Raw genomic sequence first — 72,089 nt, 5'->3', positions numbered from 1 at the left:
TGGTCAAAGTTATAAACACATCTTAATGTTCTTAGTGTGTATATCTTGGGACAATTAATATTATAATCAAGGGGGAAGCATTAAACCCATAGGATTTTACAGCGCCTGTGGGGGGGATATGGAAGGCATTCAGGTTTAATTCAGGGAACTGGAGCACAGATCCAATTCCCTAGATCAAGAGCCCCTCACCAGATCTTGGGACAAACCACGGAACGGGTCGTACAACTCCAGGCCAGTGCAAGACACTGGGCCAACTGGCTACAATACGATTAATCCAATTAGGTGTATTTACACACAGGAGTTTTACGGCTCATTCGCCACGAGTTCAAACCTCATCTGTTCCGTAGTTTGCAGTCGTGTTATGATTTCGTGAGTCACTGGACAATACATCTCCACACGAAACCCAATCTAGTGCTTATTCCACAGGCTATCAATCATGGGGAGCGCTAAACCCATAGGTTTATATAGCGCCTGTGGGGGATTGAAGATATTTAGGCTTAATTCGGGGAACTCTTGCACATTATTATTATTATTATAATAAAAAAGAAGCGCTAAGCCACAAGGACTATACAGCGCTGCAGGGCAGGAAGTGAGGGCATCAGGTGGCAAAAGGGAGATGGATGAGTAATAGGTTATGGATAACAGCGGGGTAGTGGATGGTGAAAGGGTAAAGGGCAGCAAGAGACTGAACTAGAAAGGGCTGAGGGGAGTGCGAAAAGTATCATCAGAGTTTGTGGAGTAAATCAGTCGTTGTCAAGAAGTCAATGAGAGAGTCAGGATTAAAGGAGGGTCCATCAGCAAGAAGGGAAGGTAAAGAGAGAGTAGTAGAACGAAGACGACGTTGGAGGTAAATTCTGCGTGCTCGTTGATAGAGAGGGCAGTCTAACAGAATGTGGCTAATCGATACTGGAACTTGACACTGCTCACAGAGAGGAACAGGGTGCCTCTCCATGAGATACCCATGAGTAAGACGAGTGTGACCAATGCGAAGGCGGGAGAGTGTGGTCTCCCAACCCCGGCACTGATGACAAGAAGACGGCCAGTAACCTATGCTCGGTTTAATAGAATGAAGTTTGTTACCGAGCAGAGTTGACCAACGTTGTTGCCAACGGGTGCGAAGGTGGGTAGCTATTGCAGCAAAATAGTCCAGAAATGGAACACCTCGATAGGAAATTGGTAGGTCATGTACTGCTGACCGCGCAGCAGTGTCTGCCTGTTCATTGCCCTGTACGTCGACATGACCAGGGACCCAACAAAAAAAATATCTTTATGTTTGGTAGAGATACGGCGTAGCCAAAGTTGGATACGGAGAACTAGGGGACGAGATGTATCAAATTTTCGTATAGCCTGTAGAGCACTAAGGGAGTCTGAGACTACTACAAATGATGACACAGGCATAGATGCGATACGAATAAGTGCTGTAAGAATGGGATACAGTTCAGCAGTAAAAATGCTAGCTGAAGATAGTAAATGTCCCCGCACGACGCTGTCCGGAAACACTGCTGCGAATCCGACGCCGTCTGAAGACTTAGAGCCATCTGTGTACACAGCGGTGGCATGAGAATGGGAGTGGAAGTGATCAAGAAAAAGAGAGCGGCAAGCCACCGTAGGCAGTTCAGCTTTCGAGCAAGGGAGTGAGAAAGAACAGACCCGAACAGCTGGAACTTCCCAGGGGGGTAGGGAAAGGTGAGATGCTACATGAACATATAAAGGTGGTAACTGAAGGGAAGACAAGAGTGAATGTAGGCGAAGAGAAAAGGGATGGAGCAAACAGGGGCGGCGAACGAATAAAGAATGTCTACTAATATCGGTGACCATTCTATAAATGGAAGGATTGTGCAGATCATGAGAGCGTACATAGTAGCGAAGGCAATGGGCATCACGGCGATCACACAAGGATGGAACATTCGCTTCTGTATAGAGGCTCTCAACAGGGGAAGAGCGAAAAGCACCAAGGCACAAACGTAATCCTTGGTGATGGATAGAGTTAAGGCTAGAGAGAGTAGCAGGAGAGGCCGCGGAATAAATCTGGTCACCATAATCGAGTTTCGATAAAACGAGGGCTGAATGTAGGCGAAGCAGAGTTCGACGATCAGCTCCCCAGGAAAGATGAGCAAGGGTTTTAAGAAGGTTTAGCCGGCTGTGACAAGTTGCCTTCAGAGAGGTAATGTGAGGTTTCCAGGATAACCGACGGTCAAAGAGAAGGCCTAGAAACCTGACTGTATCACGTTTGGGGATACGGGAGCCATAGAGATACAAAGGATGATCGGAGATAACAGAGCATCTAGTGAAAGTAATTTGGTGAGTTTTGGTACTTGAAAATTTAAACCCATGCGTGGTGGCCCAGGTGGAAACACCGTCGACCGCATGCTGGAGAGAAACTGCAATAAGATGACAGTCAGCGCCTGCACAAGCAATAGCGAAGTCATCAACATAGAGTGATGACCAAATATTGGGTGGAAGAACAGAGGCCAAATCATTTATAGCAAGGAGAAACAGTGTTGTGCTTAGAACACATCCCTGAGGGACACCTTCAGCTTGGACGAAGTCCGGGGAAAGAACATTATTGACTCGAACACGGAAATGTCTATCAGTTAAAAAGTTCTTAAGGAAGGATGGTAGATTGCCTCGGAGGCCTAAGGAATGGGCCTGGGCCAAAATATTATACCTCCAAGTTGTGTCATATGCCTTCTCAAGGTCAAAAAATATGGCAATAACTGAGTGATTATTCGCAAAGGCATTACGAACATACGTATCCAAGCGTAGTAAGGGGTCTATGGTAGAACGACCCTTACGAAAGCCATATTGACTAGTGGACAGACTGTTGTGTGTCTCTAAATACCACATTAAACGTCGATTTACGAGACGTTCCATCACTTTGCAAACTGCACTAGTAAGAGCGATGGGGCGATAGTGGGAGGCATCATGTCCTGTAGTACCCGGTTTGCGGAAAGGGAGAATGACAGATTTCCACAGCTGGGGAAGAACTCCTTGTGCCCAAATAAGATTGAAGAGGTGTAAGAGGACTACAAGGGCTGACCGATGTAAATGTTGTAACATACGAATATGAATGTCGTCAGGCCCACCTGCCGATGATCGGCAAGCTGAGAACGTTGCCTCCAGTTCTTGAAGTGTAAAAGGCACATTATACTGTTCTTCTCTGAGAGAAGAAAAGTCCAAGGGTACTAACTCTCTGGCAGACTTTGAGGAAAGAAACGAGGGGCATAGATGGAGCCCTCGGGAAATACGGACCAGATGTGTGCCAAGTTCAATGGCAACGTCGAGAGGGCTCGCTACATCAACACCAGCGACCCGTAGAACAGGAGCCGGGTCAGGAGAGTATTTACCACTCAGTTTCCTCACTCTTTTCCAGACTGCACTCATAGAAGAAGCAGAGGTGATGGTGGAAACATAGTCTCGCCAAAAAGTGAGTCTAGCTTCACGGATGACATGGCGAGCGATCGCACGCTTCTGCTTAAAATCAAGAAGTCTCTCAGCGGTTCTATTGTACCGGTACCTGCCCCATGCAGCACGTTTCAAACGTACTGCACGAGCACAAGCAGGAGACCACCAAGGCACGCACTTCTGAGAATGCCTGCCTGAGGTTTGGGGTATAGAATGAGAAGCTGCGGTATAAACTGACGTCGAGAAGATGTGTAGGAGCTCATCAATGGAGGATGAAGAAGGAACCTCACTAAAAGCAGTGAGGTGTGAGTAAAGATCCCAATTTGCCTGATCAAATTGCCAGCGAGGGCTACGGAAAGGTGGTGAATAGGAAGGAGAAGTAAGAATGATCGGAAAATGATCGCTGTCATGTAAGTCTGGTAGAACAGACCAGGTGAAGTCTAGTGCAGTGGAGGAAGAGCAGACTGATAGATCGATGCAAGAGAGAGTATGAGTACGAGGATCAAAATGGGTGGGAGTACCCGTATTTAAAACATGGAGGGGGTGAGAGGCGAGAAAAGCCTCCAACTGGATGCCACGTGAGTCACAATGAGGCCCCCCCCCAGAGGAAATGGTGGGCATTAAAATCACCAAGTAACAGAAGTGGTGGTTTACCTGGAGTTTACCTGGAGAGAGTTTCGGGGGTCAACGCCCCCGCGGCCCGGTCTGTGACCAGGCCTCCTGGTGGATCAGCGCCTGATCAACCAGGCTGTTGCTGCTGGCTGCACGCAAACCAACGTACGAGCCACAGCCCGGCTGATCAGGAACTGACTTTAGGTGCTTGTCCAGTGCCAGCTTGAAGACTGCCAGGAGTCTGTTGGTAATCCCCCTTATGTGTGCTGGGAGGCAGTTGAACAGTCTCGGGCCCCTGACACTTATTGTATGGTCTCTTAACGTGCTAGTGACACCCCTGCTTTTCATTGGGGGGATGGTGCATCGTCTGCCAAGTCTTTTGCTTTCGTAGTGAGTGATTTTCGTGTGCAAGTTCGGTACTAGTCCCTCTAGGATTTTCCAGGTGTATATAATCATGTATCTCTCCCTCCTGCGTTCCAGGGAATACAGGTTTAGAAACCTCAAGCGCTCCCAGTAATTGAGGTGTTTTATCTCCATTATGCGCGCCGTGAAAGTTCTCTGTACATTTTCTAGGTCGGCAATTTCACCTGCCTTGAAAGGTGCTGTTAGAGTGCAGCAATATTCCAGCCTAGATAGAACAAGTGACCTGAAGAGTGTCATCATGGGCTTGGCCTCCCTAGTTTTGAAGGTTCTCATTATCCATCCTGTCATTTTTCTAGCAGATGCGATTGATACAATGTTATGGTCCTTGAAGGTGAGATCCTCCGACATAATCACTCCCAGGTCTTTGACGTTGGTGTTTCGCTCTATTTTGTGGCCAGAATTTGTTTTGTACTCTGATGAAGATTTAATTTCCTCATGTTTACCATATCTGAGTAATTGAAATTTCTCATCGTTGAACTTCATATTGTTTTCTGCAGCCCACTGAAAGATTTGGTTGATGTCCGCCTGGAGCCTTGCAGTGTCTGCAATGGAATGGTGGTAAGGATGAAACAAGAAAGGCAAAGTCTGGGATAGAAAATGCTCGAGAAGGAGAGAGATATAAAGAACATATTGTAAACCACTTATTCAAGTGGATACGGGCTGCAGTGTAATGCAGCGAGGTATGGACAAATAGTTGACAGTACGGAATATCATTGCGTAGAAGGGCACTTTCATTAAAGGTCCCATCTGAGAAAGGATCCGAAGAATACAATAAATTATAGCCTGAGATAGGTTGGAAAACAGCAGAGTGTAATTTTGGTTCTTGTAAGTAAGCACCAACAGGGGAAAACCTGGAAAGCAACATCTGAAGCTCACCCCGGTTACCCCTGAGGCCGCGGATATTCCACTGTAAATAGGCCATGATTGGCGATGAAGAAAATATCAGGAATCTGTAGGTAAAGGCACCTACGGACTAGAGAGGTTAGAAAAGTCAACGTGTGGTGGCATTGGAAGACGTTCAAGTAGCGAAGGAACGGAGCATTGCGAAGAATGGGGTTGTGAAGATGGAGGAGAGGGAAGAGAAGGAACAGGAAGTGAATCAGTGTCCATTGAATATATTCTGAAATATATTCTGAAATGGCTTCAAGTGTTTCTGAATTCAAAGATGTATGAGAGACCATATTGGAGATAGAAGGAGGAGGGTGAGTTAAGATTGGGACAGTAATGGACTGTACCAAAGTAGAGGGGGAGGGAAGAGTGTAAGGGACTGGAGATGAAGTGTGGGGGGGGACAGAAGAGGCAGAAACCTGGGAGGTGGCAGAAGAGGGAGAAACTTGGGAGGGGACGGGGGTGGAAGGCATAGTACGAGGAGGAGGGTGAATCTCCACACTTGTAATAGAGCTAGAGAGAGGGGAAGAACTAGGTACAGAGACTGGAAAGGTAAAGTGTGGAGGTGGAAGAAGGGAAGGAAGGGGCAAAGAAGATTTGAGCAATGTGGATTTTTTGGACTTCTGAGTAGAGGGGCGATTGGTATTAGGTGTCGTACGAGGTCTTGTCGATACTGGGGCTTGTGAGGAAGGACGCGAAGATGTGAGAACAGACTGAGTTGTAGTCGGGACGTCAGAGCCAAGGACAGCAAAAGGATTAGATGCCGTAGTGGCTATGGGAGGGGTAACAACAGAGGAGGCTGCAGAAGATGGGACCCCAGAAGTGGGGGGATGTTTGGAAACACGAGAATAAGAAACACGGGGTAGTCTCCCTTGGAGGCGGAGATGAGTAACTGCCATAGCATAAGGGAGACCTTCTGCCTCTTTGAGGCAACGGATTTCACGTTCATTTAAGTAGACCTGGCAACGGCGGGAGTACGAAGGGTGAGCTTCATTACAATTAAGGCAAGATGGAGGTTGACTGCAAGATGTATTAGAATGGTCGTCGGCACCACAGACTGGGCATTCGGCCATAGATCTGCAATATTTCGCTGGGTGACCAAAATGCCAGCAATTTCTACATTGTTGCGGTGTAGGTATCACCTTTCGAACTTGTAACCGATGTCCCGCGACATATACAGAGGACGGGAGTTCTCGGCTGTCAAAAGTTAAACGAGCCACATTGCAAGGGTAACGTCTCTGCCCCCGGGCAGGAAGGACATAAGTGTCTACTTTGAGGATTGGGAGATCCTGGAGTTCCAGCTGTTCAAAAATGTCATTACCACATGACTAGAAATTCTGTTGGACTATGGTATGGGGCAGAATGACAGTACCACTACAATTATTATTATTATAATCAAGGGGGAAGCGCTAAACCCGGAGGATTATACAGCGCCTGGGGGGGGATGTGGAAGGCATTCAGGCTTAATTCGGGGAACTGGAGCACAGATAGTACCACTACAAGAATTGAGAGGAAGATGTTTTTCAATAGTGATAGGAGTAGTATCGATATTCGAAAGGAGAGAAAGATCATGAGCTTGGGTAGCATTCTGGACAGTGACGATGCGCATACCGCTCTTGAGAGCATGATTATTATTATTATAATCAAAAAGAAGCGCTAAGCCACAAGGACTATACAGCATTTGAGAGCATGAAATTAAATATCTCTACCAACATGACGCAGGAGCGCTTTGCCAATACTATGGTCAGAAAGGTAGGCAGAAGAAGTCGGTCTTAAAGTTAGTCCATTGTGTGGTCCGAAACTGAGCGTGGAGAGGGAGTGCTTGACGTGTCGGTCTTTTCCGAGTAGAATGGGAAGGTAATGAAGGAGCATCATCAGGAGATTGACGTTGGCGTTTAGTAGGACCGGAGTTGGTCCGGCGTGAAATGGGCGGGCGATTCGATTATTATTATTATAATTAAGGGGGAAGCGCTAAACCCGGAGGATTATACAGCGCCTAGGGGGGGATGTGGAAGGCATTCAGGTTTAATTGGGGGCGATTCGAAAACTGCCATACCGTAGAGGGAGAAGCCGGAAGCATAGTCAAAGGAGAGTGGAGTTCAGACAAATCGGAGTCAGTCGAAGCCCCGGTACCTGAAGCGGGTGAGGAAACAGCACCAGCAAGAGGTAGGATTGTGGACAGTGGAGTCAGAGTGCACATGCTGTGGATTCCATCTCACATTGGTCTTCAGATGCATGATAGAACTGATAAATTGGCTAAGCTGTATGCTTTCAAAGAGGGAGTAGATTACAATCTTGGCTTGTCAGGTAGTAGTTTGAGAACAATAATACGAAAAGAACTTCAGCTGAATTTTATGGACTTAAGGCTCAGGGAGATTGACACCAGTGAGTCCATCTATCATCATTCTATCATGCAGGAGGAGCCACATGTCTATGGTGCATCCAACAAAATAAGCAGACTCTTGGATGTCACTACCGCCCGGCTCCGGCTGGGTTACAAGTATCTTTGGCAGGTTAAATCACCACCACCAGATGTAGACCAAACGAAATGTAAACTTTGCCAGATGGATTATTGTCACACCTTGCGTCATTATGTACTGGAGTGTGATAAAATTAATGAATTTAGAAACAACTCACTCAGAAGTGTTCAAGAAATGGCTAAGTATTTTATCCACAGTGGTATATTACAGACCATTCTGGAGAAATACCCTAACTTTGCTAGCTGTAAATAAAGCATTACCACATATGTGCATGTGTGTGTGTGTGTGTGTGTGTGTGTGTGTGTGTATGTGTGTGTGTGTGTGTGTGTGTGTGTGTGTGTGTGTGTGTGTGTGTGTGTGTATGAGTGTGTATGAGTGTGTGTATGTGTGTGTGTGTGTGTATGAGTGTGTGCGTGTGTGTATGAGTTTGTGTGTGTGTGTGTGTGTGTGTGTTTATGTGTGTGTGTATGAATTTGTATGTGTGTGTGTGTGAGAGAGACTCAGCAATCAACATTTGCACCAATAACTCACTACAGTTGTGACCGGGTGTGGAAGTGTGAATTGCTCATTACTCTAAAATTTGTTCATGATTGCAGCCATGTATAAACGTAAGTAACCATTCTTACAGTATTCATTACCTTTGTAACTTGTGAGTTCATTACCTTTGTAACTTGTGAGTTCATTACCTTGTACCTAGTTCAGCCATCAAAACTTTGGAGCCCGGTCCCTGGACCCATTGTGTACCTCTGTAATCTGTAAATACCTTTGTAACTTGTCATGATTGTGACTAGACCTACCTGGAGTTCATTACCTTTGTAAATTGTGAGTTCATTACCTTTGTAAATTGTGAATTCATTACCTCTGTAACTTGCTCAGCTATCAAAACTTTGAGGCCCAGTCCCTGGACCAATTATGTACCTCTGTAATCTTTTGACTACCGCCCACAGGATGGGTATGGGGTGCATAATAAACATATTAAACTAACTAACAAGAGGTACAGAGGCATCAGGAGTGTCCAAAGAGTGGTCTAAACACAAGGCAGGGTCAGAATGGGGTGCGGTATCAAGAAGGGGCCCGGGGGTAGTGGGTTCATGGACTAGGGCTGCCATGGTTAGGTTACTCCTTTGCTTTTTGTTTTTAAGAAAAAAAAGAAAGAAAAGAAAATAAAAATAAAAAAAAGAATAAAAAAAGGGGGGAGCGGGGAGGAATAGTTCCCAGGAGGAATGAAAGGGCCGGAAATCTCCCTCCGCGCCCAAGAGGACCTCAACACCGCTAGTAGCGCAGATGCAGCATGGAACCCGTGCCATACCCTACCCTTCATGCCAGTAAACCAGCAATCCGGGATAGCAACCTCACATCTGCCGAGCTACCTCGGTGGACAAAAGAGGGCGGCCGGATATCCACCACAAAGCATACCTCCTTCGGCCACCACCCCCGGAATCCGAAAGGTGGCTTCCAGAGATACACCCGTCGCCCGAAAGACACCCAAAGCTACTCCGGGATACCAGAGAGGGATCGGGACATCCTCAGGCAATCCAGATTCCACGGCAAACTACGCCACCGCCAAGAACCTCAATGGAATGGGATGGACCCCGGTGTCCTTTCCCCTACCTAGGAACTAGCGCGCCTGTGGGAGAAATCCCAAAGGCCAAAAAGAGGAAGGGCAAAAGGGAGGGGTGAGGAGGAGGAAGAGGAATGGAAAAAGGGGAGGATGGGATAGGGGAGGGGAGAATGGGGGGTAATTAGGTTCGGTCTGAGGAAGAAGACTGACAGGGCTAATTCCTCAGACCAAGAGCCTCTTCACCACGCCAAGGAGCCCCCCTTGAAGAGGAACTCTTGCACAGATCCAATTCTTTAGATCAAGAGCCCCTCACTAGCATCAAGGTACCTCCCTTGAGGGGATTTGATCATAGAGGGGGCATCTCTAATGCTGTGGATCAAAAGCCCCTCGTTTGCAAGGCACCTAAGGTAATTTGTATTTTTTTTGAAACGCTAAACCCATAGGGGTTAAAGAGCGCTTTAGCAATAATGAGGTCCACGGGGAATTACAATCATGGGGGAGCGCTAAATCCGTAGGGACTATACAGCGCAAGAGTAGGTTAAATTATTACGAGCATTAAGCGCTAAACCCATAATTATTATTATTATAATCAAAAAGAAGCGCTAAGCCACAAGGACTATACAGGCTAAACCCATAAGGGTCGTACTGCGCCGTCAATTCCTTGAATCAAGAGCTCTTACTATCTCCCGGCATGCAAGAGTTGTCGCTAGTCCTGGAGAGCAAGAACTCGCTGGTGCTGACCAGCCAAATGAAGCTATAGTTTTATTTAAACCCATCAGTTTATCCAGGTTAATAAAACGATCACTAAGGTTCTGAGGTTTCATTTCTTTGTTTTTTTTTTTTTTCAGAAAGAAATGATCGCATGTTAGCCTTGAAGTGGCATTTATCAGGCAACAAATAAAAAGTATATTCGAGATACGGTTACTGCTTTTAACAGATGTATATGAATGGTATACAATATCTTCAAGATGAATTAAGACATGTGCAACATCTAGCTATATTAATAGACGTTTCGCCAACCAGTGGCTTTATCAGTACAAGGAAGAGTGCAAAAACGTTTACAAAGAGGTAATCAGTCCCTCAGCCTTGTAGTGAACAGCACTGTAGTCTTGAAGGTGATCTTCAACTCCAAGGCTAAGGGACTGATTATCTCATCTTTAGCATATATTTCTACATTCTTCACATTATGGCCTTGTATTGTACTGACAAAGCCACTGCCTGGCGAAACATCTACAAATAAAGATACCCAGATGTTGTACATGTTCCTAATTCACCATATTTTAAGAGATAAATGCAGCTCCAAGTTACACCGGCTTACCACGATGAGGTCTGCGATCTTCGAGCCGGACCAGGGTTACTCGTCCAAAGGTTCTCATAGAGAACCTTTGTTACATGGAACCCTAAACCATGCACCGAAGGTTACTTTGGCTGATAACCAGTGGCAGCTAGGCTACCACCAGAAATCGCTCACCAACTGCCAGGACAAGAGGCCGAAGGTGATATGCGGCAGGCCAGCTCCCGTAGGGAGCGGCGCGAGAGAGAGTTGGGTGGGGGAAGGATAAGGTTGGGAACCCCAGCAAACACCACATAACTTACGCTCTAACAATGTTGCGTCAACATCACAATGTGGACATTACCAATTATGATGTTTAGGCAACGTCGATACAACGAAAAACTATGAAGCATAAACGCTAGGAAGGATTGCAGTGATATATGAGACACAAAGCAACATTACTGCACACAGTCCAGTAACATTACAGACAGTTCCATATAAACTGATATGGGACACAATGCAATATTACTGGACGAAGTCCAGTAATATTGCAATCCCATATAAATTGAAGTACATACGAGCCACAACGCAACATTACTGGACACAGTACAGTAACATTACAGACAGTTCCGTATATAAATGGAAATATATATAAGGGACACAGTGCAATATTGCTGAACATTTCAGTAATATCGCAGAGTCCCATATATACAGAGTATGGACAAAGTCCATGGTATTTAGTCTCTAGACTGAATGATAGGAGTGGTCTTCACTCTTGAAAAAGCTCAAGGAAGTTAAGCGGTGTTCACTCTGATAAAGCTCAAGTGAGCTGAGCGGTGTTCACTGAGAAAGCTCAAGTGAGCTGAGCGGTGTTCACTCTGAGAAAGCTCAAGTGAGCTGAGCGGTGTTCTCTGAGAAAGCTCAAGTGAGCTGAGCGGTGTTCACTCTGAGAAAGCTCAAGGGAGCTGAGCGGTGTTCACTCTGATAAAGCTCAAGTGAGCTGAGTGGTGTTCACTCTGATAAAGCTCAAGTGAGCTGAGCGGTGTTCACTCTGATAAAGCTCAAGTGAGCTGAGCGGTGTTCACTCTGAGAAAGCTCAAGTGAGCTGAGCGGTGTTCACTCTGAGAAAGCTCAAGTGAGCTGAGCGGTGTTCACTCTGAGAAAGCTCAAGGGAGCTGAGCGGTGTTCACTCTGAGAAAGCTCAAGTGAGCTGAGCGGTGTTCACTCTGATAAAGCTCAAGTGAGCAGAGTGGTGTTCACTCTGATAAAGCTCAAGTGAGCTGAGTGGTGTTCACTCTGATAAAGCTCAAGGGAGCTGAGCAGTGTTCACTCTGAGAAAGCTCAAGGGAGCTGAGCAGTGTTCACTCTGAGAAAGCTCAAGGGAGCTGAGCAGTGTTCACTCTGAGAAAGCTCAAGGGAGCTGAGCAGTGTTCACTCTGAGAAAGCTCAAGGGAGCTGAGCAGTGTTCACTCTGAGAAAGCTCAAGGGAGCTGAGCAGTGTTCACTCTGAGAAAGCTCAAGGGAGCTGAGCAGTGTTCACTCTGAGAAAGCTCAAGGGAGCTGAGCAGTGTTCACTCTGAGAAAGCTCAAGGGAGCTGAGCAGTGTTCACTCTGAGAAAGCTCAAGGGAGCTGAGCAGTGTTCACTCTGAGAAAGCTCAGGGGAGCTGAGCGGTGTTCACTCTGAGAAAGCTCAAGGGAGCTGAGTGGTGTTCACTCTGAGAAAGCTCAAGGGAGCTGAGCAGTGTTCACTCTGAGAAAGCTCAAGGGAGCTGAGCAGTGTTCACTCTGAGAAAGCTCAAGGGAGCTGAGCAGTGTTCACTCTGAGAAAGCTCAGGGGAGCTGAGCGGTGTTCACTCTGAGAAAGCTCAAGGGAGCTGAGTGGTGTTCACTCTGAGAAAGCTCAAGGGAGCTGAGCAGTGTTCACTCTGAGAAAGCTCAAGGGAGCTGAGCAGTGTTCACTCTGAGAAAGCTCAGGGGAGCTGAGTGGTGTTCACTCTGAGAAAGCTCAAGTGACCTGAGCGGTGTTCACTGAGAAAGCTCAAGAGCTGAGCAGTGTTCACACTGAGAAAGCTCAAGGGAGCTGAGCAGTGTTCACTCTGAGAAAGCTCAAGGGAGCTGAGCAGTGTTCACTCTGAGAAAGCTCAAGGGAGCTGAGCAGTGTTCACTCTGAGAAAGCTCAAGGGAGCTGAGCAGTGTTCACTCTGAGAAAGCTCAAGGGAGCTGAGCGGTGTTCACTCTGAGAAAGCTCAAGGGAGCCGAGTGTTCACTCTGAGAAAGCTCAAGGGAGCAGAGCAGTGTTCACTCTGAGAAAGCTCAAGGGAGCTGAGCAGTGTTCACTGAGAAAGCTCAAGGGAGCTGAGCAGTGTTCACTCTGAGAAAGCTCAAGTGAGCTGAGTGGTGTTCACTCTGAGAAAGCTCAAGGGAGCTGAGTGGTGTTCACTGAGAAAGCTCAAGGGAGCTGAGCGGTGTTCACTCTGAGAAAGCTCAAGGGAGCTGAGCGGTGTTCACTCTGAGAAAGCTCGAGTGAGCTGAGCGGTGTTCACTCTATAAAAACTAAAGGGAGCTAAAAGTGTCACTCCTGTCAATCACTGGTAAGATCCTTGAGACAATAATCTCAAGACAAATGACAGAGTTTTTTGACTACCACTCACTACTTTGTGACCGTCAACATGGCTTCAGGAAAAGTTACTCTGCTGCTGATCTATTGTTAAACCTCTCCATTAAGTGGCACCAGTCACTGGATGAATCCAAAGTCAGCTGTGTGGTAGCACTGGACATTGCTGGTGCTTTCGACCGGGTGTGGCACCAGGGCCTCTTAGCAAAACTTCAAGCACTGGGAATTGCAGGCTCTTTGCTATGTCTCCTCAGTGATTACCTTCATGGTAGATCTCTAAGTGTAGTTCTCAATGGAACGGAATCAGCAAGACATCCTATTGGGGCAAGTGTTCCACAAGGAAGCGTGCTGGGTCCATTGTTATGGAATGTCTACTTCAACGACCTTCATCTCATCCCAGAATCACATGCATATGCAGACGACTGTACACTGACATTCACTTATCCATATCTCGCATCTGCTTGACAGTAGGGGTTGCAAGATCATGTACGAGGCACAAGTACGCTCACACCTTGAGTATGCTCCACTTTCTTGGTTTGCCTGCCCCCCCCCCCCTCTCATCTGCGACTGCTTGACAGAGTAGAGAACAGAGCAAGACGTCTCATCTCTCGCCTGGACCCATCCTGGATAGATCTGTCATTTCAGCAGAGCCTTCAACATAGGAAGGATGTGGGTGGCCTTACTGTTATGTACAAGGCCAATATTGTCAAAATACCACACTTGGATCCACTTCGAGGACAGCGTGAAACAAGCTTTTATGCCACAAGACGGGCAGAAAGCAGCAACTTCACTCTGGCTGTACCCTTCTCCAGAACATCACTCCATCTGAGATCATACATACCCAGGATGACTCGAGTATGGAACACATTCGTACAGCATAATGATGTCAACGAGATAAAGTCAGTTGATCAAATGAAAATGCTGGCCCACAGATGGCTCCAACGTCATCCTGTTCCCTACTTGTATGTCTCATAACATAAATGCTTTCAAATGAGCTGATGTAGGTAACAGCTCTTAGCTTGCCAATAAAGTTAGGAATCCTTAATCTGTAAATAGCTTGTCAATAAAGCTAGGGATCCTTAACCTTGTCAAACCATGTGTAAAAAAAAAAAGTGGTCACACTCCAACACAGTTGACTCAAGGTTTATGGCTAACACTAGGCCCATTCTTAGGTAAATCACAGAACACTGGGCAGTATTCAGTCTCCACTGATTCCTGTTAGTGCTTACACTACAACACCAGTGGAATAGGATCCACCCTCGAAAACCAGTGGACTAGGTTCCATCCTCCAACATAAGGGGAGTAGGATTCACCCTCCAAAAAATGTGGACTAGGATCCACCCTGCAACACCAGTGGACAAGGGTCCACCCTCCAACACCAGTGGACTAGGATCCATCCTCCAATACCAGTGGACTAGGGCCCACTCTCCAACACCAGTGGACTAGGGTCCATCTTCCAACACTAGTGGACTAATTTCCACCCTCCAACACCAGTGGACTAGGTTCCATCCTCCAACACCAGTGGACTAGGTTCCATCCTCCAACACCAGTGGACTTGGATCCACCCTTCAAAACCAAGGGACAAAAGTCCACCCTTCAACATCAGTGGACTAGGATCCACCCTCCAACACCAGTGGACTAGGGTCCACCCTCCAACACTAGTGGACTAATTTCCACCCTCCAACACCAGTGGACTAGGTTCCATCCTCCAACACCAGTGGACTTGGATCCACCCTTCAAAACCAAGGGACAAAAGTCCACCCTTCAACACCAGTGGACTAGGGTCCATCCTCCAACACCAGTGGACTGTTGTCCACGCTCGGACAGCTGTGGACTTGGGTCCATGCTCGGAAAGCTGTGGACTTGGGTCCACGCTCGGACAGCTGTGGATTTCGGTCCACGACCGAACAGCCATGGACTTGCGCCCTCGCTAGGATAGCTTTGGACTTGCGCCCTCGCTAGAACAGCTTTGGACTTGCGCCCTCGCTAGGATATATGTGGACTTGCGCCATCGCTAGTATAGCTTTGGACTTGCGCCCTCGCTAGGATAGCAGTGGACTTGGGCCCTCGCTAGGATAGCTTTGGACTTGGGCCCTCGCTAGGATAGCTTTGGACTTAGGTCCATGCTCGGACAGCCGTGGATTTGGGTCCACGCTCGGACAGCTGTGGACTTGGGTCCACGCTCGGACAGCTGTGGACTTGGGTCCACTCTCGGACAGCCGTGGATTTGGGTCTACGCTCGGAAAGCTGTGGACTTGGGTCCACGCTCGGACAGCTGTGGACTTGGGTCCACGCTCGGAAAACTGTGGACTTGGGTCCACTCTCGGACAGCTGTGGATTAGGGTCTACGACCGAACAGCTATGGACTTGCGCCCTCGCTAGGATAGCTGAGGACTTGGGCCCCCGCTAGGATAGCTGTGGACTCAGGTCCATGCTCGGACAGCCGTAGATTTGGGTCCACGCTCGGACACCTGTTTACTTGGGTCCACGATCGGAGAGCAGTGAACTAGGGTCCACGCTTGGAAAGTTGTGGACTTGGGTCCACACCCGGACAGCTGTGGATTTGGGTCCACTCTCGGACAGCTGTGGATTTGGGTCTACGCTCGGAAAGCTGTGGACTTGGGTCCACGCTCGGACAGCTGTGGACTTGGGTCCACGCTCGGACAGCTCCCACGCTCGGACAGCTGTGGACTTGGGTCCTCGCTACTATGGACTTGCGCCCTCGCTAGGACACCTTTGCTGTGGACTTGGGTCCACGCTCGGACAGCTGTGGACTTGGGTCCACGCTCGGACAGCTGGGACTTGGGTCCACGCTCGGACAGCTGTGGACTTGGGTCCACGCTCGGACAGCTGTGGACTTGGGTCCACGACCGAACAGCTCTTGCGCCCTCGCTAGGATAGCTACGGACTTGCGCCCTCGCTAGGAAAGTTTTGGACTTGCGCCCTCGCTAGGACAGCTTTGGACTTGCGCCCTCGCTAGGATAGCTGTGGACTTGCGCCCTCGCTAGGATAGCTGTGGACTTGGGCCCTCGCTAGGATAGCTGTGGACTTGGGCCCTCGGGTCCACGCGCGGACAGCTGTGGACTTGGGTCCACGCTCGGAAAGCTGTGGACTTGGGTCCATGCTAGGACAGCTGTGGATTTGGGTCCACGCTCGGACAGCTGTGGACTTGGGTCCACGCTCGGACAGCTGTGGACTTGGGTCCTCGCTAGGATAGCTATGGACTTGCGCCCTCGCTAGGACACCTTTGGACTTGCGCCCTCACTAGGATAGCTGAGGACTTGGGCCCCCGCTAGGATAGCTGTGGATTTGGGTCCACGCTCGGACAGCTGTGGACTTGGGTCCACGCTCGGACAGCTGTGGACTTGGGTCCACGCTCGGACAGCTGTGGACTTGGGTCCACGCTCGGACAGCTGTGGACTTGGGTCCACGACCGAACAGCTATGGACTTGCGCCCTCGCTAGGATAGCTACGGACTTGCGCCCTCGCTAGGATAGTTTTGGACTTGCGCCCTCGCTAGGACAGCTTTGGACTTGCGCCCTCGCTAGGATAGCTGTGGACTTGCGCCCTCGCTAGGATAGCTGTGGACTTGGGCCCTCGCTAGGATAGCTGTGGACTTGGGCCCTCGCTCGGACAGCCGTAGACTTGGGTCCATGCTCGGACATCTGTGGACTTTGGTCCACGATCGGACAGCTGTGGACTTGGGTCCACGCTCGGAAAGCTGTGGACTTGGGTCCATGCTAGGACAGCTGTGGATTTGGGTCCATGCTCGGACAGCTGTGGACTTGGGTCCACGCTCGGACAGCTGTGGACTTGGGTCCACGCTCGGACAGCTGTGGACTTGGGTCCACGACCGAACAGCTATGGACTTGCGCCCTCGCTAGGATAGCTACGGACTTGCGCCCTCGCTAGGATAGTTTTGGACTTGCGCCCTCGCTAGGACAGCTTTGGATTTGTGCCCTCGCTAGGATAGCTTTGGACTTGCGCCCTCGCTAGGATAGCTGTGGACTTGCGCCTTCGCTAGGATAGCTGTGGACTTGGGCCCTCGCTAGGATAGCTGTGGACTTGGGCCCTCGCTCGGACAGCCGTAGACTTGGGTCCACGCTCGGACATTTGTGGACTTGGGTCCACGATCGGACAGCTGTGGATTTGGGTCCACGACCGAACAGCTATGGACTTGTGCCCTAGCTAGGATGTAGCTACGAACTTGCGCCCTCGCTAGAACAGCTTTGGATTTGTGCCCTCGCTAGGATAGCTTTGGACTTGCGCCCTCGCTAGGATAGCTGTGGACTTGGGCCCTCGCTAGGATAGCTGTGGGCTAAGGTCCACACTCGGACAGCCGTGGATTTAGGTCCACGCTCGGACAGCTGCGGACTTGGGTCCACGCTCGGACAGCCGTGGACTTGGGTCCACGCTCGGACAGCCCAGGATTTGGGTCCGCTCTCGGACAGCTGTGGACTAGAGTCCATCCTCCAACACCAATGGACTAGGGTTCATCCTCCAACACGCATGGACTATGGTCCATCCTCCAACACCAGTGGACTAGGGTCCATCCTCCGACACCAGTGGACTAGGGTCCATCCTCCGACACCAGTGGACTAGGTTCCACCCTCGAACACCAGTGGACTATGGTCCACCCTCCAAAAAAGGACTAGGGTCCATCCAACACCAGTGGACTAGGTTCCACCCTCCAACACCAGTGGACTAGGATCCACCCTCAAAAACCTGTGGACTAGGTTCCACCCTCGAACACCAGTGGACTATGGTCCACCCTCCAAAAAAGAACTAGGGTACATCGTCCAACACCAGTGGACTAGGATCCACCCTCTAACACAAGTGGACTAGGATCCACCCTCCAAAACCAGTAGACTAGGATCCACCTTCCAACACCAGTGGACTAGTATCCACCCTCCAACACCAGTGGACTAGGATCCACCCTCCAAAACCAGTTGACTAGGCTCCACCATCCAAAACCAGTGGACTAGAGTCCATCCTCCAACACCAGTGAACTAGGATCCATCCTCCATCACCAGTGGACTAGGAACCACCCTCCAAAACCAGTGGACTAGGATCCACCCTCAAAAACCTGTGGACTAGGGTCCACCCTCCGTAAGGGGACTAGGGTACATCGTCTAACACCAGTGGACTAGGATCCACCCTCCAACACCAGTGGACTAGAATCCACCCTCAAAAACCTGTGGACAAGGCCCACCCTCCTTAAGGGGACTAGGGTACATTGTCCAACACCAGTGGACTAGGATCCACCTTCCAACAGCAGTGGACTACGATCCACATTCCAACACCAGTATACTAGGATCCACCCTCCAACACCAGTGGTCTAGGATCCACCCACCAAAACCAGTGGACTAGGGTCCATCCTCCAACACCAGTGGACTAGGGTCCATCCACCAAAACAAGTGGACTAGGGACCCTCCTCCAACACTAGTGGACTAGGATCCACTCCAAAACAAGTGCCCTAAGGTCCATCCTCCAACACCAGTGGACTAGGATCCACCCTCCAAAACCTATGGACTATGGTCCACCATCCAACATAAGGGGACAAGGGTCCATTCTCCAACACCAGTGCACTAGGGCCCACCCTCCAACACCAGTGGATTAGGGTCCACCCTCCAAAAAAGTGCACTATGATCCACCCTCCAACACCAGTAGACTAGGATCCACCCTCCAACACCAGTGAACTAGAGTCCATCCTCCAACACCAGGGGACTAGGATACACCCTCCAACAGCAGTGGACTAGGATCCACCCTCCAAAACCAGTAGACTAGGATCCACCCTCCAAAACCAGTAGACTAGGATCCACCCTCCAACACCAGTGGACTAGGATCCACCTTCCAACACCAGTGGACTAGGATCCACCTTCCAAAACCAGTGGACTAGGCTCCACCATCCAAAACCAGTGGACTAGAGTCCACCCTCCAACACCAGTGAACTAGGATCCATCCTCCATCACCAGTGGACTAGGAACCACCCTCCAAAACCAGTGGACTAGGATCCACCCTCCAACACCAGTGGACTAGGGTCCACCCTCCAACACCAGTGGACTAGGATCCACCCTCAAAAACCTGTGGACTAGGGTCCACCCTCCGTAAGGGGACTAGGGTACATCGTCTAACACCAGTGGACTAGGATCCACCCTCCAACACCAGTGGACTAGAATCCACCCTCAAAAACCTGTGGACAAGGCCCACCCTCCTTAAGGGGACTAGGGTACATTGTCCAACACCAGTGGACTAGGATCCACCTTCCAACAGCAGTGGACTACGATCCACATTCCAACACCAGTATACTAGGATCCACCCTCCAACACCAGTGGTCTAGGATCCACCCACCAAAACCAGTGGACTAGGGTCCATCCTCCAACACCAGTGGACTAGGGTCCATCCACCAAAACAAGTGGACTAGGGACCATCCTCCAACACTAGTGGACTAGGATCCACTCCAAAACAAGTGGCCTAAGGTCCATCCTCCAACACCAGTGGACTAGGATCCACCCTCCAAAACCTATGGACTATGGTCCACCATCCAACATAAGGGGACAAGGGTCCATTCTCCAACACCAGTGCACTAGGGCCCACTAGGGCCCACCCTCCAACACCAGTAGACTAGGATCCACCCTCCAACACCAGTGAACTAGAGTCCATCCTCCAACACCAGGGGACTAGGATACACCCTCCAACAGCAGTGGACTAGGATCCACCCTCCAAAACCAGTAGACTAGGATCCACCCTCCAAAACCAGTAGACTAGGATCCACCCTCCAACACCAGTGGACTAGGATCCACCTTCCAAAACCAGTGGACTAGGCTCCACCATCCAAAACCAGTGGACTAGAGTCCATCCTCCAACACCAGTGAACTAGGATCCATCCTCCATCACCAGTGGACTAGGAACCACCCTCCAAAACTAGTGGACCAGGATCCACCCTCCAACACCAGTGGACTAGGGTCCACCCTCCAACACCAGTGGACTAGGGCCCACCCTCCAAAAAAAGTGGACTAGGATCCACCCTACAACACCAGTGGACTAGGATCCACCCTACAACACCTGTGGATTAGGGTCCACCCTCCAAAAGCAGTGGACTAGGGTCCACCCTCCAAAAGCAGTGGACTAGGGTCCATCCTCCAACACGAGTCGACTAGGATAAACCCTCCAAAAGCAGTGGACTAAGAGTTCATCCTCCAAAACCAGTGGACTAGGATCTGCCCTCCAAAACCAGTGGAGTAGGATCCACCCTCCAACACCAGTGGACTAGTATCCACCCTCCAAAACCAGTGGACTAGGATCCACCCTCCAAAACCAGTGGACTAGGATCCACCCTCCAACATCAGTGGACTAGGGTCTGCCTTCCAACACCAGTGGACTAGGATCCACCCTTAACACCAGTGGACTAGGATCCACCCTCCAAAACCAGTGGACTAGGATCCACCTTCCAAAACCAGTAGACTAGGATCCACCCTCCAAAACCAGTAGACTAGGATCCACCCTCCAAAACCAGTGGACTAGGATCCATCCTCCAAAAAAAGTAGACTAGGATCCACTCTCCAAACCCAGTGGCCTAGGGTCCACCCTGCAATACCAGTGGACTAGAGTCCATCGTCCTACACCACTAGACTAACATTCACCCTCATAAACCAGTGGACTAGGGTCCATCCTCCAACACTATTCCTAATTTCATAACATTCTAGCTCCATTCCTCGTTTTTTAACATACTAGGTACATTCCTAGTTTCCTAACATACTACATACATTTGTACTAGTTTCACAAATAAGACAAAGTTCATTTCTAGTTTCAGAATAGAATAGGTTCACTTCTAGTGGCTTAAGCTCCCGCTTCACACACGGAGGGCCCGGGTTCGATTCCCGGCGGGTGGAAACATTCCGACACGTTTCCTTACACCTGTTGTCCTGTTCACCTAGCAGCAAATAGGTACCTGGGTGTTAGTCGACTGGTGTGGGTCGCATCCTGGGGGACAAGATTAAGGACCCCAATGGAAATAAGTTACAGTCCTCGATGACGCACTGACTTTCTTGGGTTATCCTGGGTGGCTAACCCTCCGGGGTTAAAAATCCGAACGAAATCTTATCTTATCTCTAACTAGGAGACTAGGTTCACTGTGTTTCACAACTAATACACCAAGTTCACCCCAGTTACAAAACTAGCAGACTAGGTTCACTGCTAGTTTCACTAACAGACTAGGTTCACTCCTAATTTTACAATAGACTAGGTTCACTCCTAGTTTTACAATAGACCATGGTCGTTCCTGGTTTCAAAACTTTACGCTAGGTTTATTACTAGTTTCAAAAGAAACATTAAATTTCTTTTATCATAGATGGTCGATAGACTTCCCTTCAGGACATTGTTGGTGTGAGAGTGTTCAGAGTGACTCCTTCGCGCCGACCTGTGTTAGTTTACGCACGGTTTCGCGCCTTCGTACGTTGACCACGCATTCGTGAGAGCATGCACGAATGCTGGAATGTTTCCTGTGAGTTCCATGTTAGTTTACGCATGGTTACGCCCAGGAGCTTTCGTGACTAAGTGCTCTTCTTTCAAGACATTCTGCAGTGAGTGTGGCGTGTTCTGTGTTAGTTTACGCACAGCCACGCCAGCAATACGTCTGCTACCGTGCCAGAATAATTCGTGTGCTTTTGTGGGCGTTCGTGCATGCACCTGCGCCACGACACCACTCGTGTGCATATTGTGTTAGTTTACGCACAATTGCGAATCTGTCGTGTATCTCGTGCATTCGTGTGATTCGTACGTGTGCTGTGGCGTAGCACTGACCAGCCAGTGTGCTTCGTGCACTGGTACAGTTCGCCAGGCGCCTGGTGCTGTGTTAGTTTACGCATAGCACCTGATTGCCCTCGCCATTCGTGCATTTGTGAGTCATATGCGTGTGCTCAGAGCTTTGGGAAAATATCCATTTGTAACCTATGTCTGCACAATACGATTCCAGTGAGTGACGTGATACTCGCTTGTGAACCACTGTGAACCCAGTTGTGCTGTTAGTAGGTCTTGGGAACTGTGGCACACAGCTACGAGCCTCGTTGGGGCGGCTGTACAGCCATGTCATCTCAGGAACCAAGAGGCAAACGGCCCATGTCATCATGCGACGACGACTGTCAGGACGACATGGAGGGAGTGGAAGGGCCAGCGAAGAAACCCAAGGACAACCTGCATCGCAGGGGCGATGCCACAGAAGCGCCTCAGCTGATCCCAGCTGCTTCCCCAGATGGCCAAGGGACGATGGGGACAGCCGAGGCCAACCCAAGCCCGGCCCTGCAGGTGGACACCCCCCAACATATGGGGACCATGGAAGTGACCCAGGACCCTCCTCCTCAGCAGATGGCACCAGGGACAACCAACCCAGACGAAGCCTCACAGGCAACAGAGGAGAACGAGATGGAACAGGGGCGCTCAAGATCTCAGAACCGTGCTGCAAGGCAACCAACTGTGGCCTTCAACAAGTTCATTATCCCTCACTACGACATGGTGAAGAACCTGGAGGCGACCATGCCTTCCATCAAGCTCAGCTGCGACATCACGCTCAGGGGAGAGATCGTGGCGAAGCCGCGCGACGAGGACACATACGATCGACTGAAGGCAATGGCTGCAGAGAATCCGAGGATAAGGGAGCTCCTGGCTCAAGAAAAGATGCACAAGGGGGTTGTGCTCCACGTCCCTGTACCCATACCAGCAGAGCGCTTCCTCGATGTAACCAACATTGTCAAGGCAGAGAAGCTGACTGCCGGGACCAACAAGATTCCAACGCGGAATATGTTGATCCACCACCGAGGGCCCCTACCATCCCACATTGCACTGGGGGTGTGGGGGCGGTTCAAGATCCGGCCATATGTAGAGGGCCCACTACAATGTTACAACTGCCAGGGCTTCAACCATATCGCGGCTACCTGCCAACATGTGAAGAAGTGTGGAGTCTGCAGCAAGCAGCACGACTCCAGGGATTGCATTGCATTGCTCAAGCGGCCCGCCCCCGAGACCCCACGCCCCGAACCCAAGTGCGCCAACTGCGGCAAGAAACACCACGCATGGAACCAGGGCTGCCCTGTCATGGTACAGCGGTGGCAACAGGTGCGACAACGGATGGCCCCTGCGGCGACGGCCCAGCCCAACTCGGTAAATGCCCAACAGCAACAGGTGGGGACATCGACCAATGCCCCCTCTCCACGCCCCAACCCATGGAACTATCAGCACCGGCCAATCGCGGCAGCCAGCTCAGGTCCCTCTGCGGCGGCCACACCCTACAGCAGAGAGTTCCCAGCACTGGGGGAGCAACGGAGAAGACCAGTTGCACCGCGAGGGGAACAAAGGCATGGGCAAGTCTCGAAGCCTCAGCAGAAACAGAACAGAGGAACACAACAAGCCCGGCTCAGGGACGCCGCTCAAGGAGCTGCAGCTACTCAGCACCAGACAGGACACCAGCAAGGGACTTCCCGTCCGAGTCAGTCCCCACCCGAATGCAGCAGGAAGCAGGCCGCGGCACCCAGTCAGATGGCACAGAGAGCCACGGAGACCTGCGTGACCTGCGGGTCAGCAGCGGCAACGATCGCGGGAGTGGGCCAACAACCACAGGCCACAGCCAAGGAAGCACTGTCCCCCCAGAGGGAGGGCACCTCGCGGGTTCACATTGTCACCGTAATCAAGCTTGTGGTAGAGGTGCTATCCATGCTACTCCCATCAATGCAGGACAAGCAGGTCTGCAAGGAGCTCCTGACTACCGTGTACAGCATGGCTCTCCTGGAGAGGGTCGACTCAGCAGCCCTGAAAGACCACCTCACCCAGGTCTTCACGCCCGAGGAAGTGGTAGAACATGCACAGACGTTCCGGAGAACCGTGGCCGAACGGTTGGAGATGGAGTCCGACGGGTCGCCCGACAGTCCCTAAAAATTCTCCAGTGGAACATCTGTGGTCTGAGGCAGAAACTCCACCTAGCTATCCAGGCGGCAGTCCAGGATGAGATAGATGTGTTTCTGTTCCAAGAAACCCTTGCCAAGCCCCCACCCGCCCCACAGCCACGCATCCCTGGGTTCTCTGCATACCTGCAGCGTGGTGGGCCCCCCGCCAGGGGCACCGCAATCTATGTGCGGAATTGCATCCCCCACTCAATCGTCACTGACCCTATCAACTGCGGTGAAGGTGCAAGCTGTCACGCTGCGACTGCCATCTGGACCACTGACTATTTACAATGTGTACCGGAGCACACGGTTTACTCTCGACCTCTCGGAGGTTGCAGCTCTGTCCATATCTCGCCTCGAGGGCGTGCTCGTGGCGGGGGACATCAACGCCCATCATGAGCTTCTCCGCTCTGTCTCCCATACCAATGAGATGGGCAGGCACTTGGCGGCTGTGCTCGATGATGTTCCTGATGTCGTCCTCCTCAACAATGGGGAGCCGACACACCACGGCGGCAACCGACTGGATGTCACTCTCCTCTCTCGGAGACTGCAGCCTGGAGTGAGGTGGGAACTCCACCCACTTCTCACCAGCGATCACTTCGCAATCGTCACCACGCTGGCGCTCACCCAGCACATCCCATACACACCGCCTCCACGGTGGAATTTCAAGAAGGCGGACTGGCAGTGCTTCCAGGATGTCATACAGCAATGGTGGGAGACGACCTCCCTCTCTGACAATCCTGATGCGGCTGCCCAGAACCTCCAAGCCGCCGTCACCCATGCGGCTGAGGTGGCCATCCCACTTACCAAGGCTGGAGGTACCATCAAGCGGGACTGGTGGTTCTACGACGAGACAGTCAAGGAGCAGAACCACCGTGTCAATTGTGCCCGCAGGCTCCACAGACGCAACCCTACTGCTGACACCCTTCGGCTGCTGAGAGAGGTGGTGCGGCACGCTCGCCACATCTCCCACAGAGTCCGCCTGGCAAAGTGGTTCGAATGGTGTGCCTCCTTCGACCATGCCACTACCCTGTCTGAGATCTGGGCGAAAATAGGTATAGCTACCGGAAAACGCAGAGGAACAGCGCGTGCTCACCATGACCCGGCTGGTGAAGCAGAGAGGCTGGTCGACCTCTTCACTTCCAGGGCAGCAACAGCACGCCTGCCACAAGATGTGCAGAACCTCCAGGCTGTCCTCCTCCCAGACAGGACTGCCAGGCTACAGGCTGCATGCTGCGAACACGATGACACCGATGTAGACTTCAGCGACCGGGAGCTGAAGGCAGCCCTCAGGACATCACAGGACACCACCCCCGGCCAGGATGGCATCACCTACAGCATGATCGCAAGGGCGGGCCCCTCTGGACATGATGCACTCTTGGAGGTCATCAACTGCTCCTGGAGGGCTGGACAACTCCCCACTGCGTGGAAGGAGGCCATCATCCTGCCCATCCCCAAGCCCAGGGACCCGGAAAGCATGAGGCCCATCTCTCTCACCAGCTGTCTGTCCAAGATGGCTGAGAGGATGATCCTTGAGCGACTACGGTGGAAGCTTGGCCCGGAACACCGTCACATATACGGCTTCACACGAGGAGTGGGCACAGCAGAGAGCATCACCACCCTCCTTGCAGGCATTGGGTCAAACAAGAGACCCAAAATTGTTGTCTTCCTGGACCTCGAGAAAGCCTTTGAGCTTGCCAGCGCACCAGCCATCCTTGACCTCCTAGCAGGCAGGGGCGTGAAGGGAAGGCTCCTTGCCTGGATCTCTTCATACCTGCAGGGCAGGTGTGCACGAGTGCGTTTCCAGGGACAGGTGTCCACCCTCAGGCCCCTTGAAAACGACACCCCGCAGGGAGGGGTCCTTAGCCCCGCTCTCTTCAATGTCCTGATGCATGAGCTGGTGCAGCTGCCATTCTCTTTAGGCACCCAGCTGCTCAGCTACGCTGATGATCTTGCCCTCATCATCACCGAGAGATGCGGTTTGATGCATAGAGCCCAACGTGACCTTAACCTCCTCTCCACCGCCTGCCGTCATCTCGGCCTCAAGGTCTCAGCAGAAAAATCCAAGGCCATGATCCTGCATGCCAATGTGCCGGAGGGGAGACTGCAGATGTCAGGAATCAATCTCGACTGGGTCAGTAGCTGCCTGTACCTGGGAGTGCACATCGACAATCGGCTCTCCTTTCGGAATCAGGCGGAGTACGTCAGAGAGCGGACCATGCAACGGGTCACCGCCATGCGGGCCCTCGCCAGCCCTAGGTCGGGGGCCAGCCGTGACATTCTCCGATTATTCTATGTGCAGGCGGTGCGCTCTCTCATCGACTATGGGGCACTTACCCTCGTCCATGCCCGCCCGCCCAACGCACCTTCGAAGACTCGACGTTGTCCAAAATACTCCAGCTCGGATCATGTTGGGGGCGCCGAGGTGGACGAACACTGTGCCCCTGAATCATGAGGCTCAACTGCAGCCGCTACGCGACAGAATCGCCCTTGTGGCAGCCAGGAGGGTGGCCAAGTACGTACAACTCCCCGGTGGAGAGGGACTGCTGCAACACCTCCTTGAACGGCAACAGGGAGACCTCAGGGAGTCTCCTGGCCGGCTGTGGGTGTGGTCAGCGGCTGATGTAGCAAGCAAACTCCTCCCCATGGCGCTTATAGTGGACAAGGGCTGTGACCGGCCTAAGGCGGGGTACTCTGTACTCCCGCCCTGGGCACCAGAAGCAGTTGTGATCCACATCCAAGACCTCCCAGTTAGCAAGCGTCACTGTCCACAACACGTGCTGCAGCAATGGGCTGCAGTGAGTATTGCAGCAGCAGAGCACCCTGGGTGCGCCGTACATTACACCGATGGCTCCCGGGATCCAGAGGCTGGCCGCACAGGTGCCGGGGTGCACCATGCCACCCTGACGGCTGGATGGCGTCTCCAGGATCACTGCACAATTCTCCAGGCAGAACTCCATGCCATCCAGAGGGCCCTGCAACACGCGCTCCTGGATCATCGGCGACCCCCAGTCATTCACGTAGACTCCAGAGCGGCGATCCAGGCCGTCATGCACAGGGAGCCCAGGGACAACATCCGGCTAATTACTGCCATCAGGAAGGACCTGCAGACACTTAAGGAGCAGGGACAGCAAGCAACAATCAACTGGATACCGAGCCACATCGACCTCGCTGGGAATGATGCGGCAGATCGAGCGGCGAAGTCAGCAACCCTTGAGGCCCAGCCAGTGACCACCATCGCTATCAGCCGCAGGCAGGTGGATCTGTGGGCAGCTGATGCAGCCAGGCGCCCGCTACCAGGGCCAGGCACATCGCGGAGCCGGATCTGGTATGACAGGGCGACCCGTGGGGAGCCCCCGCCGAGCATGCGGAGGCTAGACAGGAAGTTGCAGGTTGGGGTCCACCGGCTGCGACTTGGCTACCTTACTGCCAGAAGACTCATTGACCGCGTGCGAGAGGAGCGCTGCTGCCATTGCAACCAGATGGTCCCGGGTCCACTACCTCCTCGACTGTCCAGCGACGGTGCCACTCCGACGAAGGCACTTCCCAATGGCGCCTGGGGACCCGAACCGAGAAGACACCGCAGCCCGGCTGGTGTACCTCGCCACCCAAGACCTGGGAACTCTCATCCCCATCCTGGCTGCCCACCCACCACCTCGATGACGCCGCCACATACAACTACGAGTCGCCACTACTCTCCATCTATCACCTCTCCTACTCTTCCTTCTTTCACTCCCCTACCTCCTCTCCCCCCCCCCCCCCCGCAAGAAAGAAGATGATGTAACCCTCCAGCCGGAGGGCCCAAGAAAGAAGACAGAAGAAAGAAGATGATGATGACACCCCCAACCGGGGGCCACAGCCGGGTCACCATATGGAGAAGACCCGGGCCGGAAGTACCGGCAAACCTCTAATGAATGAATGAATTTATCATAGATCAGTATTCTTGGCAACTTAAGATAAAAAAAAAATAAAATTTCTACCACAAATAAAATATGATCCTTGCCAGTTAAAATAATTAACATTTGATATTATCAGTCAAAAACCTCTCTTGAAAATTCCCACAGTCTTTTCAGGCAGCCCAGTATTTGTAACAACAATGATGTAGATTATAACTTTGGTTTCAGAACTTACAAAGTGCATTCAATTTCACAATAATTCTTTTATGACAAACTGGTATGCCTCTGTCTTTACATTATACTGCATTCCTGACTTTTCAACAAGTAACCTTGTACAAAACACTACAAAATATTTTTGTATTCCACACAATCTTGCACTGCAGCTTAGCAATTACAAAAATTTAATAAGCATGTTGAACATTCCAGCCCATAAAACTGAACTCCATGAAAAATATATCAGCGTTAGATGTACGTCTTTCTACAATTAGGCAACTCTTCCGCCTCATGATAGACAAGAGTATCGAGCCTTCACCACTTCCCACATTAAATATTTTAAACACAAACTGATACAATAATTTAGGAATTACCATTAAAGTTACAAGATGTACGAATTTTGAACAGGAAGCTAAACGTACTAAAAATAAGAGATCAGCGAGTCAATTGCTCCATCATTGCATATAAAAAAAATACCTAGTTTCGGTAGCCTCATGCACCATGTACATTGAAATTACTTCTAAAATTCTGTATTTGAGTTTAAAAAAACTTACCTGGAGTTACCTCTGTCAAGTTGCCGTTGAAATGTGTGGACACAAGTTACCTGTCAAGTTGATTACCTGAGAAACACATCTGTATAAAACAATCTAAGTGGGGAAAAAAAAAAAAACATGGTGATTGTTGTTGTATCGAAGTGTTACAGATTGTTGGCGATTGTGGTAGTGGTGGTTACTGCAGTGTTGACTGGTGGTTTTTAAGTGCCAGGTTAATTACAGAGCAATGTAAATTTTTGAAAAAGAATATACAACATTAAACTGCATTAATACACCAATGTACGTCAATAAAAAAAAATTAAAAGCACATAAAACATTAGGTATAAAACAGAAGATATAAAACATTAGAAAATATATAATAGGATACAAAACATGAGAAAATAAATATGTAAAACATTAGGATATAAATGTAAGACATAAAACATTAGAATCTATAAAACATTAAAATCTAAAACAGGTATAAAACATTGTAAGATAAAACAAAAAAACATTATAAATATGAAACATTAGGAAATATAAATATGAAACATTAGGAAATATAAAACATTAGAAAATATCAATGTAAAACAAAACATTATAAATATAAAACAAAATACATGAAACATTAGAAAATATATATATAAAAAATATAAACATTAGAAAATATATATATAAAACAAAATATAAACATTAGAATGTATAAAACATTGGGTATAAAACATTAGAAATGAAACATTAAAATATAAAACATTAGATATAAAACATAAAACATTAAAATATAAAACATTAGATATAAAACATAAGAAGGTATAAAACATTAGAAGGTATAAAACATTAGAAGATATAAAACATTAGATATAAAACATAAGAAGGTATAAAACATTAGAAGATATAAAACATTAGAAGATATAAAACATTATAAGATATAAAACATTAGAAGATATAAAACATAAGAAGGTATAAAACATTAGAAGGTATAAAACATTAGAAGATATAAAACATTAGAAGGTATAAAACATTAGAAGATATAAAACATTAGAAGATATAAAACATTAGATATAAAACATAAGAAGATATAAAACATTAGAAGGTATAAAACATTAGAAGATATAAAACATTAGAAGATATAAAACATTAGAAGATATAAAACATTAGAAGATATAAAACATTAGAAGATATAAAACATTAGAAGATATAAAACATTAGAAGATATAAAACATTAGAAGATATAAAACATTAGAAGATATAAAACATTAGAAGATATAAAACATTAGAAGGTATAAAACACTAGAAGATATAAAACATTAGAAGGTATAAAACATTAGAAGGTATAAAACACTTGGCAGTATAAAATGGTTTAAAACAATATGGTTGGCAGTTTAAATAATTGCAAGAGACAGTTTCATACATTAAGCAGGACAGTACTACCTAGGGTGACAGTAGCCTCAGGCTGATAGTGCCCCAGTGCTACCCAGGCTGATAGTGCCCCAGTGCTACCCAGGCTGATAGTGCCCCAGTGCTACCCAGGCTGATAGTGCCCCAGTGCTACCCAGGCTGATAGTGCCCCAATGCTACCCAGGCTGATAGTGCCCCAGTGCTACCCAGGCTGATAGTGCCCCAGTGCTACCCAGGCTGATAGTGCCCAAGTGCTACCCAGGCTGATAACAGCCCAAGTGCTACCCAGGCTGATAATAGCCCAAGTGCTACCCAGGTGTGAGCAGCACCCAGGTATGTGCAGCACCCAGGTGTAGCACCCAGGGGTAGCATCCTGGTATGAGCAGCACGCAGGTATGAGCAACACCCACACACAAACATGTTCCCAAAATATAAATCTTATAAACACCAGTTTTATATAAAACAAATGTAACAGAAGGTAAAGTACACAGCAAGGAATACATGAAGAAATATTAACTTACTTCATGTTAGTTGTCTTGGTTTAACTAACTACTTGCCCAATAGAAGTGTTATGAGGTTACTGCTGAAATCATCCACGGGTTGAGAAGTTCAAATGTCTTGCTGAGGTTGAGAAGTTCAAATATCTTACTGGGGTTGTGAAGTTCAAATATCTTGCTGGGGTTGAGAATTTCCAATATCTTACTGGGGTTGTGAAGTTCAAATATCTTGCTGGGGTTCAGAAGTTCAAATATCTTACTGGGGTTGTGAAGTTCAAATATCTTGCTGGGGTTCAGAAGTTCAAATATCTTACTGGGGTTGTGAAGTTCAAATATCTTGCTGGGGTTGTGAAGTTCAAATATCTTGCTGGGGTTGTGAAGTTCAGATTTCTGGAATGATAAAATGCCCATTTCACTTGATTAATATGAAGCCTACCAAAAAGTAAATACTGGATATACATAAGTACCACAGGATTGTAGATGAATGGTTCAGAGAACCGACACAGTTGATAAATTAGACACATGTGCAACTCTTGGGTTTACCTGGAGTTTACTTGGAGAGAGTTCCGGGGGTCAAGGCCCCTGTGGCCCAGTCTGTGACCAGGACTCCTGGTGGATCAGAGCCTGATCAACCAGGCTGTTACTGCTGGCTGCACGCAATCCAACGTACAAGCCACAGCCCGGCTGGTCAGGTACTGACTTTAGGGGTTATCTTTACTGAGGAAACGTTTTGCCACACAGTGGCTTCATCAGTCCATACAAAGGAGAAACGTGAAGAACAGGAGAAGAACGAGGTAATCAGTCCCTCAACCTCGAGTCGATATGGTCAGTCCATCAATCTTGAATAGAATGCGGCACATGTGGAAAAGTAGCTTATAAACCGTAGGCAGGAGAGGTGCAGCAGTCATAGGTGGTGTCACATTTGTACAATGTGGAAGTAGGTCGTGCCCAAGGGTTAGGTTGGGAAAAGGGGGGCAAAAGGTTGAAGTTCCTAAACCTGTACTCCCTGGAACACAGGCGAGAGAGATGATTATATACACCTAGAAAATCCTAGAGGGACTAGTACCGAACTTGCACACGAAAATCACTCGCAACGAAAGCTAAAGACTCGGCAGACGATGCAACATCCCCCCAATGAAAAGCAGGGGTGTCACTAGCACGTTAAGAGAATACAATAAGTGTCAGGGGCCCGAGACTGTTCAACTGCCTCCCAGCATACATAAGAAGGATTACCAATAGACCCCTAGCTGTCTTCAAGCAGGCACTGGACAAGCACCTAAAGTCGGTACCTGACCAGCTGGGCTGTGGCTCATACGTTGGATTGCGTGCAGCCAGCAGTAACAGCCTGGTTGATCAGGCTCTGATCCACCATGAGGCCTGGTCACAGACCGGGCTGCAGGGGCGTAGACCCCCGGAACTCTCTCCAGGTAAACTCCAAGTAAGATTATACAGCGTGTGTGGGTGGGGGGGGGAAGGGGGGGAATGGAAGGTATTCAGTCAATTCAGGGAACTGGAGGACAGATACAATTCCCTACATCAAGAGCCCCTTACCAGCATCAAGGGGTGACAGTAGAGAAGGTGTGCTGCTCCACTACAAACTAACATGCTCAATAGCCCATCAATATTCCTAACACCCTTACCATCATGATTCCTAACACCCTCACCATCATGACTTAATTCACCATCACTACTATGGAGTGAATGATGATTCATGTGTTTCTTCTTTTCTGGATCACTGCCTCAGTGGGAAACGGCCGATGTGTTAAAATGAAGAAAAAAAAAAAAAAAAAAAAAAAAAAAAAAAAAAAAAAAAAAAAAAGGGAATTTTAAATACAAAATACTGTATGAATTTTGAGGAAGGAGCAGCATATTTTTTAATGGATTTTTAATAGCCTAATTAAAACCAAATAAGGAAAAAAAAAAGTTGCTTCAGACAACATATTTTGGATTTTAAAATGCACTGTGGAAATAAGCTAATTATTCTAGTTACTTTATCAAGTTTAAAGTCTATCTACTACATGAGGATTTAATTAAGTTTGCATGTAACCTGTTGACTGTCAAGAATACTTGACAACTATCAGGGAGATTAAAATTTAACATTTATATACAACCCTCTTATATATAAAGTCCTTTCTAAAGTTTCTCTTACATGCTTAAAGGAATATTTTTTTTATTTTAATGTATTATTATTATTATAATCAAAAAGAAGCGCTAAGCCACAAGGGCTATACAGCGCTGCTTTAATTTAATGTAAAAATTAATTATGTACCAAAAGAACCTTAGAAAACTTACCTAACCTTATTATAACAAGCACAATTTAATTTAGCAAGTTTACAATAATTTAATAAACAATGAAACATTTTTTTTTTGTTAGGTTCAGAATGATTGTGAAATTATTGAATATACAAATTTTTGCTTGCCTTATACGACAAGAAGAGCGTTGCTATTTAAGCCAAACTCGCAAGCTTTACCTATTTGGCACGACATACTTATACACACACACACACATGCATCTTCATAGGGAAGTGCGTAAGCCGTGTGTGTCTTAAGAGGAGAGTAAAATGCAGGAAGCAAGGGGTTAGTAACCCCTTCTGTATACATTATACTGAATTTAAAAAGAGAACTTTCGTTTTTCTTTTTGGGGCACCACCCCGCCTTGGTGGGATACGACTGATTTGTTGAAAGAATACACACGCACACCGGCTGTCTCCCACCGAGGCAAGATGACCCAAAAAAGAAACTTTCACCGTCATTCACAGTATCACCGTCTTCGCAGAGGTGCACAGATAAGACAGTTCAGATGTCACTCCAAATGGCAAATATCCCAAACCTCTTAAACTGTAGGCATTGTACTATTTCCATCTCCAGTACTCAAGTCCAACAAACCTTTTTACCTGAATACCTTCACAAAATATTACCTTGCAACTCAGTGTACACATGAAATATAGCATCTGTTTCCACTACTCCACTATAAGGAAGATGACAAATTTTGTACAACGATGTGAATATATAACCAGGTAGTCTGAGCTGTCTGACCCTTGTAGGTTTAGCGCTTCTTTATTATAATTGATTATAATAAGCAGGTATTAAACCTCAGCAAACACTTCATAAACAAGTACCATATCTGGACCACAAACACTTTATATTTGAGATACAGTGGACCCCCAGATTACAACATCATCGGATTACGTAAAATTCAGATTAAGTAAAGTTTTTGCGTCAAAATATTGGCGGTTAACAACAAAACTCGGTTAAAGTCATTCGTCCCAAATGTGTCCGTGGGGATTGAGCGGCTCGCCACTCCATGTACAGCGTATGCCGTTGTTTACAAGCCAGTGAGGGCGATTCCACTCATACATGCGATAAATTTTGTATTATTCCATTGTTTTTAGTGCTTGCAACTGCTAAATAAGTCACCATGAGCCTAAAGAAAGCTTCTAGTGCAAGCCCTGTAGTAAAGAGGGTGAGAAATACTATTGAATTCAAGAAAGAGATCATTGCAAAATATGAAAGTGTAGTGCACGTCTCCAAGCTGGCCAGGTTGTATAACAAACCCCATACAACCATCGCTACTATCTTGGCCAAGAAAAAGGCAATCAAGGAAACTGTTGTTGTGAAAGGTGGAAATATGCTCACAAAACAGAGATCACAAATACTCGAAGATGTGGAGAGATTGTTGTTGGAGTGGATCAACGAGAAACGCAGTCAATTATACGTGAAAAGGCAAGGCAGTTGCATAATGATCTAAGAAAATGCCTGAAACTAGTGCTGATATTGATGAATTTAAGGCCAGAAAAGGCTGGTTTGAGAGATTTGAGAATCGAGATCGAGAACCAAAACCTAGTCATTGTGGTAGTCTACAAGCCTCCAGATGCAACATCCCAGCAATTCCAGGAACAGCTGTTAAAAATTGACCATTGTCTGGAAAATCTGCCAGCTCCTGCACCCAACATCTTGCTCCTGGGGGATTTCAACTTAAGGCACCTAAAATGCAGGAATATAGCAAATAATATTGTTGCAGTAATAACACCAGGAGGCAGCTCTGATGAAAACTCCACTCACACGAGCTTTTAAATCTCTGCACAAAATTCAATTTAAACCAGCAAATAATAGAGCCTACTCGACTGGAGAATACACTAGACCTCATCTTCACTAACAATGATGATCTGATACGAAATGTCACCATATCAAAAACAATATACTCAGATCACAACATAATTGAGGTTCAGACATGTATGCACGGAGCCCCAGACCAACATAATGAGATTAGTCACGAGGGAGCATTCACCAAATTCAACTTCAATAACAAAAGCAAAGTGGGACCACATTAAACCAAATCTTAACTGATATAAGCTGGGAAGATATACTAAGCAACACAGACCCCAACTAATGCCTAGAACAGATTAACTCGGTGGCGCTCGATGTATGCACAAGGCTTATTCCTCTAAGAAAAAGGAGGAGTAGATGTAAAATAGAAAGGGACAGGCACTCCCTTCACAGGCGACGGAAAAGAATAACAGAGCGGCTAAAAGAGGTCAATATATCTGAAAGGCGTAGTGAGACACTGGTCAGAGAAATAGCAAGCATCGAACTTAAGCTAAAGGAATCTTATAGGAGTCAGGAATTGCGGGAAGAACTGAAAGCCATAAATGAAATCGAAAGAAACCCAAAGTATTTCTTCTCCTGTGCCAAATCAAAGTCGAGAACAACGTCCAGTATTGGGCCCCTACTTAAACAAGATGGGTCCTACACAGATGACAGCAAGGAAATGAGTGAGCTACTCAAGTCCCAATATGACTCGGTTTTTAGCAAGCCGCTAACCAGACTGAGAATCGAAGATCAAAATTAATTTTTTGAGAGAGCCACAGAATTTGGTTAACACAAGCCTATCTGATTTTATCCTGACGCCAAATGACTTCGAACAGGCGATATATGACATGCCCATGCACTCTGCCCCAGGGCCATACTCGTGGAACTCCGTGTTCATCAACAACTGCAAGAAGCCCCTATCACGAGCCTTTTCCATCCTATGGAGAGGGAGCATGGACACGGGGGTCATCCCACAGTTATTAAAAACAACAGACATAGCCCCACTCCACAAAGGGGGCAGTAAAGCAACAGCAAAGAACTACAGACCGATAGCACTAACATCCCATATCATAAAAATCTCTGAAAGGGTCCTAAGAAGCAAGATCACCACCCATCTAGAAACCCATCAGATACACAACCCAGGGCAACATGGGTTTAGAACAGGTCGCTCCTGTCTGTCTCAACTATTGGATCACTACGACAAGGTCCTAGATGCACTAGAAGACAAAAAGAATGCAGATGTAATATATACAGACTTTGCAAAAGCCTTTGACAAGTGTGACCATGGCGTAATAGCGCACAAAATGCGTGCTAAAGGAATAACAGGAAAAGTCGGTCGATGGATCTATAATTTCTTCACTAACAGAACACAGAGAGTAGTCGTCAACAGAGTAAAGTCCGAGGTAGCTACGGTGAAAAGCTCTGTTCCACAAGGCACAGCACTCGCTCCTATCTTGTTCCTCATCCTCATATCCGACATAGACAAGGATGTCAGCCACAGCACCGTGTCTTCTTTTGCAGATGACACCCGAATCTGCATGACAGTGTCTTCCATTGCAGACACTGCAAGGCTCCAGGCGGACATCAACCAAATCTTTCAGTGGGCTGCAGAAAACAATATGAAGTTCAACGATGAGAAATTTCAATTACTCAGATATGGTAAACACGAGGAAATTAAATCTTCATCAGAGTACAAAACAAATTCTGGCCACAAAATAGAGCGAAACACCAACGTCAAAGACCTGGGAGTGATCATGTCGGAGGATCTCACCTTCAAGGACCATAACATTGTATCAATCGCATCTGCTAGAAAAATGACAGGATGGATAATGAGAACCTTCAAAATTAGGGAGGCCAAGCCCATGATGACACTCTTCAGGTCACTTGTTCTATCTAGGCTGGAATATTGCTGCACACTAACAGCACCTTTCAAGGAAGGTGAAATTGCTGACCTAGAAAATGTACAAAGAACCTTCACAGCACTCATAACGGAGATAAAACACCTCAATTACTGGGAACGCTTGAGGTTCCTAAACCTGTATTCCCTGGAACGCTGGCAGGAGAGATACATGATTATATACACCTTGAAAATCCTAGAGGGACTAGTACCGAACTTGCACACGAAAATCACTCACTACGAAAGCAAAAGACTTGCCAGACGATGCAACATCCCCCCAATGAAAAGCAGGGGTGTCACTAGCACGTTAAGAGACCATACAATAAGTGTCAGGGGCCCCGAGACTGTTCAACTGCCTCCCAGCATACATAAGGGGGATTACCAACAGACCCCTGGCAGTCTTCAAGCTGGCACTGGACAAGCACCTAAAGTCGGTTCCTGACCAGCCGGGCTGTGGCTCGTATGTTGGTTTGTGTGCAGCCAGCAGTAACAGCCTAGTTGATCAGGCTCTGATCCACCAGGAGGCCTGGTCACAGACTGGGCCGCGGGGGCGTTGACCCCCGGAACTCTCTCCAGGTAAACAGCTTATTGCTACCCACTATAACAAAGCCAACAAGAATCTGACACTAGTGCCTCGTTACTCGACCATATCTGGACCAACATAATATCCCCACTACAAGCAGGTATAATCACAGATAACACCACAGCCCACTATCCTACCTTTCTCATAACCAACTTATCTAAACCGCCTCAAAAAACAAGAAAGATCTCATTTCGCCTGCGTGACGAGACATCGATAAACAACCTAAAACTAGCACTAGGTGCCACTGATTGGCAGAGAGAGCTAAATGACAGTAATAATATTGATAAAGATACCAATTTTTTTTTTTACATAAAACCCTAAACCTCTAGAACAAACATTGCCCAGTCAAAATGAAACAAGTCACAGAAAAGAGGCTAAACAGCCCATGGCTAACTAGAAGTATCCTCAAATCTATTAATAAAAAACACCAAACTGAAAAGCAGTTCAGATTAGGCTTAATTACTAAAGAATTTACTAAAAGATACACATCAATACTCGCAAAACTAATACGTAAATCAAAGCAAATGTATTGTGAAAATAGATTTAGTGAAATGAAAGGTGACATGAAAAGTACCTGGCAAACCCTCTCCAAAATTTTGGGCTCAAGAAAATCGACTGGAATTAGAGAGAGAGACTTAATTAAACCAGATGAACCTCACATGCAACCTATAAACACGGCCGACAAATTTAATGTCTTCTTCTCTACCATAGGATCAAAGCTAGAGAGCCAAATTCCTAGCTCAAATACCCTTCCGAGCAAGTACCTCACTGGCAACTATCCAAATAGTACGTACTCTATTCCTAGCTCCAACTAATCCCACTGAAGTCTCACTCATCAATAAATCATTAAAAAACAAATCAAGTGATCTAGATAACTTGCCACCATTCATATATAAAAAAGCTGCACCAGAACTGTTGCCCATTATTGCAACAATGTTTAACAAATCTATAGCTTCCTCAACCTTCCCATCCATACTCAAGACAGCAAGGGTCACCCTGATCCACAAAGGTGGAGATCCAACTGATTTGAACAATTACAGACCCATATCAAACTTGCCTATACTATCCAAGATATTTGAAAAAATAATACACAAGCAACTTGACTCGCTACCTTACATCCAACAACATACTTAACCCATGCCAGTTTGGATTTAGACCAAAAAAAAAAGCACGAATGATGCTATTATACAAATGCTTGACCTAATATATACAGCTCTCGATAAGAATGAATATCCCCTGGGGCTCTTTATTGACCTAAGAAAAGCGTTTGACACAGCTGACCAATCTCTTGCACCTCAAGCTGTATCATTATGGCATAAGAGGGCATTCTCTAAACTACCTAAAATTCTATCTTAACGACAGACACAAGTATGTGCATGCAAATGGAGTCAACTCCGCTATCCAACCTGTAGCTGGAGTACCGCAAGGTAGTCAGGGCCAGATTAAGAAGTCTCCGGGCCCTAGGCTATTCAGATTGGCGGGGCCCCTTTGCGTTGAGTTACGGGCTAGCGAAGCAACCCCTTCCAGCTTGGGGGGGGGGGTCGGTGTGAGCCTGTTTAAGGTCTAATTAAATACATTCTGGCTATTTAATTAAATTTAATAGGGAAAGTACATCAAGACAACCAAAACCATTTACCAACAGCCATTGTAACTATCTTGTTAAATCATGCATTTTAAAGAGAATAAACTCAAGACAGCATAGTATTACTAGATTAAGCTATTAAAGTAGTGACATCATGTACCTATTATATTCAGCATAACCACTACAGCACTATTATTCCCTTTATAAATCACTGTCCATTATTGTTATCATTGCATCATGCATAAGACTATCAAATCATATAAACTCAAGAAAGTAAAGAAATGTTTATATTCACAGGCACTTCTTAAATAAACTTTTTTCTGGATTTCATATTGGCAAAATCATCAATTATATTCTGAAAATCAATATTTCTTGTTAGATCAGACTCAATGGTCAACAAGGCTAGGTTACACAATTTGTCTTGGCTCATTGTTGAACGGAGCTGGTTTTTCACTTTTTTCAAAACAGAAAATGAACGTTCTCCTTCACAGTTAGTAGCTGGAAGTGTTAGGTAAAGACGATACACTATGTCAACAATAGGGAAGGTTTCTGAGATAACTGCATTTCTTAAATGTTTCAAATTTTGATTAATTTTTAAAAATCAATTTTACTCTCCAAAGACTTGAACTTTTTAGGTAGGGACCCCTTTGCACTTGCACCATGTGCGCAGTCTTGGATGAGCCCCTGAACCCCTTGGACCGCGGGGCCCCCAAATGCGTGGGGCCCTAGGCAAATGCCTAGTTTGCCTATGCAGTAATCCGGCCCTGAAGGTAGTGTCCTAGGCCCACTCCTCTTTCTCATCTACATCATGATCTCCCCAATGCATCCCAACTCCTTACACCAGTTCTATTCGCAGATGACACTACATATGTCTACTCCCATTCAGACCAAGCTGTGCTTGAAAACACTGTAAACAATGAACTGCTAAAGATATATGCTTGGATGATGACCAACAAACTCACACTTAACATAGAAAAAACTTGCTTCATGCTGTTTGGCAACAGAGCCTCATATATTCAACTCAACATACTGTTAAATGGTTCCCCTATATCAAGACACACAGAGGGCAAATTTCTAGGTCTTCTCCTTGACTGTAATCTTAAATTTCAGTCCCACACCCATCACATAGCCAAGAAAATTTCCAAATCAGTAGGAATCCTTTCCAAGATACGCTACTATGTATCACAAACGACTCTCCTTACCTTGTACCACTCTCTAATATATCCTTACCTCACTTATGGTATCTGTGCCTGGGGCTCAACCACAGCCAACCACCTTAGACCCTTAATAATCCAACAAAAGCTGCTGTGCGGGTGATAACCAGCTCCTGTGCTAGACAGCACACCCCACCACTTTTCAAGACAACTTGCTAAATATATAAAACATACACTCTTATTATTGTGCCTACTACATATACAGAACTTTAAACTCCATTCTAAACCCTCCCCTAAAACTACTCCTCGACAGTAACAACAGAATGCACAGTCACAATACAAGGCATAAGGCCCTTTTCAACATCCCTCGAGTAAAACTCTCACTATGCATGAACGCTGTGCACATAAAAGGCCCAAAGATCTGGAAATTGCTACCGGAACAAGCCAAGGATCCCCAGACAACTTATAAATTTAGGACTTTGCTAAAAAATCATCTTATCTCACAATATTAACTAAATCAACTAAACATTTACTGGCTAGATTTATCATTGACCTCCTGGCTTTTAATTCTGCCATTCCATAAAATATTACCACCTGCACCATTTCTTGTAAATTAGATTTTGTACTAAGTATACATAAGATTTATGAAGTCCAAATAAGATTGTAAAACAGCTAACCACTATTGTGTGTTTAGTTTTAAATAATAATTGCTATGGCCCGGTGGCCTGGTGGCTAAAGCTCCCGCTTCACACACGGAGGGCCCGGGTTCGATTCCCGGCGGGTGGAAACATTTCGACACGTTTCCTTACACCTGTTGTCCTGTTCACCTAGCAGCAAATAGGTACCTGGGTGTTAGTCGACTGGTGTGGGTCGCATCCTGGGGGACAAGATTAAGGACCCCAATGGAAATAAGTTAGACAGTCCTCGATGACGCACTGACTTTCTTGGGTTATCCTGGGTGGCTAACCCTCCGGGGTTAAAAATCCGAACGAAATCTTATCTTATCTTATCTCTTACTATTATCTTATCTAGTTTTAATTAGTTACTATGTATTAGGATTAGTTTGCCCGAAATGCCTCGGCATGATAGTGGCTATCTTTGTACTTAGCAAATCAAAATTGTAATTACACATTGTAACCTTTACAAAGAAATAAACTTATTATTATTATTTCATGTGAAAAAAATTAATTTTGTTTAGTACTTTAGGGTGTCTGGAACATATTAACTGGATTTCCATTATTTCTTATGGGGAAAATTAATTCAGATTATGACAGATTCGGATAAAGACACACTTCTCTGGAATAGATTAATGTCATAATCTGAGAGTCCACTGTAAATTTAAATTTAGTAACAAAAAAAGCTTGTAAGTCAAATCTGATTTACTCCTTTTAAAGGAAGAGTTCCTTAATGCTAGTGAAGGGCTCTTGATTCAAGGAACTGAATCAAGAGTCCATTGCAATAGATCATTACCTCCCATTGTATGCCACCTACTGGTTTACTATATAAAAAAAAAAAAGTAACCCCCATGGCAAAGCTCTCGCTTTACACATGGAGGGCCCAGGTTCGATTCCCGGTGGGGTAGAAACATTGACATGATTTCTTACACCTGTTGTCCTGTTCACCTACCAGCAAGTAGGTACTTGGGTGTTAGTCGACTGGTGTGGGTTGCATCCTGAGGAGACAAAATCGAGGACCACAATGGAAATAAGACAGTCCTCGAAGACGCACTGCCTTTCTTGGGTTTTCCTGGGTGGCTAACCATCTAGGGTTAAAAATCCGAACGAAATCTTATCTTAACAATTGTAAATGACCTCACGAGGCAGTAACTGGTAGGCTTAATATATTAGGTTACAGCCTACTGGCAACAAATTAATTTTTTAATACTAATACAGCGGACCCCCGGTTAACGATATTTTTTCATTCCAGAAGTATGTTCAGGTGCCAGTACTGACCGAAGTGGAAAAGAATCTTTCCTCCGTAAGCCATGCATGTCGTATGAGGCGACTAAAATGCCGGGAGCAATGGGCTAGTAACCCCTTCTCCTGTAGACATTTACTAAAAAAGAGAAGAAAAACTTTATAAAACTGGGATGCTTAAATGTGCGTGGATGTAGTGCGGATGACAAGAAACAGATGATTGCTGATGTTATGAATGAAAAGAAGTTGGATGTCCTGGCCCTAAGCAAAACAAAGCTGAAGGGGGTAGGAGAATTTCAGTGGGGGGAAATAAATGGGATTAAATCTGGAGTATCTGAGAGAGATAGAGCAAAGGAAGGGGTAGCAGTAATGTTAAATGATCAGTTATGGAAGGAGAAAAGAGAATATGAATGTGTAAATTCAAGAATTATGTGGATTAAAGTAAAGGTTGGATGCGAGAAGTGGGTCATAATAAGCGTGTATGCACCTGGAGAAGAGAGGAATGCAGAGGAGAGAGAGAGATTTTGGGAGATGTTAAGTGAATGTATAGGAGCCATTGAACCAAGTGAGAGAGTAATTGTGGTAGGGGACCTGAATGCTAAAGTAGGAGAAACTTTTAGAGAGGGTGTGGTAGGTAAGTTTGGGGTGCCAGGTGTAAATGATAATGAGAGCCCTTTGATTGAACTTTGTATAGAAAGGGGTTTAGTTATAGGTAATACATATTTTAAGAAAAAGAGGATAAATAAGTATACAAGATATGATGTAGGGCGAAATGACAGTAGTTTGTTGGATTATGTATTGGTAGATAAAAGACTGTTGAGTAGACTTCAGGATGTACATGTTTATAGAGGGGCCACAGATATATCAGATCACTTTCTAGTTGTAGCTACACTGAGAGAAAAAGGTAGATGGGATACAAGGAGAATAGAAGCATCAGGGAAGAGAGGTGAAGGTTTATAAACTAAAAGAGGAGGCAGTTAGGGTAAGATATAAACAGCTATTGGAGGATAGATGGGCTAATGAGAGCATAGGCAATGGGGTCGAAGAGGTATGGGGTAGGTTTAAAAATGTAGTGTTAGAGTGTTCAGCAGAAGTTTGTGGTTACAGGAGGGAAGAGGAGCGATTGGTGGAATGATGATGTAGAGAGAGTAGTAAGGGAGAAAAAGTTAGCATATGAGAAGTTTTTACAAAGTAGAAGTGATGCAAGGAGGGAAGAGTATATGGAGAAAGAGAGAGAGGTTAAGAGAGTGGTGAAGCAATGTAAAAAGAGAGCAAATGAGAGAGTGGGCGAGATGTTATCAACAAATTTTGTTGAAAATAAGAAAAAGTTTTGGAGTGAGATTAACAAGTTAAGAAAGCCTAGAGAACAAATGGATTTGTCAGTTAAAAATAGGAGAGGAGAGTTATTAAATGGAGAGTTAGAGGTATTGGGAAGATGGAGGGAATATTTTGAGGAATTGTTAAATGTTGATGAAGATAGGGAAGCTGTTATTTCGTGTATAGGGCAAGGAGGAATAACATCTTGTAGGAGTGAGGAAGAGCCAGTTGTGAGTGTGGGGGAAGTTCGTGAGGCAGTAGGTAAAATGAAAGGGGGTAAGGCAGCCGGGATTGATGGGATAAAGATAGAAATGTTAAAAGCAGGTGGGGATATAGTTTTGGAGTGGTTGGTGCAATTTGCCTTTGTATAAAGGCAAAGGGGATAAAAGAGAGTGCAAAAATAATAGGGGGATAAGTCTGTTGAGTATACCTGGTAAAGTGTATGGTAGAGTTATAATTGAAAGAATTAAGAGTAAGACGGAGAATAGGATAGCAGATGAACAAGGAGGCTTTAGGAAAGGTAGGGGGTGTGTGGACCAGGTGTTTACAGTGAAACATGTAAGTGAACAGTATTTGGATAAGGCTAAAGAGGTCTTTGTGGCATTTATGGATTTGGAAAAGGCGTATGACAGGGTGGATAGGGGGGCAATGTGGCAGATGTTGCAAGTGTATGGTGTAGGAGGTAGGTTACTGAAAGCAGTGAAGAGTTTTTACAAGGATAGTGAGGCTCAAGTTAGAGTATGTAGGAAAGAGGGAAATTTTTTCCCAGTAAAAGTAGGCCTTAGACAAGGATGTGTGATGTCACCGTGGTTGTTTAATATATTTATAGATGGGGTTGTAAGAGAAGTAAATGCGAGGGTCTTGGCAAGAGGCGTGGAGTTAAAAGATAAAGAATCACACACAAAGTGGGAGTTGTCACAGCTGCTCTTTGCTGATGACACTCTGCTCTTGGGAGATTCTGAAGAGAAGTTGCAGAGATTGGTGGATGAATTTGGTAGGGTGTGCAAAAGAAGAAAATTAAAGGTGAATACAGGAAAGAGTAAGGTTATGAGGATAACAAAAAGATTAGGTGATGAAAGATTGGATATCAGATTGGAGGGAGAGAGTATGGAGGAGGTGAACGTATTCAGATATTTGGGAGTGGACGTGTCAGCGGATGGGTCTATGAAAGATGAGGGAAAAAGAGTGAGTGGCGCACTTAGGAGTCTGTGGAGACAAAGAACTTTGTCCTTGGAGGCAAAGAGGGGAATGTATGAGAGTATAGTTTTACCAACGTTCTTATATGGGTGTGAAGCGTGGGTGATGAATGTTGCAGCGAGGAGAAGGCTGGAGGCAGTGGAGATGTCATGTCTGAGGGCAATGTGTGGTGTGAATATAATGCAGAGAATTCGTAGTTTGGAAGTTAGGAGGAGGTGCGGGATTACCAAAACTGTTGTCCAGAGGGCTGAGGAAGGGTTGTTGAGGTGGTTCGGACATGTAGAGAGAATGGAGCGAAACAGAATGACTTCGAGAGTGTATCAGTCTGTAGTGGAAGGAAGGCGGGGTAGGGGTCGGCCTAGGAAAGGTTGGAGGGGGTAAAGGAGGTTTTGTGTGCGAGGGGCTTGGACTTCCAGCAGGCATGCGTGAGCGTGTTTGATAGGAGTGAATGGAGACAAATGGTTTTTAATACTTGACGTGCTGTTGGAGTGTGAGCAAAGTAACATTTATGAAGGGATTCAGGGAAACCGGCAGGCCGGACTTGAGTCCTGGAGATGGGAAGTACAGTGCCTGCACTCTGAAGGAGGGGTGTTAATGTTGCAGTTTAAAAACTGTAGTGTAAAGCACCCTTCTGGCAAGACAGTGATGGAGTGAATGATGGTGAAAGTTTTTCTTTTTCGGGCCACCCTGCCTTGGTGGGAATCGGCCAGTGTGATAATAAAAAAAAAAAAGGAATATTGTGAAGTAGATTAGTCCATTTCAGACCCCCAAACACACACGTACAAATGCACTTACATAATTGGTCGCATTGGGAGATGATCGTTAAGCGGGGGTCCACTGTAATGTTAATAATACTAGTAAAAAGACTAGTACAGTGGACCCCCGCCTTTCAGTAGCCACAACTTTCGTGAAATCCGACTTTCAGCAATTTTTTTCGGCAAAATATAGCCTCGCGGTTCATGACTGACCTCGTGATTCAGCAAACATCTGGTATGCGTCCGAACGGCATCCCAGCGTCAACGTGCACACAAAGCCAGACTTCCGAACCATTCACACTCTGTGGCAATGTTTATCAGAGTGACCATCACCCCAAGGGTTCATATGATACATTTCATAATAATCCATTGTTTTTTTTGTGCTTGCAACTGCTAAAGAAGTCACCATGGGCCCAAAGAAAGCTAATGCCAGCCCTTTGGTAAAGAAATTGAGAAACACAATTGAATTAAAGAAAGAAATTGAAAAATATGAAAGTGGAGTGCATGTTTCAGAGCTTATCTGGATGTATGGCAAACACCATTCAACCATCACTTCGATCATGGCGAAGGGAAAGGAAATCAAGGAAGCTGTTGTTGCAAAACGGGTAGACATGCTGACAAAAAAGAGATTTCAAATCCTCAAAGAAGTGGAGAGGATATTGTTGGTGTGGATTACCCAAAAACAGTTAGCAGGAGATAGTGTTATGCAGTCAATAATTTGTGAAAAGGTAAGGCAGTTGCATGATGATCTCGTAAAAAGAATGCCTGCAACAAGTGCTGTTTGTGATTTTAAGGCCAGCAAAGGCTGGTTTGAGAGATTTAAGAAGCATAGTGGCATACACGGTGTGGTAAGGCATGGCGAGGCTGCCAGTTCTGACAAAAAAGCGGCTGAAAAATATTTTCAGGAATTAAAGGGGTACAGAGACTGAACAATTCAAACCCCAACAGGTATTCAATTGTGACGAAACAGACCCGTTTTGGAAGAAAATGCCAAAGAGGACCTACATCACGAAGGAGGAAACAGCATTGCCAGGACACAAGCCTATGAAAGACAGGCTAGCTCTCATGTTTTCTAGTAGTGCTAGTGGGGATTGCAAAGTAAAGCCTTTACTGGTGTATCACTCTGAAAATCCCAGTTTAAAAAAAAAACGGGTCACCAAGGCTAATTTGAGGGATGTGGAAGGCTAACAGTAAGGTATGGGTCACGAGGGACATTTTCCTAGATTGGTTCAATGAAGTGTTTGACCCCAGTGTGAAGAAATACCTCCTGGAAAATAAATTGGAACTCAAGTGCCTCCTGGTAATGGACAATGCTCCATTTCATCCTCCAGACTTTGAAGAGCAAATGGTGCAGGAGTATCGCTTCATCACTGAAGTTTTTGCTCCCTAATACCATTCTCCTCTCCTCCAGCCCATGGACCAGGAGGTCATTTCAAACTTCGAAAAAATGTACACCAAAGCATTGTTTGAAAAGTGCTGTGAAGTGACCTCAGACACTGAATTGACCCTAAGAGTTTTCTGGAAAGATCACTTCAATATCTTCCACTGCATAAACTTTTCGGGTAAGGCTTGGGAGGGAGTGACTTGCAGGGCTTTGAACTCTGCTTGGAGAAAATTGTGACCTGAATGTGTACAAGAAGGATTTTGAAAGGTTTGAGGCTAACCCTGAGGAGCCTATGCCAGTTGTGGAAAGTATTGTGGCATCGGGTAATTCCATAGGGTTGGATGCGAGTTTCGAGGATGTGGAAGAGTTGATGGAGGACCACGATGAAGAGCTAACCACTACAGAACTGCAAGAGCTTCATTTGCAACACCAACAGACCACAGCTCAGGAATTTTCTTCAGAGGAGGAATAGAGATGGAGGAAGCTGCCTTCTTCAAAGATTAAGAACATTTGTGCAAAGTGGATTGAAGTGCAAACCCTTATGGATGAACTTCGCCCTGACAAAGCTGTTGCAGGCTGTGTTGGCAACATGTACAATGACAATGTTGTGTCCCACTTTAGGGATGTTTCAAAGACACACCAGAAACAGAGCTCTCTGGACAGATATTTTGAGCAACAGGGGTCCAGTAACAAGCTGGTCACAGTGCCATTAAAAAACAAAGTGAAGTAACCCTGGAAAAGAACTTGGTACCTGAAGTCTTTATGGAAGGGACACGGTTAACCTCCAAGATATAAACAAAGTTTTCCAGTGGGCAACGGTAAACAATATGATGTTCAATGAGGACAAATTCCAACTACTCCGTTATGGAAAACTGGAGGAGATAATAGTAGAACAGTATACTACAGACTCTGGCCATACAATAGAGCGGAAAAATAATCTAAGGGACCTGGGAACAGTAATGTCCGAGGATCTCACTTTCAAGGATCACAACAGTGCCAAGATCGCACATGCAAAGAAAATGATAGAAAGGATAATGATAATGTTCAAAACGAGAGATACCAAGCCAATGATCCTTTTCAAATCACTTGTTCTCTCTAGGCTGGAATACTGCTGTTTACCTGGAGTTTACCTGGAGAGAGTTCCGGGGGTCAACGCCCCCGCGGCCCGGTCTGTGACCAGGCCTCCTGGTGGATCAGAGCCTGATCAACCAGGCTGTTGCTGCTGGCTGCACACAAACCAACGTACAAGCAACAGCCCGGCTGATCAGGAACCGACTTTAGGTGCTTGTCCAGTGCCAGCTGTTGGTAATCCCCCTTATGTATGCTGGGAGGCAGTTGAACAGTCTCGGGCCCCTGACACTTATTGTATGGTCTCTTAACGTGCTAGTGACACCCCTGCTTTTCATTGGGGGGATGTTGCATCGTCTGCCAAGTCTTTTGCTTTCGTAGCGAGTGATTTTCGTGTGCAAGTTCGGTACTAGTCCCTCTAGGATTTTCCAGGTGTATATAATCATGTATCTCTCCTGCCTGCGTTCCAGGGAATACAGGTTCAGGAACCTCAAGCGCTCCCAGTAATTGAGGTGTTTTATCTCCGTTATGCGCGCCGTGAAGGTTCTCTGTACATTTTCTAGGTCAGCAATTTCACCTTCCTTGAAAGGTGCTGTTAGTGTGCAGCAATATTCCAGCCTAGATAGAACAAGTGACCTGAAGAGTGTCATCATGGGCTTGGCCTCCCTAGTTTTGAAGGTTCTCATTATCCATCCTGTCATTTTTCTAGCAGATGCGATTGATACAATGTTATGGTCCTTGAAGGTGAGATCCTCCGACATGATCACTCCCAGGTCTTTGACGTTGGTGTTTCGCTCTATTTTGTGGCCAGAATTTGTTTTGTACATTAACATCTCCATTCAAAGCAGGTGAAATCGCAGATCTAGAGTTGATGGACTGAACACATCGACTCCAGGCTGAGGGACTGATTACCTCAAACTCCTCCTCTCCTTACGGCTTTCTACTTTGTATTGGACTGATGAAGCCACTGTGTGGCGAAACGTTTCCTGAATAAAGACTCCCATATGTTGCATAAGTGTCTCAATTCTACAACTTGTCTGTTTTTCAAACCATTCATCACAGATCTAGAGTGTAGAGATCCTTTACTGCACATATAAGCTCTGTCAAGCACCTTAACTACTGGGAACGCTTGGAAGCACTTGACTTGTACTCGTTGGAACGCAGGAGGGAGATATGTATCATAATCTACACTTGGAAAATCCTGGAAGGAATGGTCCCAAATCTGCACACAGAAAACACTCCCTACGAAAGTAAAAGACTGGGCAGGCGATGCAAAATGCCCCCAATTAAAAGTAGGGACGCCATTGGTACACTAAGGGAAAACACCACAAGTGTCCGGGTCCCAAGGCTGTTCAACAGCCTCCCATCAAGCATTAGGGGAATTGCCAATAAACCCCTGGCTGCCTTCAAGAGAGCTGGAGATACCTTAAGTCAGTGCCGGATCAGCCGGGCTGTGGCTCGTACGTTGGACTGCGTGCGGCCAGCAGTAACAGCCTAGTTGATCAGGCCCTGATCCATCGGGAGGCCTGGTCATGGACCAGGCCGCGGGGGCGTTGATCCCCGGAATAACCTCCAGGTAAGTGCTCAACCCGAAGGGGTCATAGCGCCTGGATGACTCCTTCAATAAAAAAAACCTTCAAAGCACATCCCCTTGACAAATACAAAATATGGGGAGTGGTAAATCTGGAGGGGGTCAGTGCCTGGGTAACCATTATAATAAAAAAGAAGCACTAAACCACAAGGGCCTGGGTAACCAATGCCTTGGATAAAGAATCCGTCAACACCAAGGCACCCCTTTTGATACCGGTTGCCAAACAATGGGGGAAATAGCAAGCCTGGAGGAGTTATAATGCCTAAGTTACTCAAATACTTTAGTTCACCATCAACAAGGCACCATTCCATTAATGAGGTCTGAATACACCAGTAGTCAATTACAGCATACCGGTAGTTAGTCATGAATAGCATAGTTATTAAGAACAGTTATGAAAGCATAAACCGGTATTCAGTTATGAATAGCATACACCGGTATTATGAATAGCATACACCAGTAATGAATAGCATACACCAGTAATGAATAGCATACACCAGTAATAAATAGCATACACCAGTAATAAATAGCATACACCAGTAATAGCATACACCAGTAATAGCATACACCGGTATTATGAATAGCATACACCGGTATTATGAATAGCATACACCAGTAATGAATAGCATACACCAGTAATAAATAGCATACACCAGTAATAGCATACACCAGTAATAGCATACACCAGTAATAGCATACACCAGTAATAAATAGCATACACCAGTATTATGAATAGCATACACCAGTAATAAATAGCATACACCAGTAATAAATAGCATACACCAGTAATAAATAGCATACACCAGTAATAAATAGCATACACCAGTAATAAATAGCATACACCAGTAATAGCACACACCAGTAATAGCATACACCAGTAATAGCATACACCAGTAATAGCATACACCAGTAATAGCATACACCAGTAATAGCATACACCAGTAATAGCACACACCAGTAATAGCATACACCAGTAATAGCATACACCAGTAATAGCATACACCAGTAATAGCATACACCAGTAATAGCATACACCAGTAATAAATAGCATACACCAGTAATAAATAGCATACACCAGGAATAGCATACACCAGTAATAGCATACACCAGTAATAGCATACACCAGTAATAGCATACACCAGTAATAGCATACACCAGTAATAGCATACACCAGTAATAGCACACACCAGTAATAGTATACACCAGTAATAGCATACACCAGTAATAGCATACACCAGTAATAGCATACACCAGTAATAGCATACACCAGTAATAGCATACACCAGTAATAGCATACACCAGTAATAGCATACACCAGTAATAGCATACACCAGTAATAGCATACACCAGTAATAGCATACACCAGTAATAGCATACACCAGTAATAGCATACACCAGTAATAGCACACACCAGTAATAGCATACACCAGTAATAGCATACACCAGTAATAGCATACACCAGTAATAGCATACACCAGTAATAGCACACACCAGTAATAGCACACACCAGTAATAGTATACACCAGTAATAGCATACACCAGTAATAAATAGCATACACCAGTAATAGCATACACCTGTATTATGAACAGCATACACCAGTATTCAGTTATTAATACACGTATTAACCACGTAGCAGTCAAGAGATGGCAAGTATTTCAAGTCACCGAAAAAATCCCCTTAAAGAGGGTGGCCGTTTGAAAGCGACGGGTTTTCTTCATTTGCAGTATAACATTGATAGTTACCTCAGGTAATGCTGCAGTTGACATCAGGTTTAGGAGGGTCAGCAGTTCCTGTCAAGAAAATAATGGCGTCATTTATGGAAAAAAATACTTTGTTATATTTCCTACATATTTTGCAGATATACAGCATCAGATATAAACCCAGCGTACACGCGACATTTTAATAAACATTGTTAACCGGTAATAGCCAGTTATTTTTAGGAAATTTCGAAGAAATTGCTTACCAAAGGAGCGTGCACCCTCACGCCATTTTCTGCAGGACGCGACTGAAGGCAAGGAAGCGCGCGCGCTCCTGAGGAGCCTCCAGGATGACATCGGTGACGTCATTGTTCACGCTGATTTGCTAATCACCAGTGACGTAATTAATGCTAATTGGCTGCTGGATCGTGCTGTTCTATTTATCAACACCATCAATTAAACTCGGGTTTTAATTAGCTGGGTCTTCGCGCCAGAAAAGTTAACTGAATTTTGAATGGTAGCGGCACGTCAGTGCTAAGCGTTTTTCTTATTAAATGACAAAAATGTCTGCTCATACAAAGAAATTCTGTCACGTAAAAATAAAAACGAGAAACCAACCTCCATACGTCTCTACGAACAGTTATTTAGTAAATAAAGAAAATGTAATGCAAATATTTCAATTTGAGACGTTATATTTGCATTAAATTACAGTATTTACGACTGAAAAGCCATATATTCCCTTAAATAAGGGTCGACTTGAGGCTGGTGAAGGGCTCTTGATCCGAGGAAATGGAGCGGCCTTTCCCCTTCCTCACATCAAAACGAATCACCTCCCACCCCCCCAGGATCTGTCTGACCCCTACTGGCTTAGCGCTTCCCTATGAAACATATTTTTTTATTTTTTACCGTTGTGTTGGGGGGGGGGGCTCCTGCTATCCTAGTATATACATATTTTTTTCAAATCCTGATCATTTTCAGGCATCATCATGTATACTTTATTAATATATTATTACCCTGGAGCATAAACTATATCAAAATTACCACTTATTATATATATGTAGCCTAAATTATGAATTATAGAAACAATCTGCACTAAAATCAACATTTTTACATATATTCTTATGACTATATGTATCTTGATGTATATATACAGAGAGTAACAGTGTATATACACTTGGAGTGTATATATGTATCTCAGTGTGTATACATTTGAAGGTGTATGCCATAGTACATATACACTTCTATATGCATTTGGAGGTGTTTATATATGTGAATATACATTTGGAGGTGTATATATGTGTATATACATTTGGAGGTGTATATATCTCAGTGTGTATATATGTGGTGTGTATCCCACAGTATATATTCCTTTGTATATGCACTTGATTTTACATATATATTCCAGTATATATACATTTGGAAGTGCATATATCTTAGCATATACATTTGGAGGTGTTTATATCTCGGTATGTATATACATAACGAGGTGTGTATCCCACAGTATATACACACTGATGTATATCTCAGTAAATATACTGTGAGGTGTATATCCCATCTAGTTCCATGAGGGGCCCCCTAGTTCCAGGAGGGGCCCCTAGTTTCAGGACGGGCCCCCTAGTTTCAGGAGGGGCCCCCTAGTTTCAGGAGGGGCCCCTAGTTTCAGGAGGGGCCCCCTAGTTCCAGGAGGGGCCCCCTAGTTTCAGAAGGGGTCCCTTAGTTTCAGGAGGGGCCGCCTAGTTTCAGGAGGGGCCCCCTAGTTTCCAAATGGGGAAGTGGGGCCCTAGTTCGAAGATGGGGTCATAGTTTCAAGGTGGGGCCCTTAGTTTTAATTATTATTATTATTATAATCAAGGGGGAAGCGCTAAACCCGGAGGATCATACAGCGCCTGGGGGGGGGGGGATGTGGAAGGCATTCAGGCTTAATTCGGGGAACTGGAGCACAGATCCAATTCCCTAAATCAAGAACCCCTCACCAACATCAAGGAACTTTCCTTGAGGGGCCCTTAGTTTTAAGGAAGGAAAGGTGGGCGCCCCTAGATTCAAGGAAGGGAAGGTTGGGCTCTAGTTTCAAGGAAGGGAAGGTGGGGCCCCTAGCTGCAAGGATGAAAAGGTGGGGCCCCTAGTTTCAAGGAAGGGAAGGTGGGGCCCCTAGTTTCAAGGAAGGGAAGGTGGGGCCCTTAGTTTTAAGGAAGGCAAGGTAGGGGCCCCTAATTTCAAGGAAGGGGAGGTGGGGCCATAGTTTCAAGGCGGGGGGTATGGGCCCTAGTCCTGGTATCTCACAATTCCCTCACTCTAGCCTGGGGCTGTGATGGCTGCGGGCCACAGGTAGCCACAACCTGCTTGATCAACAGCTTCCCTGAGAAGGCCTGAGCTTGCTACTATCTGCAGCTCATAAGACTGCCATCCCCACGAGCCCCTTTGGGGCGGGGCAGATGACAGACCAGAGGCCTAGCTTCTCCCTACGAGCCCTGTGAGGGCGGGGACTGTGGGGGGATGGTGCTAGGCCTAGGGGACACTTGGTCTCAAAGATGAGGGGGAGGTACTTGTACCTCCTCCCATGGGAGACTTAGCCTAGTCTCGAGAGTGTCACTCCCCAGATAGGGATGCCAAGGCCGGGTCACCACTACTTGGAAAAGACCCGTTTACCATATCTGAGTAATTGAAATTTCCGGGAGAATACCGGCGAATAAGACACTGTCATGCAGATTCGGGTGTCATCTGCAAAGGAAGACACGGTGCTGTGGCTGACATCCTTGTCTATGTCGGATATGAGGATGAGGAACAAGATGGGAGCTAGTACTGTGCCTTGTGGGACAGAGCTTGTCACCGTAGCTGCCTCGGACTTTACTCTGTTGACGACTACTCTCTGTGTTCTGTTAGTGAGGAAATTATAGATCCATCGACCGACTTTTCCTGTTATTCCTTTAGCGCGCATTTTGTGCGCTATTACGCCATGGTCACACTTGTCGAAGGCTTTTGCAAAGTCTGTATATATTACATCTGCATTCTTTTTGTCTTCTAGTGCATTTAGGACCTTGTCGTAGTGATCCAGTAGTTGAGACAGACAGGAGCGACCTGTTCTAAACCCATGTTGCCCTGGGTTGTGTAACTGATGGGTTTCTAGATGGGTGGTGATCTTGCTTCTTAGGACCCTTTCAAAGATTTTTATGATATGGGATGTTAGTGCTATTGGTCTGTAGTTCTTTGCTGTTGCTTTACTGCCCCCTTTGTGGAGTGGGGCTATGTCTGTTGTTTTTAGTAACTGAGGGACGACCCCCGTGTCCATGCTCCCTCTCCATAGGATGGAAAAGGCTCGTGATAGGGGCTTCTTGCAGTTCTTGATGAACACAGAGTTCCATGAGTCTGGCCCTGGGGCAGAGTGCATGGGCATGTCATTTATCGCCTGTTCGAAGTCATTTGGCGTCAGGATAACATCGGATAGGCTTGTGTTAGTCAAATTTTGTGGCTCTCTCATAAAAAATTCATTTTGGTCTTCGACTCTCAGTCTGGTTAGCGGCTTGCTAAAAACTGAGTCATATTGGGACTTGAGTAGCTCACTCATTTCCTTGCTGTCATCTGTGTAGGACCCATCTTGTTTAAGTAGGGGCCCAATACTGGACGTTGTTCTCGATTTTGATTTGGCATAGGAGAAGAAATACTTTGGGTTTCTTTCGATTTCATTTATGGCTTTTAGTTCTTCCCGCGATTCCTGACTCCTAAAGGATTCTTTTAGCTTAAGTTCGATGCTTGCTATTTCTCTGACCAGTGTCTCCCTGCGCATTTCAGATATATTGGAATACCATAGACATAACTGTGGTATCCTCCACTTCCTTGGATCAGACCTAATTCCCATTTCCAAGGCACTATATGATCCCTACGGGTTAGACATTCCCTATAAAATAATAATAATAATTATTATTATTATTACTAGTTAATAATAATGTTAACTGTTCAGTATATGGGGAAATAAAATAAATAAGATAAATACATTAGGATTTTAGGATACCAGGAAAAGCTCCCCCGATCAAAAAGATAAAAATCAGCCAAAAAATTATTTAGCGTTAATTTCATAGGGGTCATACAGAAAAAAAAATGGGAGGTAATCATGTTTGATCCGAGGAAGGTAAGAGTAGCTCAGATTCCTTGGATGAAGAGCCTTTCTTCAGGAGTAAGCATTTCATAGTTCTGGCCACAGCCAATGAGCGATCAATTTGTTCCTCTGGCGGGAATAAGCAGCTTTTGGTCTTTTTTTTTTTTTAATGGAACAGTTATCCTTTCCTTTTTGTAAAACATTCTTGATCTTTTCCTCATGTGTAGTACGTCTTCGTGAGTTCAGTGTATTTCTATAATATGGAAGCAGTACTGTGGGGAGATAAGCCATCGGGAAGTGTTTTGAGAAGTTTTAAAATCAGGCAAAATTAGTCATTTATTTTAAACTTAGAGGTTAGTGAAGATTTGGGAGGATATTATAAGGGGCAAATGCTAGCCACAACTGAAGGAATGAGTAATTATGCTGATTATTGGTTTCAAAAGAAGTGGGCGAGGGGAAAAGTTGGGACAGTTTGTGAGGAAGGGGAAGGGGTGCAAGCCTTGGGGACGTGTGGGGAGGAGATAGTTGGAATGGATGGTGTAATTAGTATGGATGAACTGAAAGAGGCAGTGCTCAATTTAAGTATGGGAAAAGCGTCAGGAATAGATGGAATTTCGAATGATTTTTATAGAGTTCAATGGGACCATATAAAGTATTGTCTGGTACAGGTAATGAATTGTATGCTGAGGGAAGGTAAGTTAGGAATGACAGCGGACGGGTGTGGTCGTGTTAGTAAGGAAAAAGCAGGAGGGAAGAACACTGAGCGCGTACAGGGCCATATCTTTAATGAGTACAGACTATAAGATTTTTGCGAAGATACTAGGGAATAGGATGAAGAGGGTGATAGGAGGTATACTACATAAGGGACAGTTGGGGATTCCGGGACGTAGCATGAGTGATGGGCATAGCCGGATTAGGGAATTTTTGAAGGGTTGCAATGGAGGTGGAATTTTAGGTATTGATTGGGAGAATGCATATGACGGTGTGAATAGGGAGTTTCTGGGGGCCAGTTTGAGACGACTGGGTTTTGGTGAGGGAGTTGTAAAGTGGGTTGAGATACTGTATTCTGGATTGGTGATACAGGTGCAAATTAATGGTCGGTTGGGCAGAATTTTGGAAATGGAGAGGTGTCTGAGACAGGGGTGTCCTATGTCTCAAATTTTGTTCTCATGCATACAACACCCGTTTTATGAAATGGTTGAGGGAAAGGGGATTTTACATGGGGAGGGGGTGGGGTTTAATGTGGTGGTAGGATATGTGGACGATACAACTGTACTGATCACTGGTGTAGAAGGATTGAGAACGATAGGGAAGGCCTTGAAGGTTTTTGGGAGGGCGTCAGGAATGAGCGTCAACAGAGCTAAATCAAAATTATTAGAGATAGGTGCTTGGGTGGGGGGTGGAATGGGGTTGGAGTTTGGATGGGAAGTGGCGGAACGGTTGAAAATTTGTGGAGTTCTATATATGGCTGATGAGCAGGAGGCTTGTCGAGTGAACTCGGAGTTGGTAGGAGAGAAGGTAGTGAAAAGGATACGGAGCCTAAGAGCGGGGGATGTTACTTTATTGCAAAGGGCGATTATAATAAATTCATTGGTGTATAGTAAAGTGTGGAATGTTGCTGTGGTGTATCCTTTACGGGTGCAGGAGATACATGAGATACAGAGGAGGGCGCTCCGTTATGTGTGGAGTTTTGGGAGGGCATGGCTCAGTAAAGAGGTGGTCATGTCAAATGTACGAAGAGGAGGAGTAGGACTCTTGGCACTGGGGCCGAGAGTAAAGGCCATGTATGTAAAACAGAGGTTTGTGCGGGAGGGGGGGTGAGATGGGTAAGAGTTGGGAAAGTGATGGAGGATGTGCGACGGTGGTGGGGAGGAAAGGAATTAACTGAATGCGAGACTATGCTCAGGTTATTGTTAGTCGTCGGAGAGGCAGCAAAACTTAAGGTTGGAAGGTTGGTGGAGATGAGAAGGAAACCGGAAACCATGCAAGGGGTATCGGTATACCCCTTGTATGATTGGGGTAAGATTTGGTATGATTTCCGGAAGCTTAGATTAATGCCGAGGGTGAGGGAGTTAGTTTATAGATTTGTAATGGGAATTTTAGCTTCAAAGTCTGCCTTGTGTGTAATGGGTTTGGTGAGGGAAGCGACATGCGAAAAGTGTGAGGAACCGGAAACAGCTTTTCATGCAGTTTATTTCTGTAAAGAGTTGGGGGAGGTACGGTTGTGGTTGGCAAGAGTTTTCAGGTTGATGGGCGGGGGTAATGTAGAGATTCTGAGAGCCCTAACATTCGAAGTAAGAGAGGTCTCTGAAGACGTGAGAAGAGCTATTATGTACATAGTGGCAGATTTCTTGTATTTTTCTTGGGGATTGAGGGACAAAGGTGGGCGGATTAGAATTAGGGCGATTGCGGCAGGAATATATCGTACGGTATATAGAAATAAACTCATTTATGGGGAACAGTGGAGAACGCGTTTTCCGGACTCACACAGAAATATTACAGTAAAGGGACTCATTAATGTGGCACACTAAGTATAGATTAAGGGACCGTTTTCCTTTTTAGCGGAGATATATAAGTACTGGAGGGGAGTGCATGAGGTAAGGTTATCTGGAGAGTTTGTATGGTTTGGAAGGTTATGTTAAACGTGGTGTTGTTTTTGAGAGGAATGTTGCAACTGTAGTGCAACACTACAGTGTTGTGCTTAACAAAGAATTATTAAGGTAAAGTGTGGTGTGCAGTAGCACGACTAAAGAGGGGATAATCAACCTGGGTCACCACTACTTGGAAAAGACCCTGGCCGGGAGAGTACCGGCGAAAAAGAAAAAAAAAAATGTTATGAGCGGTTGGCTACACCAACTACTTTGAGCTCATGTCGGTTTTACATACTGTTCATATCTTGTGTATTTTACAGTATATACAAGGACAAAAAGCATGGTTCCAAAAAAATTTCAGTTATTGTGTTAAGCATGATAAAAGGTGTGTGTATGTATATGTATTTGTGTATGTGTGTGTGTATATATATATATATATACATATATATATATATATATATATATATATAATATATATTATATATATATTATATATATATATATATATATATATATATATATATATATATATATATATATATATATATATATATATATATATACATATATATATATATATATATATATATATATATATATATATATATATATATATATATATATATATATATATATATATATATATATATATTTATCTTTGCATATATATGTATGTGTATATATGTATATTAACAACTTATTAAGACAGCCACAGTGTCACGTGACACAATTTTATATATCTATGTTAGTTTTTGTTAGATCCTGTGTTCTTACTGACATTATTTAGTAATGTGTAACATAAGACGTAAGTGGTATTATTTAAAGTAAGACAATTTGTTGTGATAGCGAGTTTGGGAATGGTCAACGGTGGGTTTTCAAAGGTTTAAGTTAGTTTAATATGTTCATTATGCACCCCATACAAAGGGGAAACTTGTTGTTGATAATAAAGGTGATGTACGGGAGTTGTTGAATGGTTGTTTATAGGAACATGTGTAGTATAAGGTTTTTTTACATAAAGGAAAAGTATTAACTCAGGTGTTTACCTGGAGTTTACCTGGAGAGAGTTCCGGGGGTCAACGCCCCCGCGGCCCGGTCTGTGACCAGGCCTTCTGGTGGATCAGCCCCTGATCAACCAGGCTGTTGCTGCTGGCTGCACGCAAACCAACGTACGAGCGTAATAGCGCACAAAATGCGTGCTAAAGGAATAACAGGAAAAGTCGGTCGATGGATCTATAATTTCTTCACTAACAGAACACAGAGAGTAGTCGTCAACAGAGTAAAGTCCGAGGCAGCTACGGTGAAAACCTCTGTTCCACAAGGCACAGTACTCGCTCCCATCTTGTTCCTCATCCTCATATCCGACATAGACAAGGATGTCAGCCACAGCACCGTGTCTTCCTTTGCAGATGACACCCGAATCTGCATGACAGTGTCTTCCATTGCAGACACTGCAAGGATCCAGGCGGACATCAACCAAATCTTTCAGTGGGCTGCAGAAAACAATATGAAGTTCAACGATGAGAAATTTCAATTACTCAGATATGGTAAACATGAGGAAATTAAATCTTCATCAGAGTACAAAACAAATTCTGGCCACAAAATAGAGCGAAACACCAACGTCAAAGACCTGAGAGTGATCAGGTCGGAGGATCTCACCTTCAAGGACCATAACATTGTATCAATCGCATCTGCTAGAAAAATGACAGGATGGATAATGAGAACCTTCAAAACTAGGGAGGCCAAGCCCATGATGACACTCTTCAGGTCACTTGTTCTATCTAGGCTGGAGTATTGCTGCACACTAACAGCACCTTTCAAGGCAGGTGAAATTGCCGACCTAGAGAATGTACAGAGAACTTTCACGGCGCGCATAACGGAGATAAAACACCTCAATTACTGGGAGCGCTTGAGGTTCCTAAACCTGTATTCCCTGGAACGCAGGAGGGAGAGATACATGATTATATACACCTGGAAAATCCTAGAGGGACTAGTACCGAACTTGCACACGAAAATCACTCACTACGAAAGCAAAAGACTTGGCAGACGATGCAACATCCCCCAATGAAAAGCAGGGGTGTCACTAGCACGTTAAGAGACCATACAATAAGTGTCAGGGGCCCGAGACTGTTCAACTGCCTCCCAGCATACATAAGGGGGATTACCAACAGACCCCTGGCAGTCTTCAAGCTGGCACTGGACAAGCACCTAAAGTCGGTTCCTGATCAGCCGGGCTGTGGCTCGTACATTGGTTTGCGTGCAGCCAGCAGTAACAGCCTGGTTGATCAGGCTTTGATCCACCAGGAGGCCTGGTCACAGACCGGGCCGCGGGGGCGTTGACCACCGGAACTCTCTCCAGGTAAACTCCAGGTAAACAGGATGCCCTGTGTGTTATGTTTTATAGTAAGGAGACCCTTTTGTTCACACTTGATGTCTCTGTATTTAATTTTTATATTGTAATATTTGTTTTAATAAAATATAAAAAAAAAATTCTATAATATAATTCTCATTTTGTCTTCACTGCCAACTTATCTGCGGTATTTGCATGTCTCGAGTTCATTAAAATTTTCAGCAGTTTTGAAATTACCATCTGTTACAATAAATAATTTTAACTATTCTTTCCAGGTGCTTTAAGCTGCTCGGTCTCGGGAAGATGTCAGGGGTAATTCATAGGACTTACGCAAATGGATAAATAGCCTCAGTATCCAGGGTACTGGTTGATGATAGTGTGGGGTCCCCTCCAACCAAAGGGGCTCTAGGATTACTGCCCATTTTTGCCCTCACGTTAGTTCCCCGCTGATTCAGACCAGACCTGGGGGATGCCTGGGGATATCGCCCTGGGTTAGTACTAGGATTACCATCAGCCTGGGGCTACTGTTATCATTGGGGCTTTCATCAACCCTGGGGCTTTCATCTGCCCTGGGGCTACCGTCAACCCTAGGGCTACCGTCAGTCCTGGAGCTACCATCAGCTCTGGGGCTACCATCAGCCCTGGGATTACCATTAGTCCTAGGGCTACTATCGGCCCTGGGGCTACCATCGGCCCTGGGGCTGCCATCGGCCCTGGGGCTACCATCAGCCCTGGGGCTGCCATCGGCCCTGGGGCCACCATCAGCCCTGGGGCTACCATCAACTGGGGTTACCATTGGCCATGAGGCTACCATCAGTTCTGGGGCTATTAGCCCTGGAGCTATCATCAGCCCTGGAGTTACCATCGGCCCTGGGGCTACCATTGGTCCTGGGGCTACCATTGACCCTGGGGGCTATCATAGGCCCTGGGGCTACCATCGGCCCTGGGGCTGCCCTAGGGCTACCATCAGCCCTGGGGCTACCATCGGCCCTGGAGCTATCATTGGCCCTAGGGCTACCATCGACCCTGGGGCTACCATCGGCCCTGGGGCTGCCATCGGCCCTGGGGCTACCATCAGCCCTGGGGCTGCCATCGGCCCTGGAGCTATCATTGGCCCTAGGGCTACCATCGACCCTAGGGCTACCATCAGCCCTGGGGCTACCATCGGCCCTGGAGCTATCATTGGCCCCGGGGCTACTTATAGTCCTGGGGCTGCTATCAGTCCTGGGACTATCAGTCCTGGGTACCACTGGGGTTATTACCCTTGAGTTACCATCTATTTTCACTTTCATCTAGTTTTTTTTCTTGCAGAATAATTTATATCTTCCTTTTCAGCTTTGCGTGTAGGCTGTGAAACCAGGACTGTGCCTATAGTGTAGGCTGTGAAACCAGGACTGTGCCTATAGTGTAGGCTGTGAAACGGGAATGGTGGTGGATCTTACTCCACGGCGTTGAAAGGGGCTTAACAGTAGGCTGGAAAGCCAGGAATGTACCCAACGTGTAGACTCTGAAACAGGAATGTATCTTAAGTTGTAGGCTATGAAACCGGGAATGAACCTAACGTGTACGTTTTGACACCAGGAATGTACCTAATGTGTAGGCTGTGAAACAGGCATATTCCTAAAGTGTAGGCTGTGAAACCAGGAATGTACCTAACATAGGCTGTGAAACTGGGAATGTACCTAACGTGTAGGCTGTGAAACGAATAACTAACTTGTAGGGTGTGAAACACCAATACGTAATATGTAGGCTGTAAAACCAGGCATATACCTATCATGTAGGCTGTGAAACAGGCACGTATGTAATGTGTAGGCTGTGAAACAGGAATGTGCCTAATGAAGGCCTTGAAACCAGGAGTGTACCTAACGTGTAGGCTGTGAAACAAGAATGTACTTAACGTGTAAGTTTTGAGACCAGGAATGTACCTAACGTGTAGGCTGTGAAACAGGCATACCCAACGTGTTGGCCGTGAAACACCAATACATAATATATAGGCTGTGAAACCAGGCATATACCTAACGTGTAGACTGTGAACCCGGGAATGTACCTAACATGTAGGCTGTGCAAAAGGAATACCTAACATGTAGGCTGTGAAACACCGATACCTAATATGTAGGTTTTGAAACCAGGCATATGCCTAACGTGGAAGCTGTAAAACAGGCATGTGCCTAACGTGTAGGCTGTGAAACTCGGAATGTGCCTATCGTGTAGGCTGTGAAATTAAGAATGGTGGTGAACCTTAGACCACTGCGTTGAAAGGAGGTGGACAGTAGTCTGTAAAATCAGGAATGTTCCTAACGTGTAGGCTGTAAAACAGGAATGTATCTAAGTTGTAGGCTATGGAACATGGAATATACCTGACTTGTAGGTTTTGACACCAGGAGTGTACCTAACGTGTAGGTTGTGAAACAGGCATGTACCTGTGAAACCAGGTATGTGCGTAACGTGTAGGCTTTGAGACCCGGAATGTACCTGACGTGTAGGCTGTGAAACATGCGTACCCAACGTTTAGGCTGTGAAACACCAATGCCTAACATATAGACTGTGAAACCAGGCATATACTTAACGTTCAGGTTTTGAAACAGGCATGTGCCTAACGTATAGTCTGAAACCTGGAATGTACCTAGCGTGTAGGCTGTGAAAAAGAAATACCTAACGTGTAGTCTGTGAAACCAGGCATATACCTAGCGTGTAGGCTGTAAAACAGTCATGTACATAACGTGTAGGCTGTGAAACCAGGAATGTGCCTAACATGTAGACCGTGAAATCAAGATGGGTGGTGGACCTTAGTCCACGGTGTTGAAGGGTGGTGGACCGTAGGCTGTAAAACTAGGAATGTACCTAACTTGTAGGCTGTGAAACAGGAATGTATCTTAAGTTGTAGGCTTTGGAACCGGGAATGTACCTAACGTGTAGGTTTTGAGACCAGAAATGTAGCTAACGTGTAGGCTGTGAAATCAGGAAGGGTGGTGGACCTTAGTCCACGGCGTTGAATTGTTGTGGACCTTAGTCCATGGCGTTGAAAGGTGGTGGAACTTTGTCCACTGCGTTGAAGGGTGGGGGACCGTAGGCTGTGAAACCAGACATATGCTTAATGTACAGGCTGTGGAACAGGCATGTATCTAACGTGCATGTTGTGAAATATGCGTTTACCTAACGTAGGCTGTGAAACCAGGAATGTTCTTAACATGTAGGCTGTGAAACCACTCATATTTCTAACGAGTAAGGTGTGAAACTGGTATGTACCTAACGTGTAGGATGTGAAACCAGGAATATACCTAACGTGTTGACTGTGAAGTCAGAATTGTACGAAACCTGTAGGCTGTGAAACCAGGAAGGGTGGTGGACCGTAGTGTGAGAACAGAAATGTACCTAACGTGTAGGTTGTGAAAACAGGAATGTACCTAACGTGTAGGCTGTGAAACAGGAATGTACCTAACGTACGCTGTGAAACAGGAATGTACATAATTTGTAGACACACCAGGAATGTAAATTGTGGAACAGGAATGTACATGGCTTACAAGTTTATTGACGACGTTCAGGAGCTTTTCATCCAAGGACAGCGCTGTATGACACTTGTTGATTCAGCGCTTAGTTTTGATCATAATACAAATTTTCATCCCAGGAGCTAAATCTGCCTCCCTAGGATGAAACCTGAGTGATCATATCCCATTCTGCCAGTTGCTGCTCTATGACGTAAAAGTTCGGTGGAACGTAATCCACGGCGTTGAAAGGTGGACCTTAGTCCACGGAGTTGAAGGGTGGTAGACCTTAGTCTATGGCGTTGAAGGGTGGTGGGCCATAGTCCAAGGCGTAGAAGGGTAGTGGACTTTAGTCCACATGGAGTTGAAGGGTGGCGGACCTTGGTCCACGGAGTTGAAGGGTAGACCTTAGTCCACGGCGTTGAAGGATGGTGGACCTTAGTCCATGGCATTGAAGGGTGGTGGACCTTAGTTCAGGGTGGTGAATCTTAGTCCATGGCGTTGAAGGGTGGTTGACCTTTGTCCACAGTGAAGAGTAGTGGACCTTTCTCCACAGCGTTGAAGGTAATGAACCTTTGTTCATTGCGTTGAAGGGTGGTGGGCCTTAGTACACAGCTTTGAAGGGCGGTGGACCTTAGTCCACGGAGTTAATAGGTGGACTTGTCAATTACGTTGAAGTGTGGACCTTAGTACACGGCGTTCAAGTGTGGTGGACCTTTGTCTACGGAGTTAAAAGGTGGTGGACCTTAGTCCACGGTGTTGAAGGGTGGTGGACTTAGTCCAAGGCGTTGAAGGTTGGTGGATCTTAGTTCACGGCGTTGGAGGGTGGTGGACCTTAGTCCATGGCGTTGAAGGGTGGTGGACCTTTGTCCACGGAGTTAAAGGGTGGTAGACCTTTGTCCACAGAGTTAAAGGGTGGTAGACCTTTGTCCACGGAGTTAAAGGGTGGTAGACCTTTGTCCACGGAGTTAAAGGGTGGTAGACCTTTGTCCACGGACTTAAAGGGTGGTAGACCTTTGTCTACAGCGTTGAGGTGTGATTGACCATATTCCAAGGCGTTGAAGGTGGTGGACCTTAGTCCACGAATTTGAAGGGTGATGGACCTTAGTACACGGAGTTGAAGCATGGACCTTAGTCCACATTTTGAAGGGAGATTGACTTTGTTCACGGCGTTTAACAAGTGTATTTCAGCCAGAGCGCCTTCAAGAGTGGACCTCACCCACAGCACCTTCAAAAGTGGACCCCTTCCAGAGCGCCTTCAAGAGTGGATCCCAACCAGAGGACCTTCAAGAATGGATCCCGTTCAAAGCGCCTTCGAGGGCGTGGGGCCCGTTCAGAGTGCCTTCGAGGGTGAGACCCCGTCCAGAGCGCCGTCGAGGGTGTGGGACCCCGTCCAGAGCGACTTCGAGAGTGTGGGACCCGTTCAGAGCGCCTTCGAGGGTGTGGGACCCCGTCCAGAGCGCCTTCGAGAGTGTGGAACCCGTCCAGAGCGCCTTCGAGGGTGTGGGACCTCGTACAGAGCGCCATCGAGGATGAACCCCGCCTATAGCATCCAGCCGAGCGACTGGATGCTATGGACTAGGTTCACAAGCAATATATTGGAGTCTGTGTCCAATATTATTGCAATGTGTCCTATATATACTTCTATTCCTTCCCAGCGTATTCACTTCATAGTTTTTCATTGTATCGATATTGTTTAAATATCATAATTGGTAATTTCCACATTATGTTGTTTACACGACATTGGTAATGTGTAAGTTATGTAGTGTTTGCTGGGGTTCCCATAGCCTTACCTCCTCCCTCCCTACTGAACTCGCGCCGCTCCTTGTGGGTTGGCCGGCAGCATATCACCCTCAGCCTGATGCCCTGGCAGGTGTTGAGCGACTTCTGGTGGTAGCCTAGCTGCCATCGGTAATCAACCGAAGTACCCCTTGGTGCGTGGTTTGGGGTTCCACGTAACAAAGGTTCTCTGAGAATCTTTGGACGAGTCGCCCCGATCCAGCCCAATGGTCGTAGACCTCACCGTGGTGGGCTGGTGTAACTTGGAGCAGCATTTTATCTAAGTCATAAAAAATAAATTCCACTAATTTTGCATGTGTAGCTTGAACATGATTCGGCTTGGTTACGAGATAAATGCTGTTTCAAGGCTAACATGTGATCTCTGCTCTTAGGAACGCTGTCAGTCTTGTGGGTTTAGCGCTTAGTTTTAATTGTAATAATGCTCCGAGGAACATTTTAATAATTTCTCAAGAAAGTCTATTTTTTTAATAACCTATTTAAGCTGATGGCTTGAAATATAAATGCAGGTGAGTGAAGTATCTTCGTATTGCTTATTCTTAACCTAGCATGCTGGAACTTGCTTTTAACCTAGCAGGCCCCCCCTCAAGGAAGGTTCCTTGATGCTGGTGAGGGCTCTGCTCTTGATCTAGGAATTGGATCTGTACCCAAGTTCCCTGAATTCACTGAATGCATTCCATCCCGACCCCATTCCTCAGCAGCTGTATAATCCCTACGGGTTTAGCGATGTAGTGAGGCAGGAACTATACATAGTTTTACGACGAGGTATGATAAAGCTCATGGAACATGGAGAGGGAGGACCCAGTAGCAGTCAGTGAAGAGGCGGGACCAGGAGCTGAGTCTCGACCCCTGCAACCACAATTAGGTGAGTACATACACACGAGTATACATACACACACGAGTACAAGCATTCACACATGAGTACAGAATACACACACACACACACACACACACTTTATGGAGAAGATTATCAGGAGGAGAGTGGTGGAGCACCTGGAACGGAACAAGAGTATAAATGCCAACCAGCACGGATTCACGGAAGGCAAATCCTGTGTCACAAACCTTCTGGAGTTTTATGATAAAATAACAGAAGTAAGACACGAGAGAAAGGGGTGGGTTGATTGCATCTTCTTGGACTGCAAGAAGGCCTTTGACACAGTTCCTCACAAGAGATTAGTGCAGAAGCTAGAGCATCAGGCGCATATAACAGGAAGGGCACTGCAATGGATCAGAGAATACCTGACAGGGAGGCAACAACGAGTCATGGTACGTTATGATGTATCACAGTGGGCACCTGTGATGAGCGGGGTCCCACAGGGGTCGGTCCTAGAACCAGTGCTATTTTTGGTATATGTGAACAACATGATGGAAGGGTTAGACTCAGAAGTGTCCCTGTTTGCAGATGATGTGAAGTTAATGAGGAGAATTAAATCTGATGAGGACCAGGCAGGACTTCAAAGAGACCTGGACAGACTGGACACCTGGTCCAGCAAATGGCTTCTCGAATTTAATCCTACCAAATGCAAAGTCATGAAGATAGGGGAAGGGCACAGAAGACCACAGACAGAGTATAGGCTAGGAGACCAAAGACTGCAAACCTCACTCAAGGAGAAAGATCTTGGGGTGAGTATAACACCGAGCATGTCTCCGGAAGCACACATCAATCAGATAACTGCTGCAGCATATGGGCACCTCTCTCTCAAACCTGAGAACAGCATTCCGATACCTTAGTAAGGAATCGTTCAAGACACTGTACGCCGTGTATGTCAGGCCCATACTGGAGTATGCAGCACCTGTTTGGAACCCGCACTTGATAAAGCACGTCAAGAAACTAGAGAAAGTACAAAGGTTAGTTCCAGAGCTAAGGGGAATGTCCTATGAAGAAAGATTAAGGGAAATCGGCCTGACGACACTGGAGGACAGGAGGGTCAGGGAAGACATGATAACGACATATAAAATACCGCGTGGAATAGACAAGGTGGACAAAGACAGGATGTTCCAGGGAGGGGACACAGAAACAAGAGGCCACAATTGGAAGTTGAAGACACAAATGAGTCAGAGAGATATTAGGAAGTATTTCTTCAGTCATAGAGTTGTAAGGCAGTGGAATAGCCTAGAAAATGACGTAGTGGAGGCAGGAACCATACACAGTTTTAAGACGAGGTTTGATAAAGCTCATGGAGCGGGGAGAGAGAGGGCCCAGTAGCAACCGGTGAAGAGGCGGGGCCAGGAGCTAAGACTCGACCCCTGCAACCACAAATAGGTGAGTACAAATAGGTGAGTACACAGACACAGACACACACACAGACACACAGACACACACACACACACACACACACACACACGGGGCCAGGAGCTGTGTCTCGACCCCTGCAACCACAAATAGGTGAGTACACACACACACACATGCCACTCTCACCATACACACACACTCACACTCTCACACACACACACGTTCAACAGGCCTAGTGTCTAATCGACATGTGCCTAGGACAAAATGGTAACTAACACACACACACACACACACACACATGCCACTCTCACCATACACACACACACACATACACACACACACACATACACACACGTTCAACAGGCCTAGTGTCTAATCGACATGTGCCTAGGACAAAATGGTAAACACACACACACACACACACACACACACACACACACACACATTGTAATGCTTTATTTACATGGAGCAAAGTCAGGGTATTTTTCCAGAATGGTCTGTGATATATCACTGTGGATAAAATACTTAGACATATCTTGAACATTTCTGAGTTGTCTCTAAATTCATTAATTTTATCGCACTCCGGTACATAATGACGCAGGGTGTGACAATAGTTCATCTGGCAAAGTTTACATTTCGTTTGGTCTACATCTGGTGGTGGTGATTTAACCTGCTAAAGATACTTGTAACCCAGCCGGAGCCGGGCAGTAGTGACATCCAAGAGTCGGCTTATTTGGCTGGATGCACCATAGACATGTGGCTCCTACATGATGGAATGATGATAGATGGACTGACTTGTGTCAATCTCCCTAAGTCTTAAGTCAATAAAGATTGTAATCTACCCCCTCTTGGAAAGCATACAGCTTAGCCAATTTATCAGTTCTATCATGCATCCTGGAGTTTACCTGGAGAGAGTTCCGGGGGTCAACGCCCCCGCGGCCCGGTCTGTGACCAGGCCTCCTGGTGGATCAGAGCCTGATCAACCAGGCTGTTGCTGCTGGCTGCACGCAAACCAACGTACGAGCCACAGCCCGGCTGATCAGGAACTGACTTTAGGTGCTTGTCCAGTGCCAGCTTGAAGACTGCCAGGGGTCTGTTGGTAATCCCCCTCATGTGTGCTGGGAGGCAGTTGAACAGTCTCGGGCCCCTGACACTTACTGTATGGTCTCTTAACGTGCTAGTGACACCCATGCTTTTCATTGGGGGGATGGTGCATCGTCTGCCAAGTCTTTTGCTTTCGTAGTGAGTGATTTTCGTGTGCAAGTTCGGTACTAGTCCCTCTAGGATTTTCCAGGTGTATATAATCATGTAGCTGTATAGCCCTTGTGGCTTAGTGCTTCTTTTTGATAATAATAATAATAATAATATAATCATGTATCTCTCCCTCCTGCATTCCAGGGAATACAGGTTTAGGAACCTCAAGCGTTCCCAGTAATTGAGGTGTTTTATCTCCGTTATGCGCGCCGTGAAAGTTCTCTGTACATTTTCTAGGTCGGCAATTTCACCTGCCTTGAAAGGTGCTGTTAGTGTGCAGCAATATTCCAGCCTAGATAGAACAAGTGACCTGAAGAGTGTCATCATGGGCTTGGCCTCCCTAGTTTTGAAGGTTCTCATTATCCATCCTGTCATTTTTCTAGCAGATGCGATTGATACAATGTTATGGTCCTTGAAGGTGAGATCCTCCGACATGATCACTCCCAGGTCTTTGACGTTGGTGTTTCACTCTATTTTGTGGCCAGAATTTGTTTTGTACTCTGATGAAGATTTAATTTCCTCATGTTTACCATATCTGAGTAATTGAAATTTCTCATCGTTGAACTTCATATTGTTTTCTGCAGCCCACTGAAAGATTTGGTTGATGTCCGCCTGGAGCCTTGCAGTGTCTGCAATGGAAGACACTGTCATGCAGATTCGGGTGTCATCTGCAAAGGAAGACACGGTGCTGTGGCTGACATCCTTGTCTATGTCGGATATGAGGATGAGGAACAAGATGGGAGCGAGTACTGTGCCTTGTGGAACAGAGCTTTTCACCGTAGCTGCCTCGGACTTTACTCTGTTGACGACTACTCTCTGTGTTCTGATAGTGAGGAAATTATAGATCCATCGACCGACTTTTCCTGTTATTCCTTTAGCACGCATTTTGTGCGCTATTACGCCATGGTCACACTTGTCGAAGGCTTTTGTAAAGTCTGTATATATTACATCTGCATTCTTTTTGTCTTCTAGTGCATTTAGGACCTTGTCGTAGTGATCCAATAGTTGAGACAGACAGGAGCGACCTGTTCTAAACCCATGTTGCCCTGGGTTGTGTAACTGATGGGTTTCTAGATGGGTGGTGATCTTGCTTCTTAGGACCCTTTCAAAGATTTTTATGATATGGGATGTTAGTGCTATTGGTCTGTAGTTCTTTGCTGTTGCTTTACTGCCCCCTTTGTGGAGTGGGGCTATGTCTGTTGTTTTTAGTAACTGTGGGACGACCCCCGTGTCCATGCTCCCTCTCCATAGGATGGAAAAGGCTCGTGATAGGGGCTTCTTGCAGTTCTTGATGAACACAGAGTTCCATGAGTCTGGCCCTGGGGCAGAGTGCATGGGCATGTCATTTATCGCCTGTTCGAAGTCATTTGGCGTCAGGATAACATTGGATAGGCTTTTGTTAATCAAATTTTGTGGCTCTCTCATATGTGGGATGGAATCCACAGCATGTGCACTCTGACTCCACTGTCCACAATCCTACCATACTTATGTCTGGCTTCTGACACAAGCATGCCACAATTTATACCTAATGAGTTGAGAGCATTTATGGATGACAGAGAATCAGTTACAGTTAAAGTGTCAACCGTAGATACATGGATGCATTTCAGTGCAAGGAGTATGGCGAACAGTTCTGTCTGAAGGGTAGAGGCCCAATTATTGATGCGTTCTCCAATTTCTTTAAGAGAGCCATCACTCTGTACAACAACAGCAGCACTACCAGCTGCACCAGTGGTTTGGTGAATAGAACCATCAACGTAAATAATTTGAGAGAGTGTGTGCTATGTGACTAAGTTATCAATACAGCTTAAGGCATCATGTTTGGGTTCAAGGTGAAGCCTTGGTTGTGATTTAAGAAGCAGTTTGGAGGGAAATGGAGGAATGGTAGTTTGGAATGGGGTAATATCCCATGGAGCAGAGAAGGGCTGCTGTTGCCTTACTTGACATAGATCGTGTATCTGATTCATGTGGAGGTCCGTTCCAGTTTTTTCGATTCATCTGGAGGGGTATTCACCAGTGCTGAGGAAAGTTTGGAGGGCTTCTGTGCAAGGGTTTGAATGTGCTTGCCTGAGCATATTGACCCCAATTAGGATATTCTTTCAGTAACACGATCTCTGATGCTTGGTATATCAAGTTGTTTGCATATTTAAAATTTTGGCAGTACAAGGGCATCCTAAAATGATCCTCATTGCTTTGTTCTGCAGTTTTTCCAGCCCTCCAAGCTTCCAGTCTGACACAAGAGCAAGTAGTGGCGCAGCATAATCAACTAATGATCTAATATAAGCAATTATTATTATTATAATCAAAAAGAAGTGCTAAGCCACAAGGACTATACAGCGCTGCAGGGCAGGAAGGAAGCGAGGGCATCAGGTGGCAAAAGAGAGATGGATGAGCAACAGGTTATGGACAACAGCGGGGTAGTGGATGGTGAAAGGGCAAAGGGCAGCAAGAGACTGAACTAGAAAGGGCTGAGGAGAATGCAAAAAGTATCATCAGAATTTGTGGAGTAAATCAGTCGTGTCAAGAAGTCAATGAGAGAGTCAGGATTAAAGGAGGGTCCATCAGCAAGAAGGGAAGGTAAAGAGAGAGTAGTAGTACGAAGACGACATTGGAGGTAAATTCTGCGTGCTCGTTGATAGAAAGTGCAGTCTAACAGAATGTGGCTAATTGATACTGGAACTTGACACTGCTCACAGAGAGGAACAGGGTGCTTCTCCATGAGATACCCATGAGTAAGACGAGTGTGGCCAATGTGAAGGCAGGAGAGAGTGGTCTCCCAACCTCAGCACTGATGACAAGAAGACGGCCAGTAACCTATGCTCGGTTTAATAGAATGAAGTTTGTTACCGAGCAGAGTTGACCAACGTTGTTGCCAACGGGTGCGAAGGTGGGTAGCTATTGCAGCAAAATAGTCCAGAAATGGAACACCTCTATAGGAAATTGGTAGGTCATGTACTGCTGACCACGCAGCAGTGTCTGCCTGTTCATTGCCCTGTACGTCGACATGACCAGGGACCCAACAAAAAACAATATCTTTATGTTTGGTAGAGATACGGCGTAGCCAAAGTTGGATACAGAGAACTAGGGGGTGAGATGTATCAAATTTTTGTATAGCCTGTAGAGCACTAAGGGAGTCTGAGACTACTACAAATGAGGACACAGGCATAGATGCAATACGAATAAGTGCTGCAAGAATGGCATACAATTCAGCAGTAAAAATGCTAGCCGAAGATAGTAAAGGGCCCCGCACGACGCTGTCCGGAAACACTGCTGCGAATCCGACGCCATCTGAAGACTTAGAGCCATCTGTGTACACAGCGGTGGCATGAGAATGGGAGTGGAAGT

The 72,089-nt window shown here is 46.1% G+C and overlaps 1 protein-coding gene across 1 annotated transcript; it reads right to left on the bottom strand.

The window, feature by feature from the left end:
• Positions 1-30,008: 30,008 nt before the first annotated feature.
• LOC128690420 (uncharacterized) lies at positions 30,009-51,293 on the bottom strand. Its single transcript, XM_070089786.1, has 3 exons — positions 51,220-51,293; positions 50,999-51,046; positions 30,009-31,115 (listed from the first exon to the last, which is right to left on the bottom strand). Exons 2-3 carry the CDS (start codon positions 51,020-51,022, stop codon positions 30,798-30,800), a joined length of 342 nt encoding a protein of 113 aa, XP_069945887.1. The 5' UTR covers positions 51,023-51,046; positions 51,220-51,293; the 3' UTR covers positions 30,009-30,797.
• Positions 51,294-72,089: the final 20,796 nt, after the last annotated feature.

The sequence above is a fragment of the Cherax quadricarinatus genome, chromosome 29 (genome assembly GCF_038502225.1).
Source record: "Cherax quadricarinatus isolate ZL_2023a chromosome 29, ASM3850222v1, whole genome shotgun sequence".
In the NCBI taxonomy this organism is placed as follows: Eukaryota; Metazoa; Arthropoda; class Malacostraca; order Decapoda; family Parastacidae; genus Cherax; species Cherax quadricarinatus.
Note: the sequence above shows the minus strand (reverse complement) of the source record. Positions and strands in the feature narration are given on the sequence as shown.

What these genes read in the sequence shown, in the direction of transcription:
- LOC128690420 (XM_070089786.1), bottom strand. Translation starts at nt 51,022, where the DNA reads ATGTCAACTGCAGCATTACCTGAG. An exon ending in CAACTGCAGCATTACCTGAG is followed by an intron (nt 31,116 to 50,998) that starts GTAACTATCAAT and finishes TTATCATTCCAG; the next exon opens with AAATCTGAACTTCACAACCC.